The 56,471-nt window shown below is 54.5% G+C and overlaps 1 protein-coding gene across 1 annotated transcript; it reads right to left on the bottom strand.

The window, feature by feature from the left end:
- Nucleotides 1–24,879: 24,879 nt before the first annotated feature.
- On the bottom strand, nt 24,880–56,345 carry LOC309685279 (tektin-3-like; the record flags this gene model as incomplete). Its single annotated transcript, XM_082501067.1, has 6 exons — nt 24,880–24,993; nt 25,559–25,693; nt 27,821–27,883; nt 28,579–28,809; nt 42,337–42,567; nt 56,115–56,345. Coding segments are annotated over 6 exons (1,005 nt in total), but the record flags the coding sequence as incomplete, so codon positions are not given.
- Between the last annotated feature and the right edge of the window lie 126 nt (nt 56,346–56,471).

Raw genomic sequence — 56,471 nt, 5'->3', positions numbered from 1 at the left:
GGTTGGTTTATTACTAACTTAACTCACGGGCCCCTTCATAAAACCTTTCTAGACGTTACGGAGCTGCAGGGAAACTTAATTAGAGGTTTGAATGGCTGCAGATGTTTCAGCAGCGGCTGCACCTTGCAGCCCACTGGATGGGGTGCTTACCTGGAGAGGGGCCTCCGTCTCCGCCAAGGCTCTCTCCAGTCTGTTCTTCACATCGCTGAGCACATTTGTCTCCCCAATCATCTGTCTAGCTCATGAGAAGAGCTCTGATTTCCAAAATACAATATCGTTGGTACGTACACCCAGGTTTTTGGTAGTTTCCAGCTGTGTTTTCTTGGTTTGCTGATATTTATCGTAAACCATGCGGGAGTTGTCCATTCTCAGGCGCTCCGCATTGTGTCGGGTCATCTCCGACTCTTTGTAATTGATCTCGTTGGACTTGTACCAGTCTTCAGGGGTGTAGCGGTTGAAGACGGTTGTTCTGGTGGAAAGAGAAGGCAGCTTCTTGCTGTCGGTTATCCCCTGGGAACTCTGGGAAAAGGCAGCCAAAGTTGGTTTGAGGGCAGCTGTTTTATAATATGTGTTGGGCATCCAGGGGCGGCTGAAGCTCTGAGATGGACGAGCGCTCAGAAATCCATTCTTGTAGGTGGAAGTCTTGGGACTGATGGGAGGGAGAAGGTGGTGGGGATGGATCTTGGATGGGGCAAACTTTGCTGTTAAGGGAGAGCTGACAGGCTCCATTCTGGAACACCGCTGTTCTGGTCCGTGTCCCTGCACAGAGGAGGGAGAGAGAAGACAACCCCACTCAGTAAGCTCCTCGCCTTACTTCTTACGGCGACACATGCAACTTCTAACACAACCAGCGATGGACACAGCACCCACGCATCCCCAGTCGAGGCCTAAAGCTCTTGAGAGCAAATCCCCTCTGACACCATCACAAGCATCTGTGTAGGGAAGAGGAAAACGCTCGTTGCTGTTAGTATCGAGCGTCAGGCCCTGAAATGCAGAGAAAATCAAACCAGGGCTGCAAAGCAGAACAACAGACACTATGCCTTCCTTTTCCCTCAAGCTGTCAGTCCCGTGAAAGTGTAGTCGCTGATTGTCTGCGGTGTTTGTTGCTTCTGGGTGGCGTATCTGCTGCTCTTAGAGCGCCCCAGAGGTCATTTTCTCTTTCAAAGTGCCATTCCCAGCCCCGAGAGCTGCGCCCCTTTGGACACACAGCTGCTACCAGCCCAGCGCCATTCGGGGGTGAGGGACTCCATCCTCATCCCCTCTCTCTTCACTTGCATCGAATGCTCGAGAGAGGAGTCTGCGAGTGAGCTGAGCTTTGCAGGACTATAGCCAGATTTGAACCACCCCCCCCCCCCCCCAAACCCCCGTTTCAGCCTCAGCAGAACAGCCGTCTCTTGCCTTGTAAAGGAAGAAGAATGTCTGTGGCTCACCTGATGTCAAATCCCTGCGCTTGGAAAGGAGATCTCTCAAAAAAGCTTTTCGGAATCGTTTGTCAACACCAGCCTTGGAGCAGTCCTAGGAGGAACGGCCACACGTGAAGATTTGGCTCCCAAGAACTGCTTACGGCACTGCGGGTGCTATTGCTCTATTACTGCCCTTCAGCTCCTGACAGGCACACACTTAAGGAAGGGAGGAAAATCCCTCGGGAATGGACCGGGCTTACTCTTCCCTGCATTTCCAGCCGAAACAAACACCCCTGCATCCCCCTCGGTAAAGCCACCCCAGGGTGACACTTTCTGCCAGCCCTCAACAGGACACACGCCGGGAGCCCCCGATCCCCGGCTCCGGGTCCATCTGGAGGACAGAGGAGCTGTTGGGGGCAGTAGGAGAAATCCCTGCTTTTTCAGTCCTCCCCTCCCAGGTAAGGTACGTACCCTCCGCCTGCAGAGGCTTGGGGGTGCCCGGGGGGGCTGCTGCTCGCTGCTGTGCCGTCTGGTCGGGTCGAAGCTCTGCCAGACACTGGAGCATCCCCAGTGCGCTCTGTGTCACAGAACCAGGGCAGCGTTGCCACTGGCGCAGGGTGCTGAGTAACCGGGTTCTGTCCCGCCTACTCCCTGCAGCCACTGTGGCAACCTGATGCAGCCATTGGGCAAGCCAGGGCTCTCCGTGGGCAACGCGGAGCCACCCCTGGGCAACTCAGCGCATGCTGTGTGCTACCTCATGCCTTTGCTGGGCAACTTGAGCCTGTCCATGGACAATCCCCGGTGCTGCCAATGGGCAACGCAGTACAGCCCTTGGGCAACCAAGTGCCAGCCATAGGCAAAGCAGAGCTCCTGATGGGCAAACCAGTGCCCTCATCCAATACTCAGGCCATTCCGTCCGTCTTCCCACAGCCTTTTTCAGTTGCCTCTCATTTTCCCCGTTATTGCAGATGAGGGCTGAGACGGTACCAAAATGGTTTACAGCTTCTCGTGAGTGCAGTGACACCCTGTCCCACCACTCCTGCTTTCTGCGCACAGGCACGCGGAGCTGGCCTCCGTGAGAAAGCCGTGCCTCTGCTGCCAGAGGTCTGACACAAGAGAGAACTCACACTGGTTTGTGTACGCAAAGGCTCGCACACTTTGGTTTCACTCTAAACACGCGTCTCGCTCCAGCCGGCTGAAGAACCAACTCCATCCAACAGAAGTAAAAAGCTGCTTGCCCATAGCTAAACCCGAGACAATCATGCCAGTTAAAGCAAGCCGACCTCTGCCCCTCGCAGGACGCGCGCACACCCTGGGACCAGCCCTGCTCTCTGCTCCTTGCAGCGCTCCCAGCCTCCTTCTATGCCTGCTCTCTCTGCCTGCCCGCAGCTAATTTGGCTCAGGTGAATCGCTGCACGACGAGGGGCAGCAGGCATTGTCGTAGGCAACCGCACCGTTTCTGAAGGATTTGCTAAATGCAGCAGTACGAATCAGATAATATTGTGAAAGGCCCACGGGTGCTCTGCAAAGCACGCAGACCAGGACTTTCTGGGGAAGCTCCCATGAGCCTCACCATGCAGAGGCACACCAGGGGACACCAAAATGCTTGAAGCTTTGGTCCCACCGTAGCATCTGGAGTGGCTTTTCGAGTGATGTAACTAAGAGCTACAAATGCTTAGCATTGGCACAGGCAAAACAGTCAAATTCACAAGCTAAGTGACTCTCAGCAACTCCAGCAGCAGCAAAGTCACTAAAATGACTAAACTACCGCTCCCAGTTCTGGTGGGGCATATCCAGTTTTGACAGATGTTTGTTCTGAAGCGTCGACAATTGTAGCTCAGAATCAACAAAAAACAACACCAAGCCCAGGGTGAAAACAGGAGGCTGATGTTAAGCGCGGGTGCCCATTCTCAGTACGGCAGCCCCGGTTTGCTGAGTTGACTGAACTGGAATTTCAAGGGATCCATTCAGATGCCAAAGCACAAAATCTCCTGCCAAAAGCTGTCAGTCTTACTGTCACAGCTCTACATTCTCACTGTCTATTAATATAGCACTACACTGGATCATAAGCTGCCCTTCTCAAAATACCCAGATCCAGATCTTTTACAGCATGACTGTAACCATCGGTGTCCCGCAGGGGTCAATACTTGGTCTATTTTGTTTCATATATTCATTAATGACCTGGATGAGGGGACAGAGTGTATCCTCAGCAAGTTTGCTGATGATTCCAAGCTGGGTGGGGTGGCTGACACCCCAGAGGACCATCCAGCTTGACCTGGACAGGCTGGAGAGCTGGGGAGAGAAGAACCTAATGAGGTTCAACAAAAGCAAGTGCAAGGTCCTGCACCAAGATCCACCTGCGGAAGAAGAATGTAAAGCACCAGTATAGGTTAGGGGCGGACCTGCTGGGAAGTAGCTCCGAGGAGAAGGATCTGGGGGTCCTAGTAGACAGTAAATTATCCATGACTCAGCAATGTGCCCTTGTTGCCAATATGGCCAATGGTCTTTCTGTCGCAGCTCTACATTCTCACTGTCTATTAATATAGCACTACTCTTGATCATAAGCTGCCCTTCTGAAAATACCCAGATCCAGATCTTTTATAGCGTCCGTCATGGGTCTACAGGTACCCATAACATTGTCCAGTCGCAGTTTTACGCCTCTTTTGACTATTCCTCTCTCCTGTAAACACTGTACCTGCCCGAAAGGGATCAATTGTCTATCCAATAGCAGAATAACGTTCAAAAGTCACAGTAATTGATGGAGGATGAATAAAAAGTTAAACTCTGTGTGGCGCAGCTTGTGCTGTCACGCCGAAGGACAAGGATGTTCTCAGGCAGCGTGCGCTCCCGACTGCCCCAGGGCACTCAAGGGATCAGGACAGGCTTCAAGATTTTATGTCCCTACGAAACCAAGGCTGGCGCCGAGGGATGGGCTGCACGAGCTGCACACGGTCCTGCAGCAGGCTCCATCTGGCCGGGAAACACAGCAGACTTTTGGGGTTTTTCCTGGGTTTCCCACGTTCCAGTGAAAATGATGAGTGGATCATAAAAGGTGGATAGCCAAGGACTCTTGGGTTGAGGCCTGGGCTTCTGTGATCTCTGCATGTGGCCAGTGGAAAAAGATGGTTATGGCAATCTCTGAGACACCCACCGCCACGGCAGAGGCTGGGAGCGGCAGGAGGAGGGCTGGAGGGTTGGACACTGACCATGGAGGAGAGGGAGAGGAGGCTGAGGAGGTTGGCGAGGAGAAAGAGCCAGCTTTGGACCTGGGCAGCCCCTGGAGATCATCTGGGGCTCTCCCTTCCTCTGCCAACAGCCCCTCAAAGAGCTTGTGTACTTTTCCCACGGTGGGAGAAGATCAAGTGTTTGTGCTGCAGGAGGTGGTGGACTCCTTCCACCAGTCATGGCAGGTGGTGGGCAAGGTGGTGAGGCAGCTGCCGAGGAGGAGCCATGTAGCGTGGTGGTGGCATGGGGGGCGCTTGGTAGGGGTCTGATGGGACCCACCTGACTGGTCGTGCTGCAACATGGCGGAGCCCCTCGCCGTCCCCCAAATCATAGAATCACAGAACCATAGAATGGTTTGGATTGGAAGGGACCTTCAAGATGATGGAGTTCCAACCCCCCTGCCATGCGCAGGGACACCTCCCACCCAACCAGGTTACTCAAGGCCCCGTCCAACCTTGCCTTCAACCCCTCCAGGAATGGGGCAGACACAGCTTCTCTGGGCAGCCTGGGCCTGGGCCTCAACACCCTTAAAGTGAACAATTTCTTCCTAATATTTAATCTAAATTTCCCCTCTTCCAGTTTGAAGCCATTCCCCCTCATCCTATCACTACACGCCCTTGTAAAGAGTCCCTCCTAGCTCTCCGGTAGGCCCTGGAGGTACTAGAAGGCCACAAGAAGGTCTCATCGGAGCCTTCTCTTCTCCAGGCTGAACAACCCCAACTCTCTCAGCCTCTCCTCAGAGGAGAGGTGCTCCAGCCCTCGGAGCATCTTCATGGCCCTCCTCGGTGAAATACCCCACTGAAACACCCCAAAGGCATCGAGGGGCCTTCGTCTGGGAAGGTGATACTGCAAAAGTGATGGCTGTCAGGTGAAGTCCTCGGGGACTGGGAAAAGGGCAACTCTGCATCTGTTTGTATAAAGGGTGGAAAGGAGAGCCCTGGCAACTACCGACCCATCAGCCTCCCCTCTGCGCCTGGGCAGATCTCAGAACTGACCCTCCTCGAAGCCACGCTAAGGCAATGGAGGGCAGGGAGGGGATTCCAGACAGCCGGCACGGCTTCGCTCTCTGCTCTTCCACGTCAGAGACACTCAAAAGGAGGAAGGCGCGACAGTTTTTCTCCTCAATTCACAGACTGAAAGGGTAGCAATGAACCCCCATGGGTGGATTTACTCTTCATTGGGGATACTTCCCGTTACTTTCTGGCACGCTGTGAAAGAGCAGCGGAAGCAAAAAAAAACAAAGGAAAAAAAAAATCCTGGTAGACCCTCTAACACACAAAGTGATAACTTATTTAATTTCTACTAAGGGCTTCATCAGAAAGGGGAAGTCTAATCACGGGGTTTCAAACTGCCTAAGCAAAACTAGGAATCACTCGACAACATGTAAACACCTAAGAGGGACCCAGGAGCCGCGCAGTGCTGGGGAAGGTCTTGCGCATCCCCATGCATTTCTCCTGGTCAATGAATAGAGAGTTGGCTTTGATGGCCAGGTCGTGCTGCAGGAGAGCCTTAGCACGAACCAGAGTTTGCAGCGCATCCTCGGTGTGGTTCAGGCGCTGCTGAAGGCTCTGGAGGGTCTCGTTGATGTTGTGGACCTCGTTGACAAGGCTGGAAAAGAGCAAGAAGCCCTGGTTAACGGTCCCGTGCCGGGGGTGGTTTCTAGCCCGTCATTGCAGATGGGCCCCTTGGACACAGGCTTTCCCCCTTCAGAGTGCTCAGACTCACGCGGACCACCACCCCGTTTCTGGCAGGAGCTGAGCACACCCGGCCGCCGGGAAGCAGGCGGGAGAGAAGAAGACATTTCCCCTAGTGGGAAAAATCCAGCCCCTCATGGGGTGGCATCAGGCAGTACCCGGCCGCGGGGGCAGAGCTCTCCCAGCACCCAAAGGCTGGGATACCTGCTGGGTGCTTGGGAGTCTATCAGTGCCCTTGTGGAAGGACTCATTAGGAAACAAACACCCCCGCGTTAATTTGGTCACCCAGTGATGCTCCTGGGTGCGACCACCCGGGACTCCTCAAGGACCCCGCCAGCCCCGCGCTCCCGCCGTACCGCAGCTGGGCAGTGTCCCGGCACAGCTCCACGTTTGGCCTCCATGTGCGCGCATCCAGCCGCGTCTGAGCCACTTTTAATGGAGGCCCTTGGTCCCTGATCGCCTTTTGGACAGCTTCGATGTTCCTCTCGAGGTGGTATATTTCCCGCAGGGTCTAGTGTAAAAAAGAAACGCATGCATAAATGAAAAAATATGTTCTCAAGAGACAACGTCATTTCCCTTTTCTCCCCTCCACCAGCAGGCTGTCAGCTGGGATGCACTGTCCCTGGGATGAAATCACAGTGCCAACTCATCCTGCTGCAAGAAGTCCCCAGCACTCTGAGTTTCAAAGAGAAAATGATACTAGAAGCAGCTCCTGGTGGTGCCCGTTCCTCTGCTTGGGCCAGGGCTGCGTGGAGGGTCCTGCTTCAGAGGTGTCACTGGGAAGTGACAGTGCCCCAGCGAAAGGGAGGGCTTCCGGCTACCTTGGCCAGGTGGGTCTGGATCCTGCCCTTGGCATCAGCCGTCTCAGCGATGCGGTTGGTGAAGGCGACGTTGGTCTTGTTGAACTGCCCCCACATCTCATTAGCTGTCACAACCAGCAGGCTCTCCATGTCATGGCGCAGCTTGGCGGAGGCAGCCCGCACGCTCTGGGAGCGGAGGATGTTCTCATCCGTGAACTTGGCCCATGAGGCTGGCACCGAGATCCTGGGGAGGTAAGGAGAGGCCCCCGCTAAGCCCGTGCTGCTGAAGCTGCACGTGGGCAGGCACGCACCCTGCCAGGGAGCAGCATGTATTAAATGTAGCTTCAATCTAGGCTTTTAAATTGACTCTATGTCATGGCTTAAGGCCAGCCAGCAGCTAGGACCATGCAGCATCTTGATCAGAAGTGTGGCAGAAGAGGGAGAAAATAGGGGGAAAGGGAAAAACTCCTGGGTGCAGATAAAGCCAGTTTACTAGAGCAATAAGCGCAAAGGACAATGCACTCACGTGGCATCGACGTGCTCCACCCCTTGGTAGTAGTGGATGCCCTGGGAGTAGTTCCTCAGGTGGTGGCACTTGTCGTCGATGTGGTGGGCCACCTGCTTGTTGGCCAGGTCTTTCTCCAGATGGTGCTGGGCCGCCCTGTTGGAGCTGCAAGATGCAAACAAGAGCTGTGGGTGGGGATGTAGTGCCGCATCAGCTTCCTCCCCGTTCCACGTCGCCGCAGATCTCGTGCCCCGGGCAGCTCTGTCCCCCCATGAGCATCACTGTCCGCGTCCCACGGAGCCTGTGGGGGCTCTACACCTGCGGGCTGTGGGGAGAGCTCGGGGTCTGCTGGGGGTTCACATCACAACTGCAAAGGCACCTCAGCCCTGGGGCAGGAGAGAAGGAGCTCCTCCTTACCTGAGCTGGGCTTTTGCCTTCTCCAGGTGCTGCTGCATCCTCTCTTGGCATGACCGGATGACATCCACTTCCTGGGCAAGTGCAAAACATGGCCCCGTCAATGTCCAGGCTCACTCATCCTGCTCACACTCATCCCCAAACCAGCACCTGCCTGTTTGGCTCCCAAAATGTTTTCCTCCCCAGGACCACTCCCATCCATACGGAACAAGAGGAGATGGACTTGACTCTGCTGTAAATCCCCACTCTGAATTTCTAAGAAGCGTTCAGCTGCGCTGGAGGAAGGCATGTGCTGCTCTCAGCTCACTTGACTTCAGCACAAACCCATTGCGTTTGTGAAGCCCCAGCTACTGCAGGCAGGGGATTAGTGCTCCACATCCAGTCCATTTTCAGCCCTCCTGTCTGCAGGAGCCCACTCTTTCCTTATCCCAACTAATAGAGCTGGGAAAAGTGGGCAAGCTGTCAGGCGCACACTGCCTTCTCCAGATCTGTGTGTGCGTATGTGTGTGATAGAGATGTATGTGTGCGACACAGATGTAGAGCTATACCATGTGTATGTGCCATGGACAGAGATAGGTGCTGCTCTGGCAGGGCTGGGAAAGGCAGGATGCTCTCACACGCTCTCTCACGCTCTCCTGAAGAGGGACAGAGCACCCCGATAAGTGGCACAAACACAACGGTGGGTGTGCAGCTCTTCCTTCCTCTGTAAGGACGAGTCTTACCCACAGTGCGTGGGCACGCTGCTGCGTGGGGGACACCGTCCCCTGGCCCGGCAGGTTTTGGGGCTTTGGAGAGTTTGGCACCTCACCGGCACTAAGGAAGGAGGCTGCAAAGCCTGTTTCGGGCAGTTCAGGTACAGAGAGCACCTGCAACACCTGCTCTGTGTTGCCAAACTTACAGTGAAGAGCTGTTCCTCCACCTCATCACGGACCAGGTCGATGCCCATCCTCTTCTCCCGGTGGCACAAGCACTCCTCAGCGACCTGTTGGGGACATGCCATCAGTGCTGGCTGCAGGGGCAGGGTTCTCTCGAGGGACGCTCCCCATCACAAGTAACGGAAGAAGAAAAGACATTCTAGGTGTGCACAGAGATGGCAGCAGGGGAAAAAAACTGCCCGGGGCAGGTGCTTTAGCTGAGAACGAGCAGCCGAGCTGCCACATCAGCATCGCATCGACATGAGGGAGCACACGCGTCCCTGGTGCAACCACAGCCGAAATCAGGGACCTGTGTCAGCCTTGATGCTGACCTCGCCAGAGCCGCGCAGAGACACACGGGGCTTTTGTCTCCCAAACCGGGATTTTGCATGGAGCGCCTCTGAAAATAGTTGGTTAAGAAACGCTGCTCTGATGGGCTCAGCACGTGCTGGTAGGGGATGCAGCAGATGACAAGGGGTTGGTTTATTACTAACTTAACTCACGGGCCCTTCATAAAACCTTTCTAGACGTTACGGAGCTGCAGGGAAACTTAATTAGAGGTTTGAATGGCTGCAGATGTTTCAGCAGCGGCTGCAGCTTGCAGCCCACTGGATGGGGTGCTTACCTGGAGAGGGGCCTCCGTCTCCGCCAAGGCTCTCTCCAGTCTGTTCTTCACATCGCTGAGCACATTTGTCTCCCCAATCATCTTGTCTAGCTCATGGAAGAGCTCTGATTTCCAAAATACAATATCGTTGGTACGTACACCCAGGTTTTTGGTAGTTTCCAGCTGTGTTTTCTTGGTTTGCTGATATTTATCGTAAACCATGCGGGAGTTGTCCATTCTCAGGCGCTCCGCATTGTGTCGGGTCATCTCCGACTCTTTGTAATTGATCTCGTTGGACTTGTACCAGTCTTCAGGGGTGTAGCGGTTGAAGACGGTTGTTCTGGTGGAAAGAGAAGGCAGCTTCTTGCTGTCGGTTATCCCCTGGGAACTCTGGGAAAAGGCAGCCAAAGTTGGTTTGAGGGCAGCTGTTTTATAATAGGTGTTGGGCATCCAGGGGCGGCTGAAGCTCTGAGATGACGAGCGCTCAGGAAATCCATTCTTGTAGGTGGAAGTCTTGGGACTGATGGGAGGGAGAAAGGTGGTGGGGATGGATCTTGGATGGGCAAACTTTGCTGTTAAGGGAGAGCTGACAGGCTCCATTCTGGAACACCGCTGTTCTGGTCCGTGTCCTGCACAGAGGAGGAGAGAGAAGACAACCCCACTCAGTAAGCTCCTCGCCTTACTTCTTACGGCGACACATGCAACTTCTAACACAACCAGCGATGGACACAGCACCCACGCATCCCCAGTCGAGGCCTAAAGCTCTTGAGAGCAAATCCCCTCTGACACCATCACAAGCATCTGTGTAGGGAAGAGGAAAACGCTCGTTGCTGTTAGTATCGAGCGTCAGGCCCTGAAATGCAGAGAAAATCAAACCAGGGCTGCAAAGCAGAACAACAGACACTATGCCTTCCTTTTCCCTCAAGCTGTCAGTCCCGTGAAAGTGTAGTCGCTGATTGTCTGCGGTGTGTTTGTTGCTTCTGGGTGGCGTATCTGCTGCTCTTAGAGCGCCCCAGAGGTCATTTTCTCTTTCAAAGTGCCATTCCCAGCCCCGAGAGCTGCGCCCCTCTGGACACACAGCTGCTACCAGCCCAGCGCCATTCGGGGGTGAGGGACTCCATCCTCATCCCCTCTCTCTTCACTTGCATCGAATGCTCGAGAGAGGAGTCTGCGAGTGAGCTGAGCTTTGCAGGACTATAGCCAGATTTGAACCACCCCCCCCCCCCCCCAAACCCCCGTTTCAGCCTCAGCAGAACAGCCGTCTCTTGCCTTGTAAAGGAAGAAGAATGTCTGTGGCTCACCTGATGTCAAATCCCTGCGCTTGGAAAGGAGATCTCTCAAAAAAGCTTTTCGGAATCGTTTGTCAACACCAGCCTTGGAGCAGTCCTAGGAGGAACGGCCACACGTGAAGATTTGGCTCCCAAGAACTGCTTACGGCACTGCGGGTGCTATTGCTCTATTACTGCCCTTCAGCTCCTGACAGGCACACACTTAAGGAAGGGAGGAAAATCCCTCGGGAATGGACCGGGCTTACTCTTCCCTGCATTTCCAGCCGAAACAAACACCCCTGCATCCCCCTCGGTAAAGCCACCCCAGGGTGACACTTTCTGCCAGCCCTCAACAGGACACACGCCGGGAGCCCCCGATCCCCGGCTCCGGGTCCATCTGGAGGACAGAGGAGCTGTTGGGGGCAGTAGGAGAAATCCCTGCTTTTTCAGTCCTCCCCTCCCAGGTAAGGTACGTACCCTCCGCCTGCAGAGGCTTGGGGGTGCCCGGGGGGGCTGCTGCTCGCTGCTGTGCCGTCTGGTCGGGTCGAAGCTCTGCCAGACACTGGAGCATCCCCAGTGCGCTCTGTGTCACAGAACCAGGGCAGCGTTGCCACTGGCGCAGGGTGCTGAGTAACCGGGTTCTGTCCCGCCTACTCCCTGCAGCCACTGTGGCAACCTGATGCAGCCATTGGGCAAGCCAGGGCTCTCCGTGGGCAACGCGGAGCCACCCCTGGGCAACTCAGCGCATGCTGTGTGCTACCTCATGCCTTTGCTGGGCAACTTGAGCCTGTCCATGGACAATCCCCGGTGCTGCCAATGGGCAACGCAGTACAGCCCTTGGGCAACCAAGTGCCAGCCATAGGCAAAGCAGAGCTCCTGATGGGCAAACCAGTGCCCTCATCCAATACTCAGGCCATTCCGTCCGTCTTCCCACAGCCTTTTTCAGTTGCCTCTCATTTTCCCCGTTATTGCAGATGAGGGCTGAGACGGTACCAAAATGGTTTACAGCTTCTCGTGAGTGCAGTGACACCCTGTCCCACCACTCCTGCTTTCTGCGCACAGGCACGCGGAGCTGGCCTCCGTGAGAAAGCCGTGCCTCTGCTGCCAGAGGTCTGACACAAGAGAGAACTCACACTGGTTTGTGTACGCAAAGGCTCGCACACTTTGGTTTCACTCTAAACACGCGTCTCGCTCCAGCCGGCTGAAGAACCAACTCCATCCAACAGAAGTAAAAAGCTGCTTGCCCATAGCTAAACCCGAGACAATCATGCCAGTTAAAGCAAGCCGACCTCTGCCCCTCGCAGGACGCGCGCACACCCTGGGACCAGCCCTGCTCTCTGCTCCTTGCAGCGCTCCCAGCCTCCTTCTATGCCTGCTCTCTCTGCCTGCCCGCAGCTAATTTGGCTCAGGTGAATCGCTGCACGACGAGGGGCAGCAGGCATTGTCGTAGGCAACCGCACCGTTTCTGAAGGATTTGCTAAATGCAGCAGTACGAATCAGATAATATTGTGAAAGGCCCACGGGTGCTCTGCAAAGCACGCAGACCAGGACTTTCTGGGGAAGCTCCCATGAGCCTCACCATGCAGAGGCACACCAGGGGACACCAAAATGCTTGAAGCTTTGGTCCCACCGTAGCATCTGGAGTGGCTTTTCGAGTGATGTAACTAAGAGCTACAAATGCTTAGCATTGGCACAGGCAAAACAGTCAAATTCACAAGCTAAGTGACTCTCAGCAACTCCAGCAGCAGCAAAGTCACTAAAATGACTAAACTACCGCTCCCAGTTCTGGTGGGGCATATCCAGTTTTGACAGATGTTTGTTCTGAAGCGTCGACAATTGTAGCTCAGAATCAACAAAAAACAACACCAAGCCCAGGGTGAAAACAGGAGGCTGATGTTAAGCGCGGGTGCCCATTCTCAGTACGGCAGCCCCGGTTTGCTGAGTTGACTGAACTGGAATTTCAAGGGATCCATTCAGATGCCAAAGCACAAAATCTCCTGCCAAAAGCTGTCAGTCTTACTGTCACAGCTCTACATTCTCACTGTCTATTAATATAGCACTACACTGGATCATAAGCTGCCCTTCTCAAAATACCCAGATCCAGATCTTTTACAGCATGACTGTAACCATCGGTGTCCCGCAGGGGTCAATACTTGGTCTATTTTGTTTCATATATTCATTAATGACCTGGATGAGGGGACAGAGTGTATCCTCAGCAAGTTTGCTGATGATTCCAAGCTGGGTGGGGTGGCTGACACCCCAGAGGACCATCCAGCTTGACCTGGACAGGCTGGAGAGCTGGGGAGAGAAGAACCTAATGAGGTTCAACAAAAGCAAGTGCAAGGTCCTGCACCAAGATCCACCTGCGGAAGAAGAATGTAAAGCACCAGTATAGGTTAGGGGCGGACCTGCTGGGAAGTAGCTCCGAGGAGAAGGATCTGGGGGTCCTAGTAGACAGTAAATTATCCATGACTCAGCAATGTGCCCTTGTTGCCAATATGGCCAATGGTCTTTCTGTCGCAGCTCTACATTCTCACTGTCTATTAATATAGCACTACTCTTGATCATAAGCTGCCCTTCTGAAAATACCCAGATCCAGATCTTTTATAGCGTCCGTCATGGGTCTACAGGTACCCATAACATTGTCCAGTCGCAGTTTTACGCCTCTTTTGACTATTCCTCTCTCCTGTAAACACTGTACCTGCCCGAAAGGGATCAATTGTCTATCCAATAGCAGAATAACGTTCAAAAGTCACAGTAATTGATGGAGGATGAATAAAAAGTTAAACTCTGTGTGGCGCAGCTTGTGCTGTCACGCCGAAGGACAAGGATGTTCTCAGGCAGCGTGCGCTCCCGACTGCCCCAGGGCACTCAAGGGATCAGGACAGGCTTCAAGATTTTATGTCCCTACGAAACCAAGGCTGGCGCCGAGGGATGGGCTGCACGAGCTGCACACGGTCCTGCAGCAGGCTCCATCTGGCCGGGAAACACAGCAGACTTTTGGGGTTTTTCCTGGGTTTCCCACGTTCCAGTGAAAATGATGAGTGGATCATAAAAGGTGGATAGCCAAGGACTCTTGGGTTGAGGCCTGGGCTTCTGTGATCTCTGCATGTGGCCAGTGGAAAAAGATGGTTATGGCAATCTCTGAGACACCCACCGCCACGGCAGAGGCTGGGAGCGGCAGGAGGAGGGCTGGAGGGTTGGACACTGACCATGGAGGAGAGGGAGAGGAGGCTGAGGAGGTTGGCGAGGAGAAAGAGCCAGCTTTGGACCTGGGCAGCCCCTGGAGATCATCTGGGGCTCTCCCTTCCTCTGCCAACAGCCCCTCAAAGAGCTTGTGTACTTTTCCCACGGTGGGAGAAGATCAAGTGTTTGTGCTGCAGGAGGTGGTGGACTCCTTCCACCAGTCATGGCAGGTGGTGGGCAAGGTGGTGAGGCAGCTGCCGAGGAGGAGCCATGTAGCGTGGTGGTGGCATGGGGGGCGCTTGGTAGGGGTCTGATGGGACCCACCTGACTGGTCGTGCTGCAACATGGCGGAGCCCCTCGCCGTCCCCCAAATCATAGAATCACAGAACCATAGAATGGTTTGGATTGGAAGGGACCTTCAAGATGATGGAGTTCCAACCCCCCTGCCATGCGCAGGGACACCTCCCACCCAACCAGGTTACTCAAGGCCCCGTCCAACCTTGCCTTCAACCCCTCCAGGAATGGGGCAGACACAGCTTCTCTGGGCAGCCTGGGCCTGGGCCTCAACACCCTTAAAGTGAACAATTTCTTCCTAATATTTAATCTAAATTTCCCCTCTTCCAGTTTGAAGCCATTCCCCCTCATCCTATCACTACACGCCCTTGTAAAGAGTCCCTCCTAGCTCTCCGGTAGGCCCTGGAGGTACTAGAAGGCCACAAGAAGGTCTCATCGGAGCCTTCTCTTCTCCAGGCTGAACAACCCCAACTCTCTCAGCCTCTCCTCAGAGGAGAGGTGCTCCAGCCCTCGGAGCATCTTCATGGCCCTCCTCGGTGAAATACCCCACTGAAACACCCCAAAGGCATCGAGGGGCCTTCGTCTGGGAAGGTGATACTGCAAAAGTGATGGCTGTCAGGTGAAGTCCTCGGGGACTGGGAAAAGGGCAACTCTGCATCTGTTTGTATAAAGGGTGGAAAGGAGAGCCCTGGCAACTACCGACCCATCAGCCTCCCCTCTGCGCCTGGGCAGATCTCAGAACTGACCCTCCTCGAAGCCACGCTAAGGCAATGGAGGGCAGGGAGGGGATTCCAGACAGCCGGCACGGCTTCGCTCTCTGCTCTTCCACGTCAGAGACACTCAAAAGGAGGAAGGCGCGACAGTTTTTCTCCTCAATTCACAGACTGAAAGGGTAGCAATGAACCCCCATGGGTGGATTTACTCTTCATTGGGGATACTTCCCGTTACTTTCTGGCACGCTGTGAAAGAGCAGCGGAAGCAAAAAAAAACAAAGGAAAAAAAAAATCCTGGTAGACCCTCTAACACACAAAGTGATAACTTATTTAATTTCTACTAAGGGCTTCATCAGAAAGGGGAAGTCTAATCACGGGGTTTCAAACTGCCTAAGCAAAACTAGGAATCACTCGACAACATGTAAACACCTAAGAGGGACCCAGGAGCCGCGCAGTGCTGGGGAAGGTCTTGCGCATCCCCATGCATTTCTCCTGGTCAATGAATAGAGAGTTGGCTTTGATGGCCAGGTCGTGCTGCAGGAGAGCCTTAGCACGAACCAGAGTTTGCAGCGCATCCTCGGTGTGGTTCAGGCGCTGCTGAAGGCTCTGGAGGGTCTCGTTGATGTTGTGGACCTCGTTGACAAGGCTGGAAAAGAGCAAGAAGCCCTGGTTAACGGTCCCGTGCCGGGGGTGGTTTCTAGCCCGTCATTGCAGATGGGCCCCTTGGACACAGGCTTTCCCCCTTCAGAGTGCTCAGACTCACGCGGACCACCACCCCGTTTCTGGCAGGAGCTGAGCACACCCGGCCGCCGGGAAGCAGGCGGGAGAGAAGAAGACATTTCCCCTAGTGGGAAAAATCCAGCCCCTCATGGGGTGGCATCAGGCAGTACCCGGCCGCGGGGGCAGAGCTCTCCCAGCACCCAAAGGCTGGGATACCTGCTGGGTGCTTGGGAGTCTATCAGTGCCCTTGTGGAAGGACTCATTAGGAAACAAACACCCCCGCGTTAATTTGGTCACCCAGTGATGCTCCTGGGTGCGACCACCCGGGACTCCTCAAGGACCCCGCCAGCCCCGCGCTCCCGCCGTACCGCAGCTGGGCAGTGTCCCGGCACAGCTCCACGTTTGGCCTCCATGTGCGCGCATCCAGCCGCGTCTGAGCCACTTTTAATGGAGGCCCTTGGTCCCTGATCGCCTTTTGGACAGCTTCGATGTTCCTCTCGAGGTGGTATATTTCCCGCAGGGTCTAGTGTAAAAAAGAAACGCATGCATAAATGAAAAAATATGTTCTCAAGAGACAACGTCATTTCCCTTTTCTCCCCTCCACCAGCAGGCTGTCAGCTGGGATGCACTGTCCCTGGGATGAAATCACAGTGCCAACTCATCCTGCTGCAAGAAGTCCCCAGCACTCTGAGTTTCAAAGAGAAAATGATACTAGAAGCAGCTCCTGGTGGTGCCCGTTCCTCTGCTTGGGCCAGGGCTGCGTGGAGGGTCCTGCTTCAGAGGTGTCACTGGGAAGTGACAGTGCCCCAGCGAAAGGGAGGGCTTCCGGCTACCTTGGCCAGGTGGGTCTGGATCCTGCCCTTGGCATCAGCCGTCTCAGCGATGCGGTTGGTGAAGGCGACGTTGGTCTTGTTGAACTGCCCCCACATCTCATTAGCTGTCACAACCAGCAGGCTCTCCATGTCATGGCGCAGCTTGGCGGAGGCAGCCCGCACGCTCTGGGAGCGGAGGATGTTCTCATCCGTGAACTTGGCCCATGAGGCTGGCACCGAGATCCTGGGGAGGTAAGGAGAGGCCCCCGCTAAGCCCGTGCTGCTGAAGCTGCACGTGGGCAGGCACGCACCCTGCCAGGGAGCAGCATGTATTAAATGTAGCTTCAATCTAGGCTTTTAAATTGACTCTATGTCATGGCTTAAGGCCAGCCAGCAGCTAGGACCATGCAGCATCTTGATCAGAAGTGTGGCAGAAGAGGGAGAAAATAGGGGGAAAGGGAAAAACTCCTGGGTGCAGATAAAGCCAGTTTACTAGAGCAATAAGCGCAAAGGACAATGCACTCACGTGGCATCGACGCGCTCCACCCCTTGGTAGTAGTGGATGCCCTGGGAGTAGTTCCTCAGGTGGTGGCACTTGTCGTCGATGTGGTGGGCCACCTGCTTGTTGGCCAGGTCTTTCTCCAGATGGTGCTGGGCCGCCCTGTTGGAGCTGCAAGATGCAAACAAGAGCTGTGGGTGGGGATGTAGTGCCGCATCAGCTTCCTCCCCGTTCCACGTCCCCGCAGATCTCGTGCCCCGGGCAGCTCTGTCCCCCCATGAGCATCACTGTCCGCGTCCCACGGAGCCTGTGGGGGCTCTACACCTGCGGGCTGTGGGGAGAGCTCGGGGTCTGCTGGGGGTTCACATCACAACTGCAAAGGCACCTCAGCCCTGGGGCAGGAGAGAAGGAGCTCCTCCTTACCTGAGCTGGGCTTTTGCCTTCTCCAGGTGCTGCTGCATCCTCTCTTGGCATGACCGGATGACATCCACTTCCTGGGCAAGCGCAAAACATGGCCCCGTCAATGTCCAGGCTCACTCATCCTGCTCACACTCATCCCCAAACCAGCACCTGCCTGTTTGGCTCCCAAAATGTTTTCCTCCCCAGGACCACTCCCATCCATACGGAACAAGAGGAGATGGACTTGACTCTGCTGTAAATCCCCACTCTGAATTTCTAAGAAGCGTTCAGCTGCGCTGGAGGAAGGCATGTGCTGCTCTCAGCTCACTTGACTTCAGCACAAACCCATTGCGTTTGTGAAGCCCCAGCTACTGCAGGCAGGGGATTAGTGCTCCACATCCAGTCCATTTTCAGCCCTCCTGTCTGCAGGAGCCCACTCTTTCCTTATCCCAACTAATAGAGCTGGGAAAAGTGGGCAAGCTGTCAGGCGCACACTGCCTTCTCCAGATCTGTGTGTGCGTATGTGTGTGATAGAGATGTATGTGTGCGACACAGATGTAGAGCTATACCATGTGTATGTGCCATGGACAGAGATAGGTGCTGCTCTGGCAGGGCTGGGAAAGGCAGGATGCTCTCACACGCTCTCTCACGCTCTCCTGAAGAGGGACAGAGCACCCCGATAAGTGGCACAAACACAACGGTGGGTGTGCAGCTCTTCCTTCCTCTGTAAGGACGAGTCTTACCCACAGTGCGTGGGCACGCTGCTGCGTGGGGGACACCGTCCCCTGGCCCGGCAGGTTTTGGGGCTTTGGAGAGTTTGGCACCTCACCGGCACTAAGGAAGGAGGCTGCAAAGCCTGTTTCGGGCAGTTGAGGTACAGAGAGCACCTGCAACACCTGCTCTGTGTTGCCAAACTTACAGTGAAGAGCTGTTCCTCCACCTCATCACGGACCAGGTCGATGCCCATCCTCTTCTCCCGGTGGCACAAGCACTCCTCAGCGACCTGTTGGGGACATGCCATCAGTGCTGGCTGCAGGGGCAGGGTTCTCTCGAGGGACGCTCCCCATCACAAGTAACGGAAGAAGAAAAGACATTCTAGGTGTGCACAGAGATGGCAGCAGGGGAAAAAAACTGCCCGGGGCAGGTGCTTTAGCTGAGAACGAGCAGCCGAGCTGCCACATCAGCATCGCATCGACATGAGGGAGCACACGCGTCCCTGGTGCAACCACAGCCGAAATCAGGGACCTGTGTCAGCCTTGATGCTGACCTCGCCAGAGCCGCGCAGAGACACACGGGGCTTTTGTCTCCCAAACCGGGATTTTGCATGGAGCGCCTCTGAAAATAGTTGGTTAAGAAACGCTGCTCTGATGGGCTCAGCACGTGCTGGTAGGGGATGCAGCAGATGACAAGGGGTTGGTTTATTACTAACTTAACTCACGGGCCCTTCATAAAACCTTTCTAGACGTTACGGAGCTGCAGGGAAACTTAATTAGAGGTTTGAATGGCTGCAGATGTTTCAGCAGCGGCTGCAGCTTGCAGCCCACTGGATGGGGTGCTTACCTGGAGAGGGGCCTCCGTCTCCGCCAAGGCTCTCTCCAGTCTGTTCTTCACATCGCTGAGCACATTTGTCTCCCCAATCATCTTGTCTAGCTCATGGAAGAGCTCTGATTTCCAAAATACAATATCGTTGGTACGTACACCCAGGTTTTTGGTAGTTTCCAGCTGTGTTTTCTTGGTTTGCTGATATTTATCGTAAACCATGCGGGAGTTGTCCATTCTCAGGCGCTCCGCATTGTGTCGGGTCATCTCCGACTCTTTGTAATTGATCTCGTTGGACTTGTACCAGTCTTCAGGGGTGTAGCGGTTGAAGACGGTTGTTCTGGTGGAAAGAGAAGGCAGCTTCTTGCTGTCGGTTATCCCCTGGGAACTCTGGGAAAAGGCAGCCAAAGTTGGTTTGAGGGCAGCTGTTTTATAATAGGTGTTGGGCATCCAGGGGCGGCTGAAGCTCTGAGATGACGAGCGCTCAGGAAATCCATTCTTGTAGGTGGAAGTCTTGGGACTGATGGGAGGGAGAAAGGTGGTGGGGATGGATCTTGGATGGGCAAACTTTGCTGTTAAGGGAGAGCTGACAGGCTCCATTCTGGAACACCGCTGTTCTGGTCCGTGTCCTGCACAGAGGAGGAGAGAGAAGACAACCCCACTCAGTAAGCTCCTCGCCTTACTTCTTACGGCGACACATGCAACTTCTAACACAACCAGCGATGGACACAGCACCCACGCATCCCCAGTCGAGGCCTAAAGCTCTTGAGAGCAAATCCCCTCTGACACCATCACAAGCATCTGTGTAGGGAAGAGGAAAACGCTCGTTGCTGTTAGTATCGAGCGTCAGGCCCTGAAATGCAGAGAAAATCAAACCAGGGCTGCAAAGCAGAACAACAGACACTATGCCTTCCTTTTCCCTCAAGCTGTCAGTCCCGTGAAAGTGTAGTCGCTGATTGTCTGCGGTGTGTTTGTTGCTTCTGGGTGGCGTATCTGCTGCTCTTAGAGCGCCCCAGAGGTCATTTTCTCTTTCAAAGTGCCATTCCCAGCCCCGAGAGCTGCGCCCCTTTGGACACACAGCTGCTACCAGCCCAGCGCCATTCGGGGGTGAGGGACTCCATCCTCATCCCCTCTCTCTTCACTTGCATCGAATGCTCGAGAGAGGAGTCTGCGAGTGAGCTGAGCTTTGCAGGACTATAGCCAGATTTGAACCACCCCCCCCCCCCCCCAAACCCCCGTTTCAGCCTCAGCAGAACAGCCGTCTCTTGCCTTGTAAAGGAAGAAGAATGTCTGTGGCTCACCTGATGTCAAATCCCTGCGCTTGGAAAGGAGATCTCTCAAAAAAGCTTTTCGGAATCGTTTGTCAACACCAGCCTTGGAGCAGTCCTAGGAGGAACGGCCACACGTGAAGATTTGGCTCCCAAGAACTGCTTACGGCACTGCGGGTGCTATTGCTCTATTACTGCCCTTCAGCTCCTGACAGGCACACACTTAAGGAAGGGAGGAAAATCCCTCGGGAATGGACCGGGCTTACTCTTCCCTGCATTTCCAGCCGAAACAAACACCCCTGCATCCCCCTCGGTAAAGCCACCCCAGGGTGACACTTTCTGCCAGCCCTCAACAGGACACACGCCGGGAGCCCCCGATCCCCGGCTCCGGGTCCATCTGGAGGACAGAGGAGCTGTTGGGGGCAGTAGGAGAAATCCCTGCTTTTTCAGTCCTCCCCTCCCAGGTAAGGTACGTACCCTCCGCCTGCAGAGGCTTGGGGGTGCCCGGGGGGGCTGCTGCTCGCTGCTGTGCCGTCTGGTCGGGTCGAAGCTCTGCCAGACACTGGAGCATCCCCAGTGCGCTCTGTGTCACAGAACCAGGGCAGCGTTGCCACTGGCGCAGGGTGCTGAGTAACCGGGTTCTGTCCCGCCTACTCCCTGCAGCCACTGTGGCAACCTGATGCAGCCATTGGGCAAGCCAGGGCTCTCCGTGGGCAACGCGGAGCCACCCCTGGGCAACTCAGCGCATGCTGTGTGCTACCTCATGCCTTTGCTGGGCAACTTGAGCCTGTCCATGGACAATCCCCGGTGCCGCCAATGGGCAACGCAGTACAGCCCTTGGGCAACCAAGTGCCAGCCATAGGCAAAGCAGAGCTCCTGATGGGCAAACCAGTGCCCTCATCCAATACTCAGGCCATTCCGTCCGTCTTCCCACAGCCTTTTTCAGTTGCCTCTCATTTTCCCCGTTATTGCAGATGAGGGCTGAGACGGTCCCAAAATGGTTTACAGCTTCTCGTGAGTGCAGTGACACCCTGTCCCACCACTCCTGCTTTCTGCGCACAGGCACGCGGAGCTGGCCTCCGTGAGAAAGCCGTGCCTCTGCTGCCAGAGGTCTGACATCAAAGATAACTCTCACTGGTTTGTGTACGCAAAGGTTCGCACACTTTGGTTTCACTCTAAACACGCGTCTCGCTCCAGCCGGCTGAAGAACCAACTCCATCCAACAGAAGTAAAAAGCTGCTTGCCCATAGCTAAACCCGAGACAATCATGCCAGTTAAAGCAAGCCGACCTCTGCCCCTCGCAGGACGCGCGCACACCCTGGGACCAGCCCTGCTCTCTGCTCCTTGCAGCGCTCCCAGCCTCCTTCTATGCCCTCTCTCTCTGCCTGCCCGCAGCTAATTTGGCTCAGGTGAATCGCTGCACGACGAGGGGCAGCAGGCATTGTCGTAGGCAACCGCACCGTTTCTGAAGGATTTGCTAAATGCAGCAGTACGAATCAGATAATATTGTGAAAGGCCCACGGGTGCTCTGCAAAGCACGCAGACCAGGACTTTCTGGGGAAGCTCCCATGAGCCTCACCATGCAGAGGCACACCAGGGGACACCAAAATGCTTGAAGCTTTGGTCCCACCGTAGCATCTGGAGTGGCTTTTCGAGTGATGTAACTAAGAGCTACAAATGCTTAGCATTGGCACAGGCAAAACAGTCAAATTCACAAGCTAAGTGACTCTCAGCAACTCCAGCAGCAGCAAAGTCACTAAAATGACTAAACTACCGCTCCCAGTTCTGGTGGGGCATATCCAGTTTTGACAGATGTTTGTTCTGAAGCGTCGACAATTGTAGCTCAGAATCAACAAAAAACAACACCAAGCCCAGGGTGAAAACAGGAGGCTGATGTTAAGCGCGGGTGCCCATTCTCAGTACGGCAGCCCCGGTTTGCTGAGTTGACTGAACTGGAATTTCAAGGGATCCATTCAGATGCCAAAGCACAAAATCTCCTGCCAAAAGCTGTCAGTCTTACTGTCACAGCTCTACATTCTCACTGTCTATTAATATAGCACTACACTGGATCATAAGCTGCCCTTCTCAAAATACCCAGATCCAGATCTTTTACAGCATGACTGTAACCATCGGTGTCCCCCAGGGGTCAATACTTGGTCTATTTTGTTTCATATATTCATTAATGACCTGGATGAGGGGACAGAGTGTATCCTCAGCAAGTTTGCTGATGATTCCAAGCTGGGTGGGGTGGCTGACACCCCAGAGGACCATCCAGCTTGACCTGGACAGGCTGGAGAGCTGGGGAGAGAAGAACCTAATGAGGTTCAACAAAAGCAAGTGCAAGGTCCTGCACCAAGATCCACCTGCGGAAGAAGAATGTAAAGCACCAGTATAGGTTAGGGGCGGACCTGCTGGGAAGTAGCTCCGAGGAGAAGGATCTGGGGGTCCTAGTAGACAGTAAATTATCCATGACTCAGCAATGTGCCCTTGTTGCCAATATGGCCAATGGTCTTTCTGTCGCAGCTCTACATTCTCACTGTCTATTAATATAGCACTACTCTTGATCATAAGCTGCCCTTCTGAAAATACCCAGATCCAGATCTTTTATAGCGTCCGTCATGGGTCTACAGGTACCCATAACATTGTCCAGTCGCAGTTTTACGCCTCTTTTGACTATTCCTCTCTCCTGTAAACACTGTACCTGCCCGAAAGGGATCAATTGTCTATCCAATAGCAGAATAACGTTCAAAAGTCACAGTAATTGATGGAGGATGAATAAAAAGTTAAACTCTGTGTGGCGCAGCTTGTGCTGTCACGCCGAAGGACAAGGATGTTCTCAGGCAGCGTGCGCTCCCGACTGCCCCAGGGCACTCAAGGGATCAGGACAGGCTTCAAGATTTTATGTCCCTACGAAACCAAGGCTGGCGCCGAGGGATGGGCTGCACGAGCTGCACACGGTCCTGCAGCAGGCTCCATCTGGCCGGGAAACACAGCAGACTTTTGGGGTTTTTCCTGGGTTTCCCACGTTCCAGTGAAAATGATGAGTGGATCATAAAAGGTGGATAGCCAAGGACTCTTGGGTTGAGGCCTGGGCTTCTGTGATCTCTGCATGTGGCCAGTGGAAAAAGATGGTTATGGCAATCTCTGAGACACCCACCGCCACGGCAGAGGCTGGGAGCGGCAGGAGGAGGGCTGGAGGGTTGGACACTGACCATGGAGGAGAGGGAGAGGAGGCTGAGGAGGTTGGCGAGGAGAAAGAGCCAGCTTTGGACCTGGGCAGCCCCTGGAGATCATCTGGGGCTCTCCCTTCCTCTGCCAACAGCCCCTCAAAGAGCTTGTGTACTTTTCCCACGGTGGGAGAAGATCAAGTGTTTGTGCTGCAGGAGGTGGTGGACTCCTTCCACCAGTCATGGCAGGTGGTGGGCAAGGTGGTGAGGCAGCTGCCGAGGAGGAGCCATGTAGCGTGGTGGTGGCATGGGGGGCGCTTGGTAGGGGTCTGATGGGACCCACCTGACTGGTCGTGCTGCAACATGGCGGAGCCCCTCGCCGTCCCCCAAATCATAGAATCACAGAACCATAGAATGGTTTGGATTGGAAGGGACCTTCAAGATGATGGAGTTCCAACCCCCCTGCCATGCGCAGGGACACCTCCCACCCAACCAGGTTACTCAAGGCCCCGTCCAACCTTGCCTTCAACCCCTCCAGGAATGGGGCAGACACAGCTTCTCTGGGCAGCCTGGGCCTGGGCCTCAACACCCTTAAAGTGAACAATTTCTTCCTAATATTTAATCTAAATTTCCCCTCTTCCAGTTTGAAGCCATTCCCCCTCATCCTATCACTACACGCCCTTGTAAAGAGTCCCTCCTAGCTCTCCGGTAGGCCCTGGAGGTACTAGAAGGCCACAAGAAGGTCTCATCGGAGCCTTCTCTTCTCCAGGCTGAACAACCCCAACTCTCTCAGCCTCTCCTCAGAGGAGAGGTGCTCCAGCCCTCGGAGCATCTTCATGGCCCTCCTCGGTGAAATACCCCACTGAAACACCCCAAAGGCATCGAGGGGCCTTCGTCTGGGAAGGTGATACTGCAAAAGTGATGGCTGTCAGGTGAAGTCCTCGGGGACTGGAAAAAGGGCAACTCTGCATCTGTTTGTATAAAGGGTGGAAAGGAGAGCCCTGGCAACTACCGACCCATCAGCCTCCCCTCTGCGCCTGGGCAGATCTCAGAACTGACCCTCCTCGAAGCCACGCTAAGGCAATGGAGGGCAGGGAGGGGATTCCAGACAGCCGGCACGGCTTCGCTCTCTGCTCTTCCACGTCAGAGACACTCAAAAGGAGGAAGGCGCGACAGTTTTTCTCCTCAATTCACAGACTGAAAGGGTAGCAATGAACCCCCATGGGTGGATTTACTCTTCATTGGGGATACTTCCCGTTACTTTCTGGCACGCTGTGAAAGAGCAGCGGAAGCAAAAAAAAACAAAGGAAAAAAAAAATCCTGGTAGACCCTCTAACACACAAAGTGATAACTTATTTAATTTCTACTAAGGGCTTCATCAGAAAGGGGAAGTCTAATCACGGGGTTTCAAACTGCCTAAGCAAAACTAGGAATCACTCGACAACATGTAAACACCTAAGAGGGACCCAGGAGCCGCGCAGTGCTGGGGAAGGTCTTGCGCATCCCCATGCATTTCTCCTGGTCAATGAATAGAGAGTTGGCTTTGATGGCCAGGTCGTGCTGCAGGAGAGCCTTAGCACGAACCAGAGTTTGCAGCGCATCCTCGGTGTGGTTCAGGCGCTGCTGAAGGCTCTGGAGGGTCTCGTTGATGTTGTGGACCTCGTTGACAAGGCTGGAAAAGAGCAAGAAGCCCTGGTTAACGGTCCCGTGCCGGGGGTGGTTTCTAGCCCGTCATTGCAGATGGGCCCCTTGGACACAGGCTTTCCCCCTTCAGAGTGCTCAGACTCACGCGGACCACCACCCCGTTTCTGGCAGGAGCTGAGCACACCCGGCCGCCGGGAAGCAGGCGGGAGAGAAGAAGAGATTTCCCCTAGTGGGAAAAATCCAGCCCCTCATGGGGTGGCATCAGGCAGTACCCGGCCGCGGGGGCAGAGCTCTCCCAGCACCCAAAGGCTGGGATACCTGCTGGGTGCTTGGGAGTCTATCAGTGCCCTTGTGGAAGGACTCATTAGGAAACAAACATCCCCGCGTTAATTTGGTCACCCAGTGATGCTCCTGGGAGCGACCACCCGGGACTCCTCAAGGACCCCGCCAGCCCCGCGCTCCCGCCGTACCGCAGCTGGGCAGTGTCCCGGCACAGCTCCACGTTTGGCCTCCACGTGCGCGCATCCAGCCGCGTCTGAGCCACTTTTAATGGAGGCCCTTGGTCCCTGATCGCCTTTTGGACAGCTTCGATGTTCCTCTCGAGGTGGTATATTTCCCGCAGGGTCTAGTGTAAAAAAGAAACGCATGCATAAATGAAAAAATATGTTCTCAAGAGACAACGTCATTTCCCTTTTCTCCCCTCCACCAGCAGGCTGTCAGCTGGGATGCACTGTCCCTGGGATGAAATCACAGTGCCAACTCATCCTGCTGCAAGAAGTCCCCAGCACTCTGAGTTTCAAAGAGAAAATGATACTAGAAGCAGCTCCTGGTGGTGCCCGTTCCTCTGCTTGGGCCAGGGCTGCGTGGAGGGTCCTGCTTCAGAGGTGTCACTGGGAAGTGACAGTGCCCCAGCGAAAGGGAGGGCTTCCGGCTACCTTGGCCAGGTGGGTCTGGATCCTGCCCTTGGCATCAGCCGTCTCAGCGATGCGGTTGGTGAAGGCGACGTTGGTCTTGTTGAACTGCCCCCACATCTCATTAGCTGTCACAACCAGCAGGCTCTCCATGTCATGGCGCAGCTTGGCGGAGGCAGCCCGCACGCTCTGGGAGCGGAGGATGTTCTCATCCGTGAACTTGGCCCATGAGGCTGGCACCGAGATCCTGGGGAGGTAAGGAGAGGCCCCCGCTAAGCCCGTGCTGCTGAAGCTGCACGTGGGCAGGCACGCACCCTGCCAGGGAGCAGCATGTATTAAATGTAGCTTCAATCTAGGCTTTTAAATTGACTCTATGTCATGGCTTAAGGCCAGCCAGCAGCTAGGACCATGCAGCATCTTGATCAGAAGTGTGGCAGAAGAGGGAGAAAATAGGGGGAAAGGGAAAAACTCCTGGGTGCAGATAAAGCCAGTTTACTAGAGCAATAAGCGCAAAGGACAATGCACTCACGTGGCATCGACGCGCTCCACCCCTTGGTAGTAGTGGATGCCCTGGGAGTAGTTCCTCAGGTGGTGGCACTTGTCGTCGATGTGGTGGGCCACCTGCTTGTTGGCCAGGTCTTTCTCCAGATGGTGCTGGGCCGCCCTGTTGGAGCTGCAAGATGCAAACAAGAGCTGTGGGTGGGGATGTAGTGCCGCATCAGCTTCCTCCCCGTTCCACGTCCCCGCAGATCTCGTGCCCCGGGCAGCTCTGTCCCCCCATGAGCATCACTGTCCGCGTCCCACGGAGCCTGTGGGGGCTCTACACCTGCGGGCTGTGGGGAGAGCTCGGGGTCTGCTGGGGGTTCACATCACAACTGCAAAGGCACCTCAGCCCTGGGGCAGGAGAGAAGGAGCTCCTCCTTACCTGAGCTGGGCTTTTGCCTTCTCCAGGTGCTGCTGCATCCTCTCTTGGCATGACCGGATGACATCCACTTCCTGGGCAAGTGCAAAACATGGCCCCGTCAATGTCCAGGCTCACTCATCCTGCTCACACTCATCCCCAAACCAGCACCTGCCTGTTTGGCTCCCAAAATGTTTTCCTCCCCAGGACCACTCCCATCCATACGGAACAAGAGGAGATGGACTTGACTCTGCTGTAAATCCCCACTCTGAATTTCTAAGAAGCGTTCAGCTGCGCTGGAGGAAGGCATGTGCTGCTCTCAGCTCACTTGACTTCAGCACAAACCCATTGCGTCTGTGAAGCCCCAGCTACTGCAGGCAGGGGATTAGTGCTCCACATCCAGTCCATTTTCAGCCCTCCTGTCTGCAGGAGCCCACTCTTTCCTTATCCCAACTAATAGAGCTGGGAAAAGTGGGCAAGCTGTCAGGCGCACACTGCCTTCTCCAGATCTGTGTGTGCGTATGTGTGTGATAGAGATGTATGTGTGCGACACAGATGTAGAGCTATACCATGTGTATGTGCCATGGACAGAGATAGGTGCTGCTCTGGCAGGGCTGGGAAAGGCAGGATGCTCTCACACGCTCTCTCACGCTCTCCTGAAGAGGGACAGAGCACCCCGATAAGTGGCACAAACACAACGGTGGGTGTGCAGCTCTTCCTTCCTCTGTAAGGACGAGTCTTACCCACAGTGCGTGGGCACGCTGCTGCGTGGGGGACACCGTCCCCTGGCCCAGCAGGTTTTGGGGCTTTGGAGAGTTTGGCACCTCACCGGCACTAAGGAAGGAGGCTGCAAAGCCTGTTTCGGGCAGTTGAGGTACAGAGAGCACCTGCAACACCTGCTCTGTGTTGCCAAACTTACAGTGAAGAGCTGTTCCTCCACCTCATCACGGACCAGGTCGATGCCCATCCTCTTCTCCCGGTGGCACAAGCACTCCTCAGCGACCTGTTGGGGACATGCCATCAGTGCTGGCTGCAGGGGCAGGGTTCTCTCGAGGGACGCTCCCCATCACAAGTAACGGAAGAAGAAAAGACATTCTAGGTGTGCACAGAGATGGCAGCAGGGGAAAAAAACTGCCCGGGGCAGGTGCTTTAGCTGAGAACGAGCAGCCGAGCTGCCACATCAGCATCGCATCGACATGAGGGAGCACACGCGTCCCTGGTGCAACCACAGCCGAAATCAGGGACCTGTGTCAGCCTTGATGCTGACCTCGCCAGAGCCGCGCAGAGACACACGGGGCTTTTGTCTCCCAAACCGGGATTTTGCATGGAGTGCCTCTGAAAATAGTTGGTTAAGAAACGCTGCTCTGATGGGCTCAGCACGTGCTGGTAGGGGATGCAGCAGATGACAAGGGGTTGGTTTATTACTAACTTAACTCACGGGCCCTTCATAAAACCTTTCTAGACGTTACGGAGCTGCAGGGAAACTTAATTAGAGGTTTGAATGGCTGCAGATGTTTCAGCAGCGGCTGCAGCTTGCAGCCCACTGGATGGGGTGCTTACCTGGAGAGGGGCCTCCGTCTCCGCCAAGGCTCTCTCCAGTCTGTTCTTCACATCGCTGAGCGCATTTGTCTCCCCAATCATCTTGTCTAGCTCATGGAAGAGCTCTGATTTCCAAAATACAATATCGTTGGTACGTACACCCAGGTTTTTGGTAGTTTCCAGCTGTGTTTTCTTGGTTTGCTGATATTTATCGTAAACCATGCGGGAGTTGTCCATTCTCAGGCGCTCCGCATTGTGTCGGGTCATCTCCGACTCTTTGTAATTGATCTCGTTGGACTTGTACCAGTCTTCAGGGGTGTAGCGGTTGAAGACGGTTGTTCTGGTGGAAAGAGAAGGCAGCTTCTTGCTGTCGGTTATCCCCTGGGAACTCTGGGAAAAGGCAGCCAAAGTTGGTTTGAGGGCAGCTGTTTTATAATAGGTGTTGGGCATCCAGGGGCGGCTGAAGCTCTGAGATGACGAGCGCTCAGGAAATCCATTCTTGTAGGTGGAAGTCTTGGGACTGATGGGAGGGAGAAAGGTGGTGGGGATGGATCTTGGATGGGCAAACTTTGCTGTTAAGGGAGAGCTGACAGGCTCCATTCTGGAACACCGCTGTTCTGGTCCGTGTCCTGCACAGAGGAGGAGAGAGAAGACAACCCCACTCAGTAAGCTCCTCGCCTTACTTCTTACAGCGACACATGCAACTTCTAACACCACCAGCGATGGACACAGCACCCACGCATCCCCAGTCGAGGCCTAAAGCTCTTGAGAGCAAATCCCCTCTGACACCATCACAAGCATCTGTGTAGGGAAGAGGAAAACGCTCGTTGCTGTTAGTATCGAGCGTCAGGCCCTGAAATGCAGAGAAAATCAAACCAGGGCTGCAAAGCAGAACAACAGACACTATGCCTTCCTTTTCCCTCAAGCTGTCAGTCCCGTGAAAGTTTAGTCGCTGATTGTCTGCGGTGTGTTTGTTGCTTCTGGGTGGCGTATCTGCTGCTCTTAGAGCGCCCCAGAGGTCATTTTCTCTTTCAAAGTGCCATTCCCAGCCCCGAGAGCTGCGCCCCTTTGGACACACAGCTGCTACCAGCCCAGCGCCATTCGGGGGTGAGGGACTCCATCCTCATCCCCTCTCTCTTCACTTGCATCGAATGCTTGAGAGAGGAGTCTGCGGGTGAGAGGAGCTTTGCAGGACTATAGCCACATTTGAACCACACCCCCCAAACCCCCGTTTCAGCCTCAGCAGAACAGCCGTCTCTTGCCTTGTAAAGGAAGAAGAATGTCTGTGGCTCACCTGATGTCAAATCCCTGCGCTTGGAAAGGAGATCTCTCAAAAAAGCTTTTCGGAATCGTTTGTCAACACCAGCCTTGGAGCAGTCCTAGGAGGAACGGCCACACGTGAAGATTTGGCTCCCAAGAACTGCTTACGGCGCTGCGGGTGCTATTGCTCTATTACTGCCCTTCAGCTCCTGACAGGCACACACTTAAGGAAGGGAGGAAAATCCCTCGGGAATGGACCGGGCTTACTCTTCCCTGCATTTCCAGCCGAAACAAACACCCCTGCATCCCCCTCGGTAAAGCCACCCCAGGGTGACACTTTCTGCCAGCCCTCAACAGGACACATGATGGGAGCCCCCAATCCCCGGCTCCGGGTCCATCTGGAGGACAGAGGAGCTGTTGGGGGCAGTAGGAGAAATCCCTGCTTTTTCTGTCCTCCCCTCCCAGGTAAGGTACGTACCCTGTCCCTGCAGAGGCTTGGGGGTGCCCGGGGGGGCTGCTGCTCACTGCTGTGCCGTCTGGTCGGGTCGAAGCTCTGCCAGACACTGGAGCATCCCCAGTGCGCTCTGTGTCACAGAACCAGGGCAGCGTTGCCACTGGCGCAGGGTGCTGAGTAACCGGGTTCTGTCCCGCCTACTCCCTGCAGCCACTGTGGCAACCTGATGCAGCCATTGGGCAAGCCAGGGCTCTCCATGGGCAACGCGGGGCCACCCCTGGGCAAGAAAATACCCGCATATGGCCTCCTAGATCCTGCCCTGGACAATCTACTGCCCTCGCTGGGCAAATTTGTGCACCCCATGGGCAAGCAGGTGCAGCTGTTGGGCAGCTGTTGAGCGGCTGGCAATGCTCAGAGTCGTGTTTGGGTTGAGGTAGTCCTGCAAGGAGCAGGGAGTTGGACTCGATGATCCTTATGGGTCTCTGTCAGCTTGAGCTATTGTGTGATGCTATGAACTCAGTGCCCTCAGTGGGCAACCCAGTGCCACCCCTGGGCAACTCAGCGCAGACTCTGTGCTACCTCATGCCTTTGCTGGGCACCTTGAGCCTGTCCATGGACAATCCCCGGTGCCACCAATGGGCAACACAGTACAGCCCTTGGGCAACCAAGTGCCAGCCATAGGCAAAGCAGAGCTCCTGATGGGCAAACCAGTGCCCTCATAATACTCAGGCCAATACGTCCATCTTCTCACAGCCTTTTTCAGTTGCCTCTCATTTTCCCCATTATTGCAGATGAGGGCTGAGATGGTACCGAAATGTTTTGCAGCTGCTCCTGAGTGCAGTGACACCCTGTCCCACCACTCCTGCTTTCTGCGCACAGGCACGCGGAGCTGGCCTCCGTGAGAAAGCCGTGCCTCTGCTGCCAAAGGTCTGACATCAAAGATAACTCTCACTGGTTTGTGTACGCAAAGGTTCGCACACTTTGGTTTCACTCTAAACACGCGTCTCGCTTCAGCCGGCTGAAGAACCAACTCCATCCAACTGAAGTAAAAAGCTGCTTGCCCATAGCTAAACCCAAGAAAATCATTCCAATTAAAGCAAGCCGACCTCTGCCCCTCGCAGGACGCGCGCACACCCTGGGACCAGCCCTGCTCTCTGCTCCTTGCAGCGCTCCCAGCCTCCATCTACGCCTGCTCTCACTCCCTGCCCAGAAGAATTTGGCTCAGATGAATCACTGCATGACGAGGGGCACCACTAATTGTCATAGGCAACTGCACCATTTTTGAAGCATTTGCTAAATTCAGCAGTATTAATCCGATAATATTGTGAAAGGCCCACGGGTGCTCTGCAAAGCACGCAGACCAGGACTTTCTGGGGAAGCTCCCATGAGCCTCACCATGCAGAGGCACACCAGGGGACACCAAAATGCTTGAAGCTTTGGTCCCACCGTAGCATCTGGAGTGGCTTTTCGAGTGATGTAACTAAGAGCTACAAATGCTTAGCATTGGCACAGGCAAAACAGTCAAATTCACAAGCTAAGTGACTCTCAGCAACTTCAGCAGCAGCAAAGTCACTAAAATGACTAAACTACCGCTCCCAGTTCTGGTGGGGCATATCCAGTTTTGATAGATATGTTTGTCCCGAAGCCTCGATCATTTGAGCTCAGAATCAAAAAAAACCAACACCAAAACCAAGGTGAAAACAGGAGGCTGATGTTAAGCAGGGGTGCCCATTCTCGGCATGGCACCCCAGGTTTGCCGAGGTGACTGAACTGGAATTTCAAGGGATACATTTGGATACCAAAGCACAAAATCTCCTGCCAAAAGCTGTCAGTCTTTCTGTTGCAGCTCTACATTCTTACTGTCTATTAATATAGCACTACTCTTGATCATAAGCTGCCCTTCTGAAAATACCCAGATCCAGATCTTTTATAGCGTCCGTCGTGGGTCTACATGTACCCATGATATTGTCCAGTTGCAGTTTTACGCCTCTTCTGACTATTCCTCTCTCCTGTAAACACTGTACCTGTCCGGAAGGCATCAATTGTCTATCCAATAGCAGAATAACGTTCAAAAGTCACATTAATTGATGGAGGATGAAAAAAAAGTTAAACTCTGTGTGGCGCAGCCTGTGCTGTCACGCCGAAGGACAAGGATGCTCTCAGGCAGCGCACGCTCCCGTCTGCCCCAGGGTCCTTTAGGGATCCGGACAGGCTTCAAGATTTGATCTCCTTACAAAACCAAGGCTGGCGCCGAGGGACGAGCTGCACGCGGTCCTGCAGCAGGCTCCATCTGGCCGGGAAATACATGAGACTTTTGGGGTTTTTCCTGGGTTTCCCACGTTCTGGTGAAAATGATGGGTGGACCATAAAATGTGGATAGCCAATGACTCTTGGGGTGAGGCCTGGGCTGCTGTGATCTCTGCATGTGGCCAGTGGAAAAAGATTGTTATGGCCATGTCTGGTTTAAGGTGGGATGTCCTCTGCAGTGCCCAGGAGCCTGGACTGCAGAAAGTAGAGCGTAAAGTAAGGAAGAATCAGCCCACAGCGGATGCTGCGATGCAGCCGTGACTGTGTGCACGTGCTGGCGAAGGCTGGAGAAACCCCTTTGCCATGTCAGCGCATCACTATGTGCAGTCCCGTCCTGTGCTGGGTTCTGACACAGGAGCTCTTCATAGAGATACTGTTAAAAATGCCCCCAAATATTTTGCACAAATCACTGACAGATACCTCAGTGAATCATTTCTTATCTACGTCTGTCACGTGCATATTCTTTTTTCACATTCTTGAGGGGGTTAGTGATGGTTTTCCCAGAACCTGCGTTTTCTGCCCAAGTTCACATCCCCTTTTCACCCCGATTTTTCCATCAATAAACTCGGGGGATACACTTGAGCCAGCTGCAGGTAGAAAAGGGCAGGCTGCGGCGAGGGGAGGCAAAGGCAAACCTCTGCCCTCTCCAACCCACCGCCCCCTCGTGTCCCCGGGGCAAAGGCAGGGGTGGCCATTCCCATCCCGCGGGTACCCTCGTCCTCACGGGGCGACCACGTCCCACCTCCATCCCTGCCTCAGAGCTGAGGAATCGGCTCTCGCCTGCAGGAGGACGTTTCCCCAAATTATCACAGAATCACAGAATTATCAGAGTTGGAAGGGACCTCTAGAGATCATCTAGTCCAACTCCCCTGCTAAAGCAGGATTACCCAGAGCACATTACTCAGGACTGCATCCAGGCGGGTCTTGAAAATCTCCAGGGAAGGGGACTCCACCACCTCCCTGGGCAGCCTGTTCCAGTGCTCTGTCACCCTCACCGTAAAGAAGTGTTTCCGTGTATTTGAACGGAACTTCCTGCGTTCTAACTTGTGCCCATTGCCCCTCGTCCTGTCACTGGGAACCATTGAGAAGAGCCTGGCTCCATCCTCCTTCAACCCACCCTTTAGATACTTGTACGCCATAATAAGGTCTCCCCTCAGCCTTCTCTTCTCCAGGCTAAAGAGTCCCAGCTCTCTCAGTCTTTCCTCTTAAGGCAGATGCTCCAAGCCCTTAATCATCTTAGTTGCCCTTCGCTGCACTCGCTCCAGCAGTTCCCTGTCCCTCTTGAACTGGGGAGCCCAAAATTGGACACAGTATTCCAGTTGTGGCCTCACCAGCGCAGAGTAGAGGGGGAGAATGACCTCCCTCGACCTACTGGCCACACTCTTCCCTATGCAGCCCAGGATTCCATTGGCCTTTTTGGCGACAAGGGCACATTGCTGAGTCATGGATAATTTACTGTCTACCACAACCCCCAGATCCTTCTCCTCCAAGCTACTTCCCAGCAGGTCCGCCCCTAACCTGTACTGGTGCCTAGCATTCTTCCTCCCCAGGTGCAGGACCTTGCACTTGCTTTTGTTGAACCTCATTAGGTTCTTCTCTGCCCAGCTCTCCAGCCTGTCCAGGTCACGCTGGATGGCAGCACGGCCCTCTGGGGTGTCAGCCACCCCACCCAGTTTGGTATCATCAGCAAACTTGCTGAGGATACACTCTGTCCCCTCATCCAGGTCATTAATGAGTATATTGAACAAAATTGGACCGAGTATTGACCCCTGGGGGACACCACTGGTTACAGGCCTCCAACTAGACTCTGTGCCGCTGATCACAACCCTCTGAGTTCTGTCCCGCAGCCAACTCTCAGTCCACCTCACTGTCACCTTATCTAGCCCATACTTCCTCAGCTTCCTAATGAGGATGTCATGGGAGACAGTGTCAAAAGCCTTGCTAAAGTCAAGGTAGATGACATCTACGACTCTCCCCTCATCCAGCCAACCAGTTATAACATCATAGAAAGCTATCAGATTGGTCAAGCATGATTTACCCTTGGTAAATCCATGTTGACCACTTCCAATAACTTCTTGTTCCTCAACGTGTTTGGAGATGACGTCCAGAATGAGTCGCTCCATTACCTTCCCAGGGACAGAGGTTAGACTAACTGGTCTGTAGTTCCCTGGGTCCTCCTTCTTGCCTTTTTTGAAGATTGGAGTGATGTCAGCCTTCCTCCAGTCCTCAGGCACCTCTCCTGTTCTCCATGACCGTTCAAAGACGATGGAGAGTGGTCTAGCAATAACATCCGCCAGCTCTCTCAGCACTCGCGGATGCATGCCATCAGGGCCCATGGACTTGTGAATGTCCAGCTTGGCCAAGTGGTCTCTGACACGGTCCTCCTCAACTGAGGGAAAATCTTCCTCTCTCCAGACCTTCCCCTTTGCCTTCAGAGTGTGGGATTCATGAGGGACAGCTTTAGCAGTGAAGACCGAAGAAAAGAAGGCATTCAGTAACTCTGCCTTCTCTGCATCCTCCACCACTAGGGCACCTGTCTCATTCACCAGTGGGCCTACATTTTCCCTAGTCTTCCTTTTTCTATTGATATACTCAAAGAATCTCTTCTTATTGTCTTTAACTGCAGTGGCCAAGCTGAGTTCTGATTGAGCTTTGGCCCTTCTCATTTTCCCCCTACATAGCTTTGTTATATCTTGATAGTCCTCGTAAGTTGCCAACCCCCTTTTCCAGAGAATGTAAACTTTCCTTTTTTTCCTGAGGTCCAGCCAAAGTTCTCTATTTAGCCAGGCTGGTCGTCTTCCCCGTCTGCTCGTTTTTCGAGACAAGGGGATGGCCTTCTCCTGCGCTTTTAAGAGCACCTGCTTGAAGTATGCCCAGCCTTCCTGGGCACCTTTGCTCTTCAAAACTGCCTCCCAAGGGACACTCTCGACCATGCTCCTAAACAGGCTAAAGTCTGCCCTTCGGAAATCCAAGGTGGCAGTTCTGCTGGCTCCCCGCCTTACGTGATCAAGAATTGAAAATTCTATCATTTCGTGATCACTCTGCCCAAGGCGACCTCCAACCTTTACATCCCCCACAAGACCTTCTCTGTTAACAAACAGTAGGTCCAGTAGTGCACTTCCCCTAGTTGGTTCCTTCACCAGCTGTGTTAGGAAGTTGTCCTCCACACACTCCAGGAACCTCCATGACTGTTGCCTCTCTGCTGCATAGTATTTCCAGCAGACGTCTGGGAAGTTGAAGTCCCCCACAAGAATAAGGGCAGCTGATCGTGAGACCTCTGCCAGCTGCTTACAGAATACTTCATCGGCTTCTACATCCTGATTAGGAGGTCTATAACAAACTCCCATCACGATGTCTGCCTTATTGGCCTTCCCCTTAATTCTTATCCATACACACTCAGTGTTGTCATTCACACTGTTAAGTTCCAGACATTCAAAATTGCCTCTAACATAGAGGGCCACCCCACCACCTTGCCTATCCTTTTTGAAGAGTTGGTAGCCATCAATTACAGCACTCCACCTGTGTATGTCCTCCCACCACGTTTCTGTGATGGCAACTATATCATAGTTTCCTTGCTGTACAATGGCCTCCAGCTCCTCCTGTTTATTTCCCATGCTGCGTGCATTAGTATAGATGCACTTCAGCTGGGCTAATCGTCCTGCCACTTTCTTGGGTGGACAAGCCCTAATTCGCACCTGATCATACTCAGACACTACTGTAGCTAACAAATTATCACTACCCCTCATGTCTTTGCTGTCACACAATTCACCATCCCCCACCATCACTGGGACAGGCTGCAAGACCTTGCTAACACTTTTACCCAGAAGCACTGGTACGCTTCTCCCAGGCACCACTTTTGTAATTCCTCAAAGGCACCGAGAAAACGGTGGAGGTCAACCAGCGAGACCCGCTGCGGGGAGACGCCAATGCCATTTTACGCTGACATACCTCTGGCCTCCCACAAAATTGCCCTGGAGCTCAGGAGCTACACGGGACACGTCACAGGAGCCCACCTGCCCCACTTTGGCCCGTGGGGGACACGCTGAACAGGAGTCACCGCACCTAAGTTTCAACATCGCATCCTAGATAATTTCATTGACAGTCGGTAGGAAGAAATGGGTCTCTCCAGAGGCCGTTATCTGCGCTACCTCCGATGCTTTCCTTCAGCATTAGGCAAACGGTGCAAGGGAAGGTGCATTTCTCCCGTGTCCCATAAGAGGTGCGCAGACCCACACCCAGACTCGACGTCTAACTGCCCGAGGGCAGATGAAGCCAGACTCCCTTCAAACCCCCTTAGTCCTTCAGCAAGACCAGACCTACTGAAAATCACAGACTCCCAGACTCCAAGAATCGCAGACTCCCAGACTGGTGGGGGTTGGAAGGGCCCTCTGTAGCTCCCCCAGTCCCCCCCCCTGCCAGAGCAGGGGCACCTTACAGCAGTTGCACAGGACGGCGTCCAGGCGGGTTTGGAATGGCTCCAGAGTAAGAGGCTCCCCCACCTCTCTGGGCAGCCTGTGCCAGTGCTCTGCCACCCTCACAGGAAAGAAGTTCCTCCTCAGGTTTCGATGGAACTTCTTAGGTTCCAGTTTGTGCCCGTTCCCTCTTCTCCTGTCACTGGGCACCACTGAACAAAGACTGTTCCCATCCCCCTGGCACCCTCCCTTTGAGTATTTATAAGCACTGATAAGATCCCCCCTCACTCTTCTCTTCTCCAGACTGAAAAGACCCCATTCCCTCAGCCTTTCCTCGTAAGAAAGATGCTCCAATCCCCTCATCACCTTTGTAGCCCTTTGCTGGACCCTCCCCAGCAGATCCCTGTTCCCCAAGCAGCCCATGGAGGCTAAGGCTGCCCGTGCGGGCGTCTCAGGGGCCAGGGCTGTGCTGCAGGAGTTAAAGCAGGAGCTGAAGGAGCTGGATGTGGCACGTTCCCTGTGCTGGCTGGGGCCGTGGAGCCACCACGGTCCCTGGGCTCCGTGGCTGCATCCATGCCTTGTCAGAGCCAATTCTTCTCCCCTTCCTGCAGCAGCAGCACAAGCTGAGGGCGATAGCTCAGGGGGCAGGAGCAGGCAGAGGCGCAGGCAGCACGCCCCGTCTGCAGAACGGACACCAGAGCACAGGTGGGCTACAGCTCCTCCAGCGCTATGAGAAGCTGCAGGAGGTGGTGAACTCATTCCACCAGTCATGGCAGGTGGTGGGCAAGGTGGTGAGGCAGCTGCCGAGGAGGAGCCATGTGGTGGCATGGGGGGGGCTTGGTAGGGGTCTGCTGGGACCCCCCTGGCTGGTTGTGCTGTAACGTAGGGGAGCCCCTCACTGTCCCCCAAATCATAGAATCATAGAACCTTTGACTGGTTTGGGTTGGAAGGGTCCTACAAGATGATGGAGTTCCAATACCCCTGTTATGGTCAGGGATACCTCCCACCAGACCAGGTTACTCAAGGCCCATCCAACCTGGTCTTGAACACCTCCAGGGACTGGGCAGCCACGACTTCTCTGGGCAACCTGGGCCAGTGTCTCACCACCCTCAGGGTGAACAATTTCTTCCTAATATTTAATCTAAATTTCCCCTCTTCCAGTTTGAAGCCATTCCCCCTCATCGTATCACTACACGCCCTTGTTAAAAGTCCCTCCCCAGCTCTCCTGTAGGCCCTTGAGTAGTGGAAGGCCGCAAGAAGGTCTCTCCACGAAGACCTTATTCTCTTCTCCAGGCTGAACACCCTCAACTCTCTCAGCCTTTCCTCATAGGAGAGGTGCTCCAGCCCTCGGAGCATCTTCGTGGCCCTCCTCAGTGAAATACCCGAGTGAAACACCCCAAAGGCATCGAGGGGCCTTCGTCTGGGAAAGTGATACTGCAAAAGTGATGGCAGTCAGGTGAAGTCCTCGGGGACTGGAAAAAGGGCAACATTGCACCTATTTGTAAAAAGGGTGGAAAGGAGAGCCCTGGGAACTACCGACCCATCAGCCTCCCCTCTGCGCCTGGGCAGATCCCGGAACTGACCCTCCTCGAAGCCATGCTAAGGCAATGGAGGGCAGGGAGGGCATTCCAGACAGCCGGCACCAATGGGGAAAAAATTCCTGGAAGACCATATAACGTACAAAGCGATAAATTTAATTTCTACTAAGGGTTTTATCAGAAAGGGGAAGTCTAATCACGGGGATTCAAACTACCTAAACAAAACTAAGAATCACTCCACAACACAGAACACCTAAGAGGGACCCAGGAGCCGCGCAGTGCTGGGGAAGGTCTTGCGCATCCCCATGCATTTCTCCTGGTCTATGAAAAGAGAGTTGGCTTTGACCGCCAGGTCGTGCTGCAGGAGAGCCTTAGCACGAACCAGAGTTTGCAGCGCATCCTCGGTGTGGTTCAGGCGCTGCTGAAGGCTCTGGAGGGTCTCGTCGATGATGTGGACCTCGTTGACAAGGCTGGAAAAGAGCAAGAAGCCCTGGTTAACGGTCCCGTGCCGGGGGTGGTTTCTAGCCCGGCATTGCAGATGGGCCCCTTGGACACAGGCTTTCCCCCTTCAGAGTGCTCAGACTCACGCAGACCCCCCGTTTCTGGCAGGAGCCGAGCACACCCGGCTGCTGGGAAGCAGGCGGGAGAGAAGATGAGGTTTCCCCAAGTGGGAAAAATCCAGCCCCTCACGGGGGGCCATCAGGCAGTACCCGGCCGTGGGGGCAGAGCTCTCCCAGCACCGAAAGGCTGGGATACCTGCTGGGTGCTTGGGAGTCTATCAGTGCACTTGTGGAAGGACTCATTAGGAAACAAACACCCCCGCATTAATTTGGTCACCCAGTGATGCTCCTGGGTGCGACCACCCGGGACTCCTCAAGGACCCCGCCGGCCCCGCGCTCCCGCCGTACCGCAGCTGGGCAGTGTCCCGGCACAGCTCCATCTTTGGCCTCCGCGTGCGCGCATCCAGCCGCGTCTGAGCCACTTTTAACGGAGGCCCGTGGTCCTTGATGGCCTTTTGGATGGTTTCAATATTCCTCTCAAGGTGGAATATTTCTCGCAGGGTCTGGTATAAAAAAGAATCGCATACAGAAATGAAAAAATATGTTCTCAAGCGACAACGTCATTTCCCTTTTCTCCCCTCCACCAGCAGGCTGTCAGCTGGGATGCACTGTCCCTGGGATGAAATCACAGTGCCAACTCATCCTGCTGCAAGAAGAAAGTCCCCAGCGCACTGAGTCTTTGAGTTTCAAAGAGAAAATGATACTAGAAGCAGCTTCTGGTGGTGCCCGTTCCTCTGCTTGGGCCAGGGCTGCGTGGAGGGTCCCGCTTCAGAGGTGTCACTGGGAAGTGACAGTGCCCCAGCGAAAGGGAGGGCTTCCGGCTACCTTGGCCAGGTGGGTCTGGATCCTGCCCTTGGCATCAGCTGTCTCAGCGATGCGGTTCGTAAAGGCAATGTTGGTGCTGTTGAATTGCCTCCACATCTCATTGGCCGTCACCATCAGCAAGCTTTGGATGTCATGGCGCAGCTTGGCGGAGGCGGCCCGCACGCTCTGGGAGCGGAGGATGTTGTCGTTGGTGAACTTGGCCCATGACGCTGGCACTGAGATCCTGGGGAGGTAAGGAGAGGGAGGCCCCTGGTAAGCCCATGCTACTGAAGCTGGACAGGGGCGGGCACGCAGGGAACAGTGTGGATTAAATGTAGCTTCAATCTAGGCTTTTAAATTGACTCTATGTCATTGTTTAATGCCAGCCGGTAGCTAGGACCATGCAGCCCCTGCCCCAGAAGGGCGGGAAGAAGAGGGAGCAAAAGAGGGGAAAGGGAGAAACTCCTGGGTGCAGATAAAGCCAGTTTACTAGAGCGATAGGAGCAAAGGAAGATGCACTCACGTGGCATCGACGCGCTCCACCCCTCGGTAGTAGTGGATGCCCTGGGAGGAGTTCCTCAGGTGGTGGCACGTGTCGTCGATGCGGTGGGCCACCTGCTTGTTGGCCAGGTCCTTCTCCAGATGGTGCTGGGCCGCCCTGTTGGAGCTGCAAGATGCAAACAAGAGCTGTGGGTGGGGATGTAGGGGCACAGCGGCTTCCTCCCCGATCCACGTCCCCGCAGATCTTGCCCCCCCGGGCAGCTCTGTCCCCCCATGAGCATCACTGCCCGCGTCCCACGGAGCCTGTGGGGGCTTTACACCTGCGGGCTGTGGGGAGAGCTCGGGGTCTGCTGGGGGTTCACATCACAACTGCAAAGGCACCTCAGCCCTGGGGCAGGAGAGAAGGAGCTCCTCCTTACCCGAGCTGGGCTTTTGCCTTCTCCAGGTGCTGCTGCATCCTCTCTTGGCACGACCGGATGACATCCACTTCCTGGGCAAAGGGAAAACATGACCCCGTCAGTCTCCAGAAACACTCGTCCTGCTCACACTCATCCCCAAACCAGCACCTGCCCGTTTGGCTCCCAAAATGTTTTCCTCCCCAGGACCAATCCCATCCATACGGGACAAGAGGAGATGGACTTGACTCTGCTGTAAATCCCCACTCTGAATTTCTAAGAAGCGTTCAGCTGCGCTGGAGGAAGGCATGTGCTGCTCTCAGCTCACTTGACTTCAGCACAAACCCATTGCGTCTGTGAAGCCCCAGCTACTGCAGGCAGGGGATTAGTGCTCCACATCCAGTCCATTTTCAGCCCTCCTGTCTGCAGGAGCCCACTCTTTCCTTATCCCAACTAATGGAGCTGGGAAAAGCGGGCAAGCTGTCAGGTGCACACTGCCTTCCCCAGATCTGCGTGTGCGTATGTGTGTGATAGAGATGTATGTGTGCGACACAGATGTAGAGCTATACCATGTGTATGTGCCATGGACAGAGATAGGTGCTGCTCTGGCAGGGCTGGGAAAGACAGGACGCTCTCACCAACCCCTTGAAGAGGGACAGAGCACCCCGATACACTACACGAACACACCGCTGGGTGTGCAGCTCTTCCTTCCTCTGTAAGGGCGAGTCTTACCCACAGCGTGTGGGCACGCTCCTGTGTGGGGGACACCGTCCCCTGGCCCGGCAGGTTTTGGGGCTTTGGAGAGTTTGGCACCTCACCGGCACTAAGGAAGGGGCTGCAAAGCCTGTTTCGGGCAGTTGAGGTACAGAGAGCACCTGCAACACCTGCTCTGTGTTGCCAAACTTACAGTGAAGAGCTGTTCCTCCACATCATCACGGACCAGGTCGATGCCCATCCTCTTCTCCCGCTGGCGCAAGCACTCCTCAGCGACCTGTTGGGGACATGCCATCAGTGCTGGCTGCAGGGGCAGGGTTCTCTCGAGGGACGCTCCCCATCCCAAGTAACGGAAGAAGAAAAGACATTCTAGGTGGGCACAGAGATGGCAGCAGGGGAAAAAAAACTGCCCGGGGCAGGTGCTTTAGCTGAGAACGAGCAGCCGAGCTGCCACATCAGCATCGCATCGACATGAGGGAGCACACGCGTCCCTGGTGAAACCACAGCCGAAATCAGGGACCTGTGTCAGCCTTGATGCTGACCTCGCCAGAGCCGCGCAGTGACACACGGGGCTTTTGTCTCCCAAACCGGGATTTTGCATGGAGCGCCTCTGCAAATAGGTGGTTAAGAAACGCTGCTCTGATGGGCTCAGCACGTGCTGGTAGGGGATGCAGCAGATGCCAAAGGTTGGTTTATTACTCACTTAACTCATGGGCCCTTCATAAAAACTTTCTAGATGTTACGGAGCTGCAGGGAAACTTAATTAGAGGTTTTAATGGCTGCAGATGTTTCAGCAGCGGCTGCAGCTTGCAGCCCACTGGATGGGGTGCTGACCTGGAGAGGGGCCTCCGTCTCCGCCAAGGCTCTCTCCAGTCTGTTCTTCACGTCAGTGAGCGTGTTGGTCTCCCCAATCATCTCGTCTAGCTCATGGAAGAGCTCTGATTTCCAAAATTCAATATCGTTGGCCCGTACACCCAGGTTTTTGGTGCTTTCCAGTTGCGTTTTCTTGGTCTCCTGATGTTTAGCATGAACCATGAGGGAGTTATCAACTCTCAGGCGCTCCGCTTTTTGTCGGGATGTCTCTGACTCTTTATAGGTGGTGTGGTTGGACTTGTACCAGTCTTCAGGGGTGTAGCGGTTGAAGACAGTTGTTCTGGTGGAGACAGAAGGAAGCTTCTTGCTGTCGGTGATCCCCTGGGCACTCTGGGAAAAGGCAGCCAAAGTTGGTCTGAGGGCAGCTGTTTTGTAGTAGGTGTTGGGCATCCAGGGGCGGCTGAAGCTCTGAGATGACGAGCGGTGAGGAAATCGGTTCTTGTAGCTCGAAGCCATGGGGCTGATGGGAGGGAGAAAGTTGGTGGGGATGGATCTTGGATGGGCAAACTTTGCTGTTAAGGGAGAGCTGACAGGCTCCATTCTGGAACACCGCTGTTCTGGTCCGTGTCCTGCACAGAGGAGGAGAGAGAAGACAACCCCACTCAGTAAGCTCCTCGCCTTACTTCTTACGGCGACACATGCAACTTCTAACACCACCAGCGATGGACACAGCACCCACGCATCCCCAGTCGAGGCCTAAAGCTCTTGAGAGCAAATCCCCTCTGACACCATCACAAGCATCTGTGTAGGGAAGAGGAAAACGCTCGTTGCTGTTAGTATCGAGCGTCAGGCCCTGAAATGCAGAGAAAATCAAACCAGGGCTGCAAAGCAGAACAACAGACACTATGCCTTCCTTTTCCCTCAAGCTGTCAGTGCCATGAAAGTGTAGTCGCTGATTGTCTGCGGTGTGTTTGTTGCTTCTGGGTGGCGTATCTGCTGCTCTTAGAGCGCCCCAGAGGTCATTTTCTCTTTCAAAGTGCCATTCCCAGCCCCGAGAGCTGCGCCCCTTTGGACACACAGCTGCTACCAGCCCAGCGCCATTCGGGGGTGAGGGACTCTGTCCTCATCCCCTCTCTCTTCACTTGCATCGAATGCTCGAGTGAGGAGTCTGCGGGTGAGAGGAGCTTTGCAGGACTATAGCCACATTTGAACCACACCCCCCAAACCCCCGTTTCAGCCTCAGCAGAACAGCCGTCTCTTGCCTTGTAAAGGAAGAAGAATGTCTGTGGCTCACCTGATGTCAAATCCCTGCGCTTGGAAAGGAGATCTCTCAAAAAAGCTTTTCGGAATCGTTTGTCAACACCAGCCTTGGAGCAGTCCTAGGAGGAAGGGCCACACGTGAAGATTTGTCTCCCAAGAACTGCTTACGGCACCGCGGGTGCTATTGCTCTATTACTGCCCTTCAGCTCCTGACAGGCACACACTTAAGGAAGGGAGGAAAATCCCTCGGGAATGGACCGGGCTTACTCTTCCCTGCATTTCCAGCCGAAACAAACACCCCTGCATCCCCCTCGGTAAAGCCACCCCAGGGTGACACTTTCTGCCAGCCCTCAACAGGACACACGCCGGGAGCCCCCGATCCCCGGCTCTGGGTCCATCTGGAGGACAGAGGAGCTGTTGGGGGCAGTAGGAGAAATCCCTGCTTTTTCAGTCCTCCCCTCCCAGGTAAGGTACGTACCCTCCGCCTGCAGAGGCTTGGGGGTGCCCGGGGGGGCTGCTGCTCACTGCTGTGCCGTCTGGTCGGGTCGAAGCTCTGCCAGACACTGGAGCATCCCCAGTGCGCTCTGTGTCACAGAACCAGGGCAGCGTTGCCACTGGCGCAGGGTGCTGAGTAACCGGGTTCCGTCCCGCCTACTCCCTGCAGCCACTGTGGCAACCTGATGCAGCCATTGGGCAAGCCAGGGCTCTCCATGGGCAACGCGGGGCCACCCCTGGGCAAGAAAATACCCACATATGGCCTCCTAGATCCTGCCCTGGACAATCTACTGCCCTCGCTGGGCAAATTTGTGCACCCCATGGGCAAGCAGGTGCAGCTGTTGGGCAGCTGTTGAGCGGCTGGCAATGCTCAGAGTCGTGTTTGGGTTGAGGTAGTCCTGCAAGGAGCAGGGAGTTGGACTCGATGATCCTTATGGGTCTCTGTCAGCTTGAGCTATTGTGTGATGCTATGAACTCAGTGCCCTCAGTGGGCAACCCAGTGCCACCCCTGGGCAACTCAGCGCAGACTCTGTGCTACCTCATGCCTTTGCTGGGCACCTTGAGCCTGTCCATGGACAATCCCCGGTGCCGCCAATGGGCAACACAGTACAGCCCTCGGGCAACCAAGTGCCAGCCATAGGCAAAGCAGAGCTCCTGATGGGAAAACCAGTGCCCTCATAATACTCAGGCCAATACGTCCATCTTCTCACAGCCTCTTTCAGTTGCCTCTCATTTTCCCCATTATTGCAGCTGAGGGCTGAGACGGTACCGAAATGTTTTGCAGCTGCTCGTGAGTACAGTGACACCCTGTGCCACCGCTCCTGCTTTCTGCGCACAGGCATGCGGAGCTGGCCTCCGTGAGAAAGCCGTGCCTCTGCTGCCAAAGGTCTGACATCAAAGATAACTCTCACTGGTTTGTGTACGCAAAGGTTCGCACACTTTGGTTTCACGCTAAACACGCGTCTCGCTCCAGCCGGGTGAAGAACCAACTCCATCCAACTGAAGTAAAAAGCTGCTTGCCCATAGCTAAACCCAAGAAAATCATTCCAATTAAAGCAAGCCGACCTCTGCCCCTCGCAGGACGCGCGCACACCCTGGGACCAGCCCTGCTCTCTGCTCCTTGCAACGCTCCCAGCCTCCATCTACGCCTGCTCTCACTCCCTGCCCAGAAGAGTTTGGCTCAGATGAATCACTGCACGACGAGGGGCACCACTAATTGTCATAGGCAACTGCACCATTTTTGAAGTATTTGCTAAATTCAGCAGTATTAATCCGATAATATTGTGAAAGGCCCACGGGTGCTCTGCAAAGCACGCAGACCAGGACTTTCTGGGGAAGCTCCCATGAGCACCACCATGCAGAAGCACACCAGGGGACACCAAAATGCTTGAAGCTTTGGTCCCACCGTAGCATCTGGAGTGGCTTTTCGAGTGATGTAACTAAGAGCTACAAATGCTTAGCATTGGCACAGGCAAAACAGTCAAATTCACAAGCTAAGTGACTCTCAGCAACTCCAGCAGCAGCAAAGTCACTAAAATGACTAAACTACCACTCCCAGTTCTGGTGGGGCATATCCAGTTTTGATAGATATGTTTGTCCCGAAGCCTCGATCATTTGAGCTCAGAATCAAAAAAACAACACCAAAACCAGGGTGAAAACAGGAGGCTGATGTTAAGCCGGGGTGCCCATTCTCGGCACGGCACCCCAGGTTTGCCGAGGTGACTGAACTGGAATTTCAAGGGATACATTTGGATACCAAAGCACAAAATCTCCTGCCAAAAGCTGTCAGTCTTTCTGTCGCAGCTCTACATTCTCACTGTCTATTAATATAGCACTACTCTTGATCATAAGCTGCCCTTCTGAAAATACCCAGATCCAGATCTTTTATAGCGTCCGTCGTGGGTCTACATGTACCCATGATATTGTCCAGTTGCAGTTTTACGCCTCTTCTGACTATTCCTCTCTCCTGTAAACACTGTACCTGTCCGGAAGGCATCAATTGTCTATCCAATAGCAGAATAACGTTCAAAAGTCACATTAATTGATGGAGGATGAAAAAAAAGTTAAACTCTGTGTGGCGCAGCCTGTGCTGTCACGCCGAAGGACAAGGATGCTCTCAGGCAGCGCACGCTCCCGTCTGCCCCAGGGTCCTTTAGGGATCCGGACAGGCTTCAAGATTTGATCTCCTTACAAAACCAAGGCTGGCGCCGAGGGACGAGCTGCACGAGCTGCACGCGGTCCTGCAGCAGGCTCCATCTGGCTGGGAAATACATGAGACTTTTGGGGTTTTTCCTGGGTTTCCCACGTTCTGGTGAAAATGATGGGTGGACCATAAAATGTGGATAGCCAATGACTCTTGGGGTGAGGCCTGGGCTGCTGTGATCTCTGCATGTGGCCAGTGGAAAAAGATTGTTATGGCCATGTCTGGTTTAAGGTGGGATGTCCTCTGCAGTGCCCAGGAGCCTGGACTGCAGAAAGTAGAGCGTAAAGTAAGGAAGAATCAGCCCACAGCGGATGCTGCGATGCAGCCGTGACTGTGTGCACGTGCTGGCGAAGGCTGGAGAAACCCCTTTGCCATGTCAGCGCATCACTATGTGCAGTCCCGTCCTGCGCTGGGTTCTGACACAGGAGCTCTTCATAGAGATACTGTTAAAAATGCCCCCAAATATTTTGCACAAATCACTGACAGATACCTCAGTGAATCATTTCTTATCTACGTCTGTCACGTGCATATTCTTTTTTCACATTCTTGAGGGGGTTAGTGATGGTTTTCCCAGAACCTGCGTTTTCTGCCCAAGTTCACATCCCCTTTTCCACCCCGATTTTTCCATCAATAAACTCGGGGGATACACTTGAGCCAGCTGCAGGTAGAAAAGGGCAGGCTGCGGCGAGGGGAGGCAAAGGCAAACCTCTGCCCTCTCCAACCCACCGCCCCCTTGTGTCCCCAGGGCAAAGGCAGGGGTGGCCATTCCCATCCCGCGGGTACCCTCGTCCTCACGGGGCGACCACGTCCCACCTCCATCCCTGCCTCAGAGCTGAGGAATCGGCTCTCGCCTGCAGGAGGACGTTTCCCCAAATTATCACAGAATCACAGAATTATCAGAGTTGGAAGGGACCTCTAGAGATCATCTAGTCCAACTCCCCTGCTAAAGCAGGATTACCTAGAGCACATTACTCAGGACTGCATCCAGGCGGGTCTTGAAAATCTCCAGGGAAGGGGACTCCACAACCTCCCTGGGCAGCCTGTTCCAGTGCTCTGTCACCCTCACCGTAAAGAAGTGTTTCCATGTATTTGAACGGAACTTCCTGCGTTCTAACTTGTGCCCATTGCCCCTCGTCCTGTCACTGGGAACCATTGAGAAGAGCCTGGCTCCATCCTCCTTCAACCCACCCTTTAGATACTTGTACGCCATAATAAGGTCTCCCCTCAGCCTTCTCTTCTCCAGGCTAAAGAGTCCCAGCTCTCTCAGCCTTTCCTCATAAGGCAGATGCTCCAAGCCCTTAATCATCTTAGTTGCCCTTCGCTGCACTCGCTCCAGCAGTTCCCTGTCCCTCTTGAACTGGGGAGCCCAAAATTGGACACAGTATTCCAGTTGTGGCCTCACCAGCGCAGAGTAGAGGGGGAGAATGACCTCCCTCGACCTACTGGCCACACTCTTCCCTATGCAGCCCAGGATTCCATTGGCCTTTTTGGCGACAAGGGCACATTGCTGAGTCATGGATAATTTACTGTCTACCACAACCCCCAGATCCTTCTCCTCCAAGCTACTTCCCAGCAGGTCCGCCCCTAACCTGTACTGGTGCCTAGCATTCTTCCTCCCCAGGTGCAGGACCTTGCACTTGCTTTTGTTGAACCTCATTAGGTTCTTCTCTGCCCAGCTCTCCAGCCTGTCCAGGTCACGCTGGATGGCAGCACGGCCCTCTGGGGTGTCAGCCACCCCACCCAGTTTGGTATCATCAGCAAACTTGCTGAGGATACACTCTGTCCCCTCATCCAGGTCATTAATGAGTATATTGAACAAAATTGGACCGAGTATTGACCCCTGGGGGACACCACTGGTTACAGGCCTCCAACTAGACTCTGTGCCGCTGATCACAACCCTCTGAGTTCTGTCCCGCAGCCAACTCTCAGTCCACCTCACTGTCACCTTATCTAGCCCATACTTCCTCAGCTTCCTAATGAGGATGTCATGGGAGACAGTGTCAAAAGCCTTGCTAAAGTCAAGGTAGATGACATCTACGACTCTCCCCTCATCCAGCCAACCAGTTATAACATCATAGAAAGCTATCAGATTGGTCAAGCATGATTTACCCTTGGTAAATCCATGTTGACCACTTCCAATAACTTCTTGTTCCTCAACGTGTTTGGAGATGACGTCCAGAATGAGTCGCTCCATTACCTTCCCAGGGACAGAGGTTAGACTAACTGGTCTGTAGTTCCCTGGGTCCTCCTTCTTGCCTTTTTTGAAGATTGGAGTGATGTCAGCCTTCCTCCAGTCCTCAGGCACCTCTCCTGTTCTCCATGACCGTTCAAAGACGATGGAGAGTGGTCTAGCAATAACATCCGCCAGCTCTCTCAGCACTCGCGGATGCATGCCATCAGGGCCCATGGACTTGTGAATGTCCAGCTTGGCCAAGTGGTCTCTGACACGGTCCTCCTCAACTGAGGGAAAATCTTCCTCTCTCCAGACCTTCCCCTTTGCCTTCAGAGTGTGGGATTCATGAGGGACAGCTTTAGCAGTGAAGACCGAAGAAAAGAAGGCATTCAGTAACTCTGCCTTCTCTGCATCCTCCACCACTAGGGCACCTGTCTCATTCACCAGTGGGCCTACATTTTCCCTAGTCTTCCTTTTTCTATTGATATACTCAAAGAATCTCTTCTTATTGTCTTTAACTGCAGTGGCCAAGCTGAGTTCTGATTGAGCTTTGGCCCTTCTCATTTTCCCCCTACATAGCTTTGTTATATCTTGATAGTCCTCGTAAGTTGCCAACCCCCTTTTCCAGAGAATGTAAACTTTCCTTTTTTTCCTGAGGTCCAGCCAAAGTTCTCTATTTAGCCAGGCTGGTCGTCTTCCCCGTCTGCTCGTTTTTCGAGACAAGGGGATGGCCTTCTCCTGCGCTTTTAAGAGCACCTGCTTGAAGTATGCCCAGCCTTCCTGGGCACCTTTGCTCTTCAAAACTGCCTCCCAAGGGACACTCTCGACCATGCTCCTAAACAGGCTAAAGTCTGCCCTTCGGAAATCCAAGGTGGCAGTTCTGCTGGCTCCCCGCCTTACGTGATCAAGAATTGAAAATTCTATCATTTCGTGATCACTCTGCCCAAGGCGACCTCCAACCTTTACATCCCCCACAAGACCTTCTCTGTTAACAAACAGTAGGTCCAGTAGTGCACTTCCCCTAGTTGGTTCCTTCACCAGCTGTGTTAGGAAGTTGTCCTCCACACACTCCAGGAACCTCCATGACTGTTGCCTCTCTGCTGCATAGTATTTCCAGCAGACGTCTGGGAAGTTGAAGTCCCCCACAAGAATAAGGGCAGCTGATCGTGAGACCTCTGCCAGCTGCTTACAGAATACTTCATCGGCTTCTACATCCTGATTAGGAGGTCTATAACAAACTCCCATCACGATGTCTGCCTTATTGGCCTTCCCCTTAATTCTTATCCATACACACTCAGTGTTGTCATTCACACTGTTAAGTTCCAGACATTCAAAATTGCCTCTAACATAGAGGGCCACCCCACCACCTTGCCTATCCTTTTTGAAGAGTTGGTAGCCATCAATTACAGCACTCCACCTGTGTATGTCCTCCCACCACGTTTCTGTGATGGCAACTATATCATAGTTTCCTTGCTGTACAATGGCCTCCAGCTCCTCCTGTTTATTTCCCATGCTGCGTGCATTAGTATAGATGCACTTCAGCTGGGCTAATCGTCCTGCCACTTTCTTGGGTGGACAAGCCCTAATTCGCACCTGATCATACTCAGACACTACTGTAGCTAACAAATTATCACTACCCCTCATGTCTTTGCTGTCACACAATTCACCATCCCCCACCATCACTGGGACAGGCTGCAAGACCTTGCTAACACTTTTACCCAGAAGCACTGGTACGCTTCTCCCAGGCACCACTTTTGTAATTCCTCAAAGGCACCGAGAAAACGGTGGAGGTCAACCAGCGAGACCCGCTGCGGGGAGACGCCAATGCCATTTTACGCTGACATACCTCTGGCCTCCCACAAAATTGCCCTGGAGCTCAGGAGCTACACGGGACACGTCACAGGAGCCCACCTGCCCCACTTTGGCCCGTGGGGGACACGCTGAACAGGAGTCACCGCACCTAAGTTTCAACATCGCATCCTAGATAATTTCATTGACAGTCGGTAGGAAGAAATGGGTCTCTCCAGAGGCCGTTATCTGCGCTACCTCCGATGCTTTCCTTCAGCATTAGGCAAACGGTGCAAGGGAAGGTGCATTTCTCCCGTGTCCCATAAGAGGTGCGCAGACCCACACCCAGACTCGACGTCTAACTGCCCGAGGGCAGATGAAGCCAGACTCCCTTCAAACCCCCTTAGTCCTTCAGCAAGACCAGACCTACTGAAAATCACAGACTCCCAGACTCCAAGAATCGCAGACTCCCAGACTGGTGGGGGTTGGAAGGGCCCTCTGTAGCTCCCCCAGTCCCCCCCCCTGCCAGAGCAGGGGCACCTTACAGCAGTTGCACAGGACGGCGTCCAGGCGGGTTTGGAATGGCTCCAGAGTAAGAGGCTCCCCCACCTCTCTGGGCAGCCTGTGCCAGTGCTCTGCCACCCTCACAGGAAAGAAGTTCCTCCTCAGGTTTCGATGGAACTTCTTAGGTTCCAGTTTGTGCCCGTTCCCTCTTCTCCTGTCACTGGGCACCACTGAACAAAGACTGTTCCCATCCCCCTGGCACCCTCCCTTTGAGTATTTATAAGCACTGATAAGATCCCCCCTCACTCTTCTCTTCTCCAGACTGAAAAGACCCCATTCCCTCAGCCTTTCCTCGTAAGAAAGATGCTCCAATCCCCTCATCACCTTTGTAGCCCTTTGCTGGACCCTCCCCAGCAGATCCCTGTTCCCCAAGCAGCCCATGGAGGCTAAGGCTGCCCGTGCGGGCGTCTCAGGGGCCAGGGCTGTGCTGCAGGAGTTAAAGCAGGAGCTGAAGGAGCTGGATGTGGCACGTTCCCTGTGCTGGCTGGGGCCGTGGAGCCACCACGGTCCCTGGGCTCCGTGGCTGCATCCATGCCTTGTCAGAGCCAATTCTTCTCCCCTCCCTGCAGCAGCAGCACAAGCTGAGGGCGATAGAGAGCTCAGGGGGCAGGAGCAGGCAGAGGCGCAGGCAGCATGCCCCGTCTGCAGCACGGACACCAGAGCACAGGTGGGCTACAGCTCCTCCAGCGCTATGAGAAGCTGCAGGAGGTGGTGAACTCCTTCCACCAGTCATGGCAGGTGGTGGGCAAGGTGGTGAGGCAGCTGCCGAGGAGGAGCCATGTAGCATGGTGGTGGCATGGGGGGGGCTTGGTAGGGGTCTGCTGGGACCCCCCTGGCTGGTTGTGCTGTAACGTAGGGGAGCCCCTCACTGTCCCCCAAATCATAGAATCATAGAACCTTTGACTGGTTTGGGTTGGAAGGGTCCTACAAGATGATGGAGTTCCAATACCCCTGTTATGGTCAGGGATACCTCCCACCAGACCAGGTTACTCAAGGCCCGTCCAACCTGGTCTTGAACACCTCCAGGGACTGGGCAGCCACGACTTCTCTGGGCAACCTGGGCCAGTGTCTCACCACCCTCAGGGTGAACAATTTCTTCCTAATATTTAATCTAAATTTCCCCTCTTCCAGTTTGAAGCCATTCCCCCTCATCGTATCACTACACGCCCTTGTTAAAAGTCCCTCCCCAGCTCTCCTGTAGGCCCTTGAGTAGTGGAAGGCCGCAAGAAGGTCTCTCCACGAAGACCTTATTCTCTTCTCCAGGCTGAACACCCTCAACTCTCTCAGCCTTTCCTCATAGGAGAGGTGCTCCAGCCCTCGGAGCATCTTCGTGGCCCTCCTCAGTGAAATACCCGAGTGAAACACCCCAAAGGCATCGAGGGGCCTTCGTCTGGGAAAGTGATACTGCAAAAGTGATGGCAGTCAGGTGAAGTCCTCGGGGACTGGAAAAAGGGCAACATTGCACCTATTTGTAAAAAGGGTGGAAAGGAGAGCCCTGGGAACTACCGACCCATCAGCCTCCCCTCTGCGCCTGGGCAGATCCCGGAACTGACCCTCCTCGAAGCCACGCTAAGGCAATGGAGGGCAGGGAGGGCATTCCAGACAGCCGGCACCAATGGGGAAAAAATTCCTGGAAGACCATATAACGTACAAAGCGATAAATTTAATTTCTACTAAGGGTTTTATCAGAAAGGGGAAGTCTAATCACGGGGATTCAAACTACCTAAACAAAACTAAGAATCACTCCACAACACAGAACACCTAAGAGGGACCCAGGAGCCGCGCAGTGCTGGGGAAGGTCTTGCGCATCCCCATGCATTTCTCCTGGTCTATGAAAAGAGAGTTGGCTTTGACCGCCAGGTCGTGCTGCAGGAGAGCCTTAGCACGAACCAGAGTTTGCAGCGCATCCTCGGTGTGGTTCAGGCGCTGCTGAAGGCTCTGGAGGGTCTCGTCGATGATGTGGACCTCGTTGACAAGGCTGGAAAAGAGCAAGAAGCCCTGGTTAACGGTCCCGTGCCGGGGGTGGTTTCTAGCCCGGCATTGCAGATGGGCCCCTTGGACACAGGCTTTCCCCCTTCAGAGTGCTCAGACTCACGCAGACCCCCCGTTTCTGGCAGGAGCCGAGCACACCCGGCTGCTGGGAAGCAGGCGGGAGAGAAGATGAGGTTTCCCCAAGTGGGAAAAATCCAGCCCCTCACGGGGGGCCATCAGGCAGTACCCGGCCGTGGGGGCAGAGCTCTCCCAGCACCGAAAGGCTGGGATACCTGCTGGGTGCTTGGGAGTCTATCAGTGCACTTGTGGAAGGACTCATTAGGAAACAAACACCCCCGCATTAATTTGGTCACCCAGTGATGCTCCTGGGTGCGACCACCCGGGACTCCTCAAGGACCCCGCCGGCCCCGCGCTCCCGCCGTACCGCAGCTGGGCAGTGTCCCGGCACAGCTCCATCTTTGGCCTCCGCGTGCGCGCATCCAGCCGCGTCTGAGCCACTTTTAACGGAGGCCCGTGGTCCTTGATGGCCTTTTGGATGGTTTCAATATTCCTCTCAAGGTGGAATATTTCTCGCAGGGTCTGGTATAAAAAAGAATCGCATACAGAAATGAAAAAATATGTTCTCAAGCGACAACGTCATTTCCCTTTTCTCCCCTCCACCAGCAGGCTGTCAGCTGGGATGCACTGTCCCTGGGATGAAATCACAGTGCCAACTCATCCTGCTGCAAGAAGAAAGTCCCCAGCGCACTGAGTCTTTGAGTTTCAAAGAGAAAATGATACTAGAAGCAGCTTCTGGTGGTGCCCGTTCCTCTGCTTGGGCCAGGGCTGCGTGGAGGGTCCCGCTTCAGAGGTGTCACTGGGAAGTGACAGTGCCCCAGCGAAAGGGAGGGCTTCCGGCTACCTTGGCCAGGTGGGTCTGGATCCTGCCCTTGGCATCAGCTGTCTCAGCGATGCGGTTCGTAAAGGCAATGTTGGTGCTGTTGAATTGCCTCCACATCTCATTGGCCGTCACCATCAGCAAGCTTTGGATGTCATGGCGCAGCTTGGCGGAGGCGGCCCGCACGCTCTGGGAGCGGAGGATGTTGTCGTTGGTGAACTTGGCCCATGACGCTGGCACTGAGATCCTGGGGAGGTAAGGAGAGGGAGGCCCCTGGTAAGCCCATGCTACTGAAGCTGGACAGGGGCGGGCACGCAGGGAACAGTGTGGATTAAATGTAGCTTCAATCTAGGCTTTTAAATTGACTCTATGTCATTGTTTAATGCCAGCCGGTAGCTAGGACCATGCAGCCCCTGCCCCAGAAGGGCGGGAAGAAGAGGGAGCAAAAGAGGGGAAAGGGAGAAACTCCTGGGTGCAGATAAAGCCAGTTTACTAGAGCGATAGGAGCAAAGGAAGATGCACTCACGTGGCATCGACGCGCTCCACCCCTCGGTAGTAGTGGATGCCCTGGGAGGAGTTCCTCAGGTGGTGGCACGTGTCGTCGATGCGGTGGGCCACCTGCTTGTTGGCCAGGTCCTTCTCCAGATGGTGCTGGGCCGCCCTGTTGGAGCTGCAAGATGCAAACAAGAGCTGTGGGTGGGGATGTAGGGGCACAGCGGCTTCCTCCCCGATCCACGTCCCCGCAGATCTTGCCCCCCCGGGCAGCTCTGTCCCCCCATGAGCATCACTGCCCGCGTCCCACGGAGCCTGTGGGGGCTTTACACCTGCGGGCTGTGGGGAGAGCTCGGGGTCTGCTGGGGGTTCACATCACAACTGCAAAGGCACCTCAGCCCTGGGGCAGGAGAGAAGGAGCTCCTCCTTACCCGAGCTGGGCTTTTGCCTTCTCCAGGTGCTGCTGCATCCTCTCTTGGCACGACCGGATGACATCCACTTCCTGGGCAAAGGGAAAACATGACCCCGTCAGTCTCCAGAAACACTCGTCCTGCTCACACTCATCCCCAAACCAGCACCTGCCCGTTTGGCTCCCAAAATGTTTTCCTCCCCAGGACCAATCCCATCCATACGGGACAAGAGGAGATGGACTTGACTCTGCTGTAAATCCCCACTCTGAATTTCTAAGAAGCGTTCAGCTGCGCTGGAGGAAGGCATGTGCTGCTCTCAGCTCACTTGACTTCAGCACAAACCCATTGCGTCTGTGAAGCCCCAGCTACTGCAGGCAGGGGATTAGTGCTCCACATCCAGTCCATTTTCAGCCCTCCTGTCTGCAGGAGCCCACTCTTTCCTTATCCCAACTAATGGAGCTGGGAAAAGCGGGCAAGCTGTCAGGTGCACACTGCCTTCCCCAGATCTGCGTGTGCGTATGTGTGTGATAGAGATGTATGTGTGCGACACAGATGTAGAGCTATACCATGTGTATGTGCCATGGACAGAGATAGGTGCTGCTCTGGCAGGGCTGGGAAAGACAGGACGCTCTCACCAACCCCTTGAAGAGGGACAGAGCACCCCGATACACTACACGAACACACCGCTGGGTGTGCAGCTCTTCCTTCCTCTGTAAGGGCGAGTCTTACCCACAGCGTGTGGGCACGCTCCTGTGTGGGGGACACCGTCCCCTGGCCCGGCAGGTTTTGGGGCTTTGGAGAGTTTGGCACCTCACCGGCACTAAGGAAGGGGCTGCAAAGCCTGTTTCGGGCAGTTGAGGTACAGAGAGCACCTGCAACACCTGCTCTGTGTTGCCAAACTTACAGTGAAGAGCTGTTCCTCCACATCATCACGGACCAGGTCGATGCCCATCCTCTTCTCCCGCTGGCGCAAGCACTCCTCAGCGACCTGTTGGGGACATGCCATCAGTGCTGGCTGCAGGGGCAGGGTTCTCTCGAGGGACGCTCCCCATCCCAAGTAACGGAAGAAGAAAAGACATTCTAGGTGGGCACAGAGATGGCAGCAGGGGAAAAAAAACTGCCCGGGGCAGCTGCTTTAGCTGAGAACGAGCAGCCGAGCTGCCACATCAGCATCGCATCGACATGAGGGAGCACACGCGTCCCTGGTGAAACCACAGCCGAAATCAGGGACCTGTGTCAGCCTTGATGCTGACCTCGCCAGAGCCGCGCAGTGACACACGGGGCTTTTGTCTCCCAAACCGGGATTTTGCATGGAGCGCCTCTGCAAATAGGTGGTTAAGAAACGCTGCTCTGATGGGCTCAGCACGTGCTGGTAGGGGATGCAGCAGATGCCAAAGGTTGGTTTATTACTCACTTAACTCATGGGCCCTTCATAAAAACTTTCTAGATGTTACGGAGCTGCAGGGAAACTTAATTAGAGGTTTGAATGGCTGCAGATGTTTCAGCAGCGGCTGCAGCTTGCAGCCCACTGGATGGGGTGCTTACCTGGAGAGGGGCCTCCGTCTCCGCCAAGGCTCTCTCCAGTTTGTTCTTCACGTCAGTGAGCGTGTTGGTCTCCCCAATCATCTCGTCTAGCTCATGGAAGAGCTCTGATTTCCAAAATTCAATATCGTTGGCCCGTACACCCAGGTTTTTGGTGCTTTCCAGTTGCGTTTTCTTGGTCTCCTGATGTTTAGCATGAACCATGAGGGAGTTATCAACTCTCAGGCGCTCCGCGTTTTGTCGGGATGTCTCTGACTCTTTATAGGTGGTGTGGTTGGACTTGTACCAGTCTTCAGGGGTGTAGCGGTTGAAGACAGTTGTTCTGGTGGAGACAGAAGGAAGCTTCTTGCTGTCGGTGATCCCCTGGGCACTCTGGGAAAAGGCAGCCAAAGTTGGTCTGAGGGCAGCTGTTTTGTAGTAGGTGTTGGGCATCCAGGGGCGGCTGAAGCTCTGAGATGACGAGCGGTGAGGAAATCGGTTCTTGTAGCTCGAAGCCAT

This window comes from Vanellus vanellus, assembly GCF_965231255.1.
Source record: "Vanellus vanellus genome assembly, contig: HAP1_SCAFFOLD_1155, whole genome shotgun sequence".
Lineage (NCBI taxonomy): Eukaryota > Metazoa > Chordata > Aves > Charadriiformes > Charadriidae > Vanellus > Vanellus vanellus.
This window is presented reverse-complemented; position numbering and strand designations above follow the sequence as displayed.